General features: G+C 35.4%; 6 protein-coding genes across 6 annotated transcripts; 4 read left to right on the forward strand and 2 right to left on the reverse strand.

Annotated features, from left to right (window-relative positions):
- Window positions 1-28,865: 28,865 nt before the first annotated feature.
- On the forward strand, window positions 28,866-34,275 carry LOC110726266. The gene is made up of 2 exons (XM_021905721.1): window positions 28,866-28,880; window positions 33,661-34,275. The coding sequence occupies exons 1-2, from the start codon at window positions 28,866-28,868 to the stop codon at window positions 34,273-34,275; spliced, it is 630 nt and encodes a 209-aa protein (XP_021761413.1).
- Window positions 34,276-34,725: 450 nt separating this feature from the next.
- On the forward strand, window positions 34,726-36,292 carry LOC110726267. Its single transcript, XM_021905722.1, has 4 exons — window positions 34,726-34,951; window positions 35,042-35,599; window positions 35,737-36,178; window positions 36,235-36,292. The coding sequence occupies exons 1-4, from the start codon at window positions 34,726-34,728 to the stop codon at window positions 36,290-36,292; spliced, it is 1,284 nt and encodes a 427-aa protein (XP_021761414.1).
- A 666-nt stretch (window positions 36,293-36,958) lies between these two features.
- On the reverse strand, window positions 36,959-39,501 carry LOC110726268 (protein MAIN-LIKE 1-like). Its single transcript, XM_021905723.1, has 3 exons — window positions 39,433-39,501; window positions 37,100-38,522; window positions 36,959-36,969 (listed from the first exon to the last, which is right to left on the reverse strand). The coding sequence occupies exons 1-3, from the start codon at window positions 39,499-39,501 to the stop codon at window positions 36,959-36,961; spliced, it is 1,503 nt and encodes a 500-aa protein (XP_021761415.1).
- Window positions 39,502-43,967: 4,466 nt separating this feature from the next.
- Window positions 43,968-48,775, forward strand: LOC110726373 (zinc finger RNA-binding protein-like). The gene is made up of 3 exons (XM_021905847.1): window positions 43,968-44,585; window positions 45,682-46,185; window positions 47,976-48,775. The coding sequence occupies exons 1-3, from the start codon at window positions 44,316-44,318 to the stop codon at window positions 48,501-48,503; spliced, it is 1,302 nt and encodes a 433-aa protein (XP_021761539.1). The 5' UTR covers window positions 43,968-44,315; the 3' UTR covers window positions 48,504-48,775.
- Window positions 48,776-49,273: 498 nt separating this feature from the next.
- On the forward strand, window positions 49,274-56,327 carry LOC110726374 (putative leucine-rich repeat-containing protein DDB_G0290503). The gene is made up of 5 exons (XM_021905848.1): window positions 49,274-49,723; window positions 52,623-52,709; window positions 53,734-53,793; window positions 54,412-54,514; window positions 55,187-56,327. Exons 2-5 carry the CDS (start codon window positions 52,623-52,625, stop codon window positions 56,134-56,136), a joined length of 1,200 nt encoding a protein of 399 aa, XP_021761540.1. The 5' UTR covers window positions 49,274-49,723; the 3' UTR covers window positions 56,137-56,327.
- A 5,217-nt stretch (window positions 56,328-61,544) lies between these two features.
- Window positions 61,545-64,389, reverse strand: LOC110726375 (50S ribosomal protein L17, chloroplastic-like). Its single transcript, XM_021905849.1, has 3 exons — window positions 64,242-64,389; window positions 63,406-63,641; window positions 61,545-62,352 (listed from the first exon to the last, which is right to left on the reverse strand). Exons 2-3 carry the CDS (start codon window positions 63,635-63,637, stop codon window positions 61,943-61,945), a joined length of 642 nt encoding a protein of 213 aa, XP_021761541.1. The 5' UTR covers window positions 63,638-63,641; window positions 64,242-64,389; the 3' UTR covers window positions 61,545-61,942.
- Window positions 64,390-72,089: the final 7,700 nt, after the last annotated feature.

The following is a 72,089-nucleotide window of genomic DNA, read 5'->3' on the forward strand; positions in this document are numbered from 1 at the left end:
GTAATTGGTGTTAAAGCCAACATGTTCTCTAAATTACATGTGCAAATGTGCATTCATGTCTAAGCTAGCTTAATGGCCGGTGACTGATTATCCAAATTTTAAGTTATAAGTAAATTAATTTAGTGGATTCTATATGTGTGACTAATATAGTAATATGTATAGTAAATAACAAGTTTGTTAAAGTAATCATTTCATTAGATTCTTACCATATTATTATAACACCCTCATCATTGATCTTAGCTTTATGAATTGGTAATTAGAATCCTCCATTGTTCAATACTTGTATTGGTTATGATATATGCATGCAACCCTAAATCGAGCTAACCGACTAACCATGAACATTAAGTTATTTTCTAGAATGAAATGAGTACCTTTTTTCATTTCATACTAATGTTAAATATTAGAATAGTGTTTTTAAAAGGTATTCTTGCTGTGAATTTATGATAAAATCATGCTTTAATCAATGTAATTAATTTTTAATATTTCTCATTTTAACTTCTTAAGATCACTCTATGGCTACATATGTCCTTTGTTACATTATATTTCATTTAATTTTACTTTCATATTAAAATCATCAAGTGAGCTTTAGTTAGTCGATCATGCTCTTTAGTAGTGAGGGAAGAAGGAATTGAAAGTAATCTTCGCCTCTAAAATATATATCTTCACGAGATTTAGGTGCTATTTTTTTCCATGAATGAATCTGAGAAGAATTGAAGTGAATTGAACTAAAAAACTGTATTTTAAGTCTTAATACTAGGTACGTAGCTATATATATGTGCTAATAAAAAAATCAAGAGAAACAAATCTCTACCCCTACATCAAGTACAATACAACATACATAATCTCATCATACACATACGGATTATAATATATATACATACTACTCCGATCTCTAAGCGTCTTTACTTAACATAGTAGCAAGTAGCTACTAGCTAAGCTAGTATATCTCTCACATTCCTATTTCATAGTTCATACTACATGTATCATTTGCACATGTTAAAATGGTGCAAATAAAAAGTTGGATGAAAATGTGTATGATAACATGGCAAAGGTCCATCAATTGGCTAGATACTTCCCTTATGAGTAAAGGTTGGTGGTGGTTACGTCGCAAGCAAAAAGATGCTCCAATTAAAGACTCACTTATACTTGTTAGCTACTACTACTACTTCCAAGTAAAGAATGGTACCACCATGTTATATATTTGCTTTATATAATAATTTTTAGTTTTCCCATAATATAATTATTAATACAGACATAATATAATTAAGATACCCATATTTCTACTTTGGCCTTTTTCTGAAAATAAATTAATTAAATAATACAAGTAAAAAGCATGCGCTCTTGCTTAAATTAAGCACTCAAAACTAGGGCTGGCAAACCCTGACCCGACACGAAAACCCGATCCGAACCCGACTCGAAGTTACTGAGAGAGACCCGAACCCGACCTGAACCGAACCCGAACAACCCGAATTCGACCCGATTTGACCCAAATTTCATATTTCGTAATAATATTAAGTTTTACACTATTTTTAATAATTTCTAAGCATAACCCGAAATCTGACCCGAATTGCCACCCCTACTCAAAACTCACTTAGCTTAGCTTCCTAGTACAAGTACTGTCACCATCCATTATCTGACCCTAGAACCACCATTATGTTAATTACTCTTTAATTAGGTTCATATTGATGATGATGGTGATTATTAATAATCATAGTATTAGTATGTATGTTTTCAATTTAATAAAGTGGTGAGTATAATTGTGTCAAATCTAGAATTCTATAAAATAAAATAGCTTGAGAGAAGTCGAGTATGTATGTGAAGTACTTTTTAACCTAGATTTATATGTTCACATTTCTCACTGATGTGACATATAGTGAGTTCAAACGGAGATCATAGTGAGAACAAATTAGGGTAATTAAAAAAGAGATTATTAGTCATTATTCAAGAATATATTCTTTAAAGGATTTCGGATCATGACCATTAACAATGGCTGTCAGAAACTTACAATAATTCACAGAAAACTTATCACAATTTATAATGCTAAAGGATAAGGCGTACCTGAAGGAGTATTGGAAGATGGAGTGGAGGAAGACGGATTTTTAGCAAACACTGAGTGAGTCACATAATCACGAAGAAGAACCGAGGGAATTTTTTCCCGAAACCACAGAGGCTGCCTGTCGTCAGTGGGCTGGTGCTGATGGGCAGAGGCTGCCTCACCCTCGTACACAGACTGACCAGCAGCGGAAGCAGTAGCCTGGCCAGCCTGTTGTGCTACTGTCCCTACGCCCGCAGCCTCATCCTATCGGGTGGCAGTAGCATGGCCTAGTTGGTCAGCTATGCCTGTGCCCACAGGGTCTCGAACACCAACACTACCTGTATCCTCTTTGTCACCATTGTGCACATCATGCACCTCATTGCCAATATACTCCTCATACTCCACAAAATCATCATGGACATCATAATTCAACCCAAAACCATGAGACTCAATATTAACATCTTCCGATGTAGCAATTGGGAACACATCCTCAATAAATTTGACATCCCGAGACACAAAAAAAACCTTTGGATTCAAGATCATATAATCTCCACCCTTTCTTCCCAAATGGATAGCCCACAAAAATACATTTCGACTCCGACTCGCAAACTTATCTCCATTAGTTTTCTGATTATGTGCAAAACATAAACACCCAAAAGTACGAATGGCATCAAACGTAGGGGGTTCATTAAAGAGGATTTCAAATGGAGTTTTATTTTGTAGCAATGGAGTAGGAGTTCGATTAATTAGGTGAGCCGCGGCAAGAACACACTCACCCCCAAAATAAATTGGTAATTTGGCTTGGAATCTCAAAGCTCTCCCAACTGACAAAATATGTTTATGCTTCCTCTCAACCCTCCCTTTTTTTGCGGAGTACCCACACAAGAGGTTTGGAAAATAATACCAGTAGCATAAAAAAAATCACGCAAACAATTAAACTCTGTACCATATCACTTTGCACAATTTTTAAAGTGTGAGAGAATTGTCTTTCTACCATAGCAACAAACATCAAAAACATACGAAAAACCTCCGTTTTATCATTCAACAAATAAATCCAAACAGCTCTAGAATAGTCATCAACTATTGTCAAAAAATAACGAGCTCCGCACGATGAAACATGTCTATACAGAGGCCCCACAAATCACAATAAAAAATTCTAGATGCTTTATTGTCACTCAAAGGAAAACTATCTCTAGGATGCTTAGCACGCATACATACTTCACATCCTTTATCTAAACAAGCTTTACTGCTAACGGTGGGAAGCAACTTAACTACTTTCTCGGAAGGATGACCCATACGACGATGTCACAACTCCAAGTCAGACTTTGCAGCAATAGCACTCACATGATGCACCGAATCCAATTGCTAAAATAATACAATCCGTCCCTCCTAGCTCCCGTTCCAATCAGCTCCTTCGTTTGGTCCTGTATAGCACACATATAAACGTTAAATTGGACAATACAATTAAGGTCATCACTAAGTTGTGAAACTGAAAGTAAGTTACAACTCAAATTAGGAACATAAAGCACCCCGGTGAGGGTGATTTTATCCGACAAATGAATAGAGCCAACAAGAGAAGCCGACACTGTTTCACCATTAGGCAACCCTACCGGACACTCAAAACTTTTTGTGTCAAGAAGCCAAGATTTTTTACCAGTAACGTGATGAGTAGCTCCTGTGTCAATAATCTAAGAGGTATCATCAAACTTACCATTCAATCGATTATCGAAAATTGTAGCATTACCCATCAATCTCGTAATCGATTTCCACTGTTCACTTGAAAATAACCGACCCGAAGCAAGAGTACCCGAGTCATTAGAACTAGAGCCACCACCCGTGACTGCATTGGCCTTCACCGGAGCACCACGACCACGACCAGCCGAAGGTTGCCCCCCTGGCTGCAAGCAGTACCTTCCGGCCAACCATGCTTGTCATAGCAACAACTTTCTTCATGGCCTCGCTTTTTACAATAATAGCATCTTTTGTCAGACCAACACTTCACGGTTTCATGACCCACCTTCTTACACTTCTCACACATCGGCACCTGCCAATTTGAACCACCACCACGTCCCCTCCCTACACCAGTCCGTACAGCGAAACCGAGGGCGGGAGAAGAATCTTCTTTGAGGCATGAAATACCCCTAACCTTCGCGTCTTGTGAAACCTGCTGATATGCCCTGTTTAGAGAGGGCAGGGGATCTTGAGAGAGCAAGGTGGAGCGTAGAGGAGCATAATACTCGGAGTATAAGCCGAGCAGAAATTGTTGAAGACGATCCCCATCACGCCTATCTGCGTGTTGTCGCCCTACATTACATGAACACTTCCCACACTTGCAAGCAATTAAAGGTTCTAGGCGATCAAGTTCATCCCACAAAACCAACAATAGACTGTAATACACCGCAATCGTCATATATTTCGATTGTTCACATCTATTAATGTCAGACTTAATCATGTTGAATTTAGGGCCATTAACAAGACAGAAACGCTCATGTAAATCATCCCACAATTTCTTATCATCATCATAATGAGAAAGCATAGCTTTTACCTCGGGATCGATAGTGTTCATTAGCCAAGAAACTAACATACAATGAATTGTAACCCAATCATCCTTCGTACACGATGGCTCGAAGGTGGTGATACTACTGTCAAGAAAACCAAACTTCTGGCGAGAGCACAGCGCAATTCGCACGGCATGAGACCAATCATGGAAATTGTCTAATTTGAGACGTTGAGAGGTAATGTAATCCCCCGCCCTGGCCGATCTTGCGGTCCAAGATAGAAAGGAGAGTTAGATTCAATTTTTGGTGGTGGTGGAGATGGTGTCTCGCCATCGCCGGTCATTGTGTATCGAAATAAATAAATAAATAAATATTAACGAGGCTCCGATACCATGTAGAATTAGTGTAAACTTACGGCTTGGCTTTCATTAATCAATCAACACCAATATATATACAATGCTAAACCTAGAATTACCTTAACTTAGGTAACTAGGAATTAGGAAACAATATAAAAGATAACTACCAAAATATCCCTCAAAATATATCATCAATAATTTACGTTATTTTTATTGAATTCGCCAATGACGATAAAATTAAAGTAGTGAGAAGTGGAAGAAGTTGCTTACAGAGGCATTATTCTCCTCAAAATCAAATAACACGATGTCAATTATGTATTGTGTAGAACTACATCCGTACATTCTTCTAATTAAATCTCACAAGAACATACATCCGTACATTCTTTTAAACCAAACATTCAAATCGTTAATTATTTTGACCAACCACAAGTATCAGATCACGTCGTAATTTTATTAATTTGTACATGATTTTCTCATTTCTTATTCTAATCCCCACAATTAACTAGAAAACATAACTATTTATTAACACTTATGGATCAACAGTTGCATAAAAGTTCACCAACTATAAAAGAAGAAGATAATCTAAATATGTATAGAATATATAGTTGAACTGTCAGTTACTACTAGCTAATATATGGATGAATGCCGAAGTGACTTTTGCCATGTGAAGACAGAACCCTCTACACCGGCTTTATTTAAGCAAAAAGTACATTATTTTGCTGACACCCACAATCAATTTTATTTATATATGTAACACACCCTACATACACATAGATTAAATTAAATTAATTATTTATTTCAGATAATTTAAACATAGCTAAAATTATTAATTTTTAATAGTAATTTAATAAAGAATACCAAAATTTTAATTACTTGATTAGTTGGTTAGGCTTTAGGAAGCAGGTAAAATAAGGATTAAAGTCAAATGATTAGTGAGTTTGCATTAATAATAAAGCATGCTCTTGATTAATTAAATCATAAGCTTTACTCAACACTTAGATCGACTTGGATGTCTTAGCTGTGGTAGTTGGACTAGATCTTGCTCAACTACATAGTAAAGACCCTGACCAGCAACTAATTTTAGATCTTGTCACATACTCTTGTTCCCTTCTCTTCACATTTTAGTAGTTTTTTTAGATCTTCTTCTTTTGAAATTACTATCTACGTCTACTTATTTGAGATGTCCGATAAAATTTGTCACCTTTCTTTTTATATATATAGAATATATAATTATATCAACATATGATTGAATATTAACACTTGTGTACTTACTTGAATAATGAGTTAGTAGTATATACAATTTAATTTAAATAGTACGATAATGAATTTTTTTATTTTTTTTTACACGGTAAGGTCAACCGGGCTCCAACCGAAGGCTCATATCACATGAAACCTAGCTGGCAATGCCATAGAGGGGTAAGGGGGTGGGATTTATCGCTGGTGAGGATCAAACCTCACACCTCAAGGATGCGAGGCGACCTCTTGTGCCACTGCACCAAGAGGTCTCCGATCCCTAAATAGCACGATAATGAATGGTATAGAGTAATTTTATAAATTCATGGCATATCCTTGATTACAAACTATATGTGTGAAAATAGGAAAAATGAAAACTAATAATCCCACCTTAAGTGGGTCTTCCATAAACAATTCCACCTTTTGAAATTCCAGAAACAATCCCACCTTTAACATGGATCTTCCACTAACAATCCTTGACCTATTTTCTTAATGGTAACCGGTTTTATTAGGTTGCCTACCATGTGTCAAATTTTTATTGGTCTATCTTATTTTTTTTAATATTAAAAGTAAAAATTAAAAATCTCTTCTTTCCGATCCTACCCTGCTTTCCCCACCCCGGCAGCCCCATTCCCACCCGTTTTCCCCTTCCATGACGGCTCTATCATCCGCCATCTCCTCCCTCGCTGTAACCCTCTCGCAAGTTGCCATCTCCTCCCTCATTGTAACCCTTCAACCCTCTCGCAAGCTGCCATCTTTTCCCTCGCTGCAACCCTCTCGCAACCACCGAAAAAAATCCAATCAATTAAGCAAAAAATCAACAACAATAGATCTAAATCAAACCTTAGATAAAGGGGGAAATCAATTACTGGCATTGGTGGAGAAATGGCGACGAGAGAGGAATTCTTAGGGGTGGTTAGGGTTTTTTCAGGCCTGTGGTTGGAGATTTCAGGGCTAGCCGACTAGGTGGGGTTTTTCGGGGTTGGGGTGGAGTTTTTCGGGGATGAGGGTTGAGTTTTCAAGGCCAGGAGGGGTTTTACGGGGTTGTGGGTGGAGTTTTCGGGGGTTGTGGTGGAGTATTTCGAGGCTAAGGGTTGAGTATTCAGGGCCAGGTGGGGTTTTTCGGGGCTAGGGGTGGAGGTTTTCGGAGTTAGGGTTGGGTATCGGGGCTAAGTGGTGTTTTTTTGGGGCTGGGTGGTGTTTTTCGTGGCTTGGGGTGGTTTTTTCGGGGCTGGCCTGGGTGGTGTTTATCGGGACTGGGTGGTGTTTTTGAGGCTGGGTGGTGTTTTCAGGGCTCGATGGGGTTTTTCAGGGTGGTTGGAGAGTTTCGTGGTGGGTGGGGGTGAAGGTGGCCATGGCATGGTAGCAGTTCAGGGGCCAAATGGGTTTTCGAGGTGGTGTTATGGTGGTGGATTGGTGGCCCAAGGAGAGAGACTTAGGGGAAAAAAAAAAAATTAACCAGTTTAACAGGTTTTAGGTCAAAGGGATCGTTAATGGAAGATAAGGGTAAATGGTGAAATTGTTTCTAGAGTTTCAAAAGGTAGAATTGTTTATGGAAGACTGACTAAAGGTGAGATTATTAGTTTTCATGTTTCCGTGAAAATATAAATTGAGACTTATTACTATCAAACATCATTACCTTACTTTTTATTGACCTTTTCACTTATTTCGGGAAAAATAACTTTAAATGATGTACAATATATTTTGGAAAATAAATTCAAATAAGGGTTAATATAGGTTTCCAACTTTAAATAGTGCTAAAATAAACTCTAATAAATTCATATAAGTTAAGATTAATTCAAATAAATTTGGGTAAATTCAAATAAGCAAAAATTAAATGAATAATATAACACACTTCTTTAGTTAAAAATAAAAATATATTAACAAAAAAAAAACAAAAAAAAACATGGTTTAAATATACATAGCAAAATACGAAGTATCTAATATACAGTATATACCTAAAAATTATAGATTGTACGGATTACTACTTTACAGTAATGGTTTTCATGGGATTGGTTAGATATAATTGGATCAGCACCATATCTTAATCGAAATGGGTAAAAAGAAAAGGCTGAGTTGAGTGACCACTTACATTACAGCTTTTTGGGCAGCAAAGAATTAAATTTGTGCTATATATATAAATGGACAAAGGAAGCAACTACAGTTCCACCTTCTCTCTTATATACTCCATTTTAGGTTCTAATCATAATGTTGCATGTGTTTCCCTCTTATGCGTCATAATGTATCATGTTTGAGTGACCTAGCTATTCTTTCACCAACAATAATTAGGGGAACTAACACTTACATATTACATACTCGTCTGAAAAGTCAATATATGTTTGCTATACAGCTAGTTGATATTTTCTCTGTTCTTTTATTGCTAGTCAATACAGACTCTAGTTACTTATATAGATTAGTGTTTAACCTTGTTAAACATTATTTTTTTAAAATAAGGATTAATTAAAAAGAAGACTGCGTACTAAGATGTTTTCATCTAACGGGACGATCCAATTCGATCTCTATGTTGCGCATTGTTGTTGGAGATGAGGATGGTGATTTGGGTGAGGAATGAGCACACAATGGCACTAATTAGGCATATATCATGCACTAACTGTAGTGTATACCCAACTTATGCATGCACTAAATATATATTAATTAAGAACATAGTGGTTGCTTGATTTTGAGTTAGTTAATTAAGGAAAATATTCCTTAGATTGTTGCATTCCTTAGCTTGTCTACCATCATGTGGGCATCAAGAAGAAAAGTATATAGTATATATGCATAGCTTTCATATCTCAATTGGTCCTTTTACTTTGGCAAGGGTTACATTTTCTCAACTAGAAGCAAAGTAAGAATTCGACCAATTCAAACCCACCAACTAATTTGTGTGAATTATTAACTAATCCACCATTGACTCATCAGAAAATTAAAGTATGCTGGGATTAATACTAGTTTCCTAATCATGATAAGTTGATCATCAAGTTTACTTGAATTCTAATTAGTTATTTACTCGATCTAGATTCGCATTGTTTTTCCCTTGTAAACCAAGATACTATAACGAAATTGTGACAAATGCGTTACTCCAATCAAGTTATTTGTATGAGTCAATTATTAATTGTATTGGGTTATATTGAGATTGACATTATGATGAGCTATTTGGATCAATTTCGTTCTTAGTCGATCAATCTAGATTAGATTGTATTCACATGATGTGCTGCTCAATTAATTTGGTCATATCACATTAGGTGTATTGTACTAATGTAATTTGTTCATAATTATGAGAATTTATCAACTTTAGTGAGCTTAGTCATACAATAATATAGCAATTTTTTGTAAAGTCAATGTTCAATTTAAGTAATTGGATGATTTAATTTGGATCATTACAGTTCAAATTTGGATATTTTGGTTAAAAATTGACATGATAAAATTTCATTATTCGGTAACAAATAGCTCAAGTTAGTAGTGCATTATGATTTATCATCTATGGCTATGGTAATTAGTATTGCCTATATTATGTACCAACTTTTATGTAGATAAACAGTCACCGGATTATAACATATGATCATATTTATTATTGTCTTTATACTTGATCGAACAACATGACTATTGTATGTTTGGATTCACCTATATATTGTTACACCCATGCTGAAGTTTTAAATATCTCTTAATTGACATAAAATCTAGCTACTTTCAAGAACATATATAAAATATGCTTTTATGTAAGAAAAGTATTGATTCGACTATGGTATTAAGAAAAGTTTTCTACCTCCTTGTCTACGTTTTTTCTACCTTGTATGTTGCTTAGGTGGTATGTATATGTACAATCTTACAATGTTTTGGAGACCATAAGCAAACTAGAAATAAGCTAGTTGGGCTTAAAACATATTACTTGGGTACACACTTTATTTTCAAGTTTAAGGCACGTATCTTTATCATTAACAAAGAAATGGGTTCAATGTATGGAGCAACTTACATAAATATGGTTTTCGCCTCTTGGTCCACTCATTAAGGGTTGGCCAAAAAGTGATATGGTTGGGCTTCACAAACTCTAACACACAATTTATAATACACCTCCTTTTCATATTATTTAAAACGATTTGACATAATAAAACGGAGGTAGTAATAATATTATTAAAACTCAAATAGACAACATGCTATTGTCATGTACTCATGTATGTGTTATCCTTCTCTCACCATGACTTGGTGCCACATAAAACATATTATGTAAAAAACTTACCATCTATGTTTTATTATTTTGTGTTCATTCAATCACCCTAATAATAATTACCTTACTATTTAGCAATGATTAACTTATATACACTAATACTTCACCATTATTTTCCGTTACATATACTACATGTTATTAATTAGAGTTTGATTCATGCGATTGCTTGAATTTATTGTTGTTATAGTATCAAACTACTCTGCATTATATTTCCAATCCATTTCAAATTACTTAATGACAATTGTAATGTTATTTTATAACGATCTGGGACATCGTTCGGGCCGAAAGCTAATTATACTATCATAAACTCTCTTGGCTACCATTCTACCTAGCAATGAATATGTACACTTCCTCTATCTTTAAAAGTTCAATTCGCGTGTATTTTTCATTTTTTTTTTAGGAAATTCAAGTGTATTTTTGCTCTACTACCTCCGTTTCTTATTTTTTGTAACTTTGGGGTATTATTTGTGAGATATAAAATATTCTAAAGTTGCAAAAAAATACAAAATGAAAGTAGTATAAAAATTTGTAAATAGTGAGTAGGTGTAGGAAAATGCAATCCTTAGATAGTATAGGAGTAATACATGTATTGTACCCATGATAAATAGGCATGTTCTTATAAGCAATATGTGTGCATGAGCATGCCATCAGTCTTCTCCAGAAAAACTAACACGAGTTGAACTGAAAAATAATAGGCCAATAGGGAGAAAACAGGCCCAATTCTAAAATTATAAAGTAATAAATAATCATATCATATCATATCACTTTATAAAGTCGATATCGCAGTCAGGTCACAAGACTGCGACACTTGGCATTTCAGTTTTTTGCCAAGTGTCGAGCCACGTAGGCGAAAACTAGGTATTATTGTGACACATATGATGCTAAGTAAACGAATTTTGAATAGATTTTTTAAGATAAAATTGTTGTATAGAATTTTATTGTCGATATACTTCTAATATTTCATATATACAAAATTAATCATAACTTTTAATAAAAATCTAATAACTCGGTTCTATTTCCATCACAAAATTCGTTTTAAAAGTTATTTAAAATAAGATCCATTTATAATATATTTAAAATAATAGAGAATTAGTAAAAATAAGTTTTAATCGGTAAAATACTTTCAGTTTAATAAAAGTAATTAAAGTATGATATTGCATATCTAAATATCCTGCATTATCAAAAATAATTATATAACCGTATTTAACATTCAAGCCAAAAAATTTATCCTAAAATTCAATAAACAATCTGGGCACCCGGGGCACAAAACTAGTCACTAATAAATAAAGCCGGTCTTGTAATCATGCCACAAGACAACGACACTTGGCATTCCAGTTTTTCGCCAAGTGTCGTGCCACGTAGGAGATAAATAGATATTATTGTGACACATATGATGCTAAGTAAGCGATTTTCGGATAGATTTTCTAAGATAAAATTATTGTATAGAGTTTTATTATCGATAGAATTCTAATATTTCATATAAACAAAATTAATCATAACTTTTAATAAATATCCTATAACTCAATTCTATTTCCATCATCAAATTCGTTTTAAAAATTTCCTTAAAATAATATCCATTTATAATAATATATTTAATCACAAACTTTAGCTGGCCAAACCGTGTCACCAACTATTACAAGAGTTACTTTGTTAGTGCTATAGGGGTTACTTGGCCAGTGTTATAGTGGTTACTCAATCAGTGTTATAGATAGGGGTTACTTAGTCAATGTTAGAGAATACTCAGGTATTATTACAGGGTTTAGTCAGTCAGTTTTATAGGGTTTACTTTGTCCGGCTAGATGGTGTGGCTAGCCGCATACAAAATGCATTGTTATTTAATTTTTTATTAAATCAGTAAAAAATAAGTTTTAATCGGTATAATTAATTTTAGTTTGGTAAAAATACTTTCAGTTCAGTAAAAATAATTTAAGTTCAATCCAATAAAAATAATTTCAAGTCAATAATAACATAGATACTATTTACAAACAAAACTATAAAAAGTATTATTTTATAAATATATAAGCCATATAATATCGTATGTCTAAATATCCTACATTATCAGAACGAATTATTTGACCGTATTTAACATTCAAGTATTTTATCAACCATCTGGGCATCGCTCGGTCACAAAACTAGTTGCTAAATAAATTAAGTCAATTAAGTCCTTTTCTCTATCTCAATTTTAACTAAAAAAACCTAAGGTTAACCATTTTAATTATAAAGGTTTGCCATAAAACCAAAAAAAGGGTAATATGCTTAATTTTTCAAACTAATGTGCTACTTGATAGAATTGAAAAAAAATTGTCTTCTACATAGAAATTTTTATTCCATGAGGCCGTCATGTAGAATTTTCCATGAATTAATTTATTTTTTAAAAAAAAACCATACTTTTTTTTAATACCTATATTAATATATGTCAAAACTGGGTACCTAACCAATTTCAGTTCCAATTTTGGTACCGAAAATTTTGCTCACCCCTCACCATAGCCACAACGTTAATTAAATTGCATCAAGGTTGTATAATGTTGCTACTCCGTAGAATAAGATTTGAGCCATTTGGTGTTTGGTTTCACAAATGCTTTGAAATATTAGAGTCAATGGCATTGTTGAAAAATAAAAGCGTACAAGGGCTGCAACCCTTACGTGATATGCTACCTAGCCGAAGGGCAAGGGGGGGGGGGGGGGCTAGTAGAGGCCTGGCCTTCCCGGCCTAGATTTGCAGCCCATGTTTTATATCTTATGCCCCCCCCTAAAATTATTATATGTATTATTAAAGACATATATGTAACAACAAATACATCTTGTCATGTTGGTTGGGTAATGATGCATTCAAATCAAGTTTTTATTTATTTATTTATTTTTATTGTAATTAGTTGTTTTCTTGGTTAATATGTTTATTTTTTATATTATTTTTTTTAAATCGACTAATATCTTTATTTAATTTAATAATTTTGACTAATTTTTATTTTTTTTATTGAATGGACCTTTAGGATCAAATTTTAGGATTATATGCTATTTAATTTGATAATTATTGTTTTTATCTTAATAAAATCATGAGATAAAAAAAAAACTAGATTTTTTTTACAAAAAAGTTAATAATCAACAAGAATAGGGTTCCACTTCAAAGGCAAATTTGAATCCCAAGAGTAATTTGAGTGATCATAATGAGCAAAATACAAATTTTGAGGGGCAATAAAGATCTACTACTTCAATTCCCGAAACTGATAACCCAAAAGGTTCCAAGAGTTGAAACATACGATATAAATACATTATGTACTCTTGAGCGTGATCCCGGACTACACAAACAAATTAGTGACTATCATCGTAGCGTACGATTTAACTATTTTTTTTTTTTACAACAATAAAATATTAGTACATTTTAATTTTTCCTCCAATCTGTTGTCTAACAAGTCCGGCCCCCAGCACTTGAAAATCCTGGCTTCGCCCCTGACCTAGCCCAACGCAAGTTCAAGAGATACACGAATATTAAGCTTCGTTCTTAGACCGTTGAATCATCTTACACCATTACATCCACAAATATTTTTCTTTTGGATATTAAGGTCATGTTTAGTTCACCTTATTTTTGCTTATCTGAACTTATTTGATCTGGTCTAATCTGATTTGATCTTATCTGATCTAGTCTGGTCCAATCTTATAGTCTGATTTGACCAAATTTTGACCTTGAGTGTACTATAATCCGTAAGGAAAAAAATATATCAAGTGGGATCTTGTTAGACTTGTAATAATGTGTATTTTATTAATATATAATTTTCATAATTTTTTTCATTACGAAATTAAAGATATTTAGCGATAAAAAATTGCACATAAAACGACGATCTGATCTGAACTTATTTTTTCTGAAATAAGTAAAAATAAGTTGAACTAAACAAGGCTTAAATCATTAAATTACTCGACGCATACATTCAATACATAGTGTATTACAATCCAATACATAAAATTTTGTGTATATAATAATTAGGTGATTGGGGTGACAGGCTAAAGTCATACCACCTAATCAAAAGTAATTTCTAAATTCCTCTAACTAATATAGATAAGGAAGTAGGGTCAAATTCACAGGGAAACATCGTTCTTCTATTCCTAATCTATTATTATAATCCGAATTATTAGGGAACGAATAAGACTGTGGGAATTGTACTATGACAAAAACTAATGAGGGAACAATCAATAATAAAAGGCCTATGGTCACAAGTTCACCGATAATTAATACTGCGAGATAAAACTTAACAATCAACGATTAATATTGCAAACATAACATGATTAACAGGCTCTCGCAATTTATTAATCAACATAGATCTAACAAACTCTCGCAATTTACTAGATCTAAGCTCCTATTGAAAATAACCTTTAATATCAAATTAACATCAATCTGCTCGATTCATCAATTCAATAATGCTATACATACACAATCAAATCACATCTGCTCGATTCATAATCCAATTGCAAAGAATTAAAACAATTCAATAAGAAATTATCATGCAATACCAATAATTAACCAAAACTATTTATCCCTTTATATTAATTATGGATCCCCCAAGAACCTTAGAATAAAACTACTCACACATATTTAAATCTAAACTAATCACAGCATATAAAGAAAACATGATTGAAATCAAAGCAAAAATAAACAAAGCAATTAAAATCAAAGCGATAAACAAAGCAATAAAAGAGACGAGAAATAATACGGAATGAAGGAAATATGAAATTGCACTAAAAAAGGGAAAACTTGAGTTCAACAATAATCTCTCACTAAAACCTCTCTAAAACTTAAGAATGAAATTTGCAATCTAAAAACATAGCTAATAAAAGCTTACAAAAGAGTTTAAATACTCCAACCCCAAATTACCAAAAATGTCAAATCTTAAAACGCTTAGGAAAAACACGTGCCTGATAAGGCCCTCCTTTTTCTTCTCTCCGCTTTGCTAAGCATCCGCTCGATCGGGCGGTTCTTGGCCAAGTTTCTCCTTTGGGCTTCAAATACTTGTGGCCCAATTTCTTCTTCCTTGGTCCATTATTTGGACCAATTCCACAAACCAAGCCCTTAGTCACCGAAATCCTATGTCTTGGGCTACAAAAGACGGTCATGAATGTGATCGTAGGCCTCCGATATCTCGTAGTGGCCGGAAACCATAGAAATTACCAAAAATATGAAATTTCCTACAAGATAAATGCCAACTCTACAAAACACTCGAAACCACACATTAGTAATAAAAATAGCTCCGTAGAGCTCAAATATGCATAAAAATGACCGTGGGACGGGGGATAAAATAGCATATAAAATACACATATCAAACTCCCCCAAGTCAAACCTTTGCTTCTAAGCAAAGCAATGAATCAAACAAATCAAACCTTCACCGGAAATCCATTTCAAACCAATAATACAACTCAAGGCAAATCTAACAAACATGTATCAAAATCAATCACTCAAATCCATCCAATTACCAATCCTCCTTAGAAATTGTCAAATAGAGAAAACCACAAGAGCATATAAAATTCAAGACTAGTAATCACGCACTCAACTCTCATTTATGTGACGAGTAAAAGATGTACTCGATCGCTCTCCATCTCAACCCCTTATATGTGAACAAAGCCCTCCCAACTCACGCACTCGTGTGTTTAAAAGACATACACTCAACCTGGTAGCCGACTCGAAATATGTCAAATCATTCTTCGTATTGGTAAACAGCTAATTTCACATTCATACAACTCTATGCACAAAGGTCGGAAGATCTTCAAAGCTTGTAATGTAAGGCTTAGGTAAAGGGTAGGAAATATTTGGGAAAAAGTGAGAATAAAGCCATGCTTAAGGGAGCCAAATCTCAGTAACACCAAGGTCAAAAATAAATAATGACTAATCATCTCCAACTCAACTCAACTCTACAAAAATTCACCAAATAAACCAACCAATATTAACAATATTTCCAACTCTTACAACTTCATTCACTCATACAAATATGAAATTGTAGAACTTGAGTGAACAAACAAACTTTTAACTATTTTTCTTTTGAACTTGAATATTTTTTTTCTTTTGAATTCTTTTCTTTTTTTCTTTCTTGTGTAACCTTCGACTAGAACACTTGAACATTGAAACATTTTTTCTCTTTTGCTCTTTTTTTTTTCCTTTTTATCTCACAGGAAATTTTCAACTTTTAAACACTTTTTATTCCGATTCTTTTCCAATCGCAATATCATAAGAACAAACAACTCCTCATTTTCACCCATATTGTGCAAATTATATGCACACTACAACTCCCTCAGCTCACCAACTATTAGCTCCCCCAAGCCAAGCTTGGGACTAGTAACCAATGGGGCTAAATCGGCTTGTAATGTGGCTAAATAAACAATGAAAGGGCACAGACAACAACATGGGTAGCAAGAAGGTAACAAATGTATCTAATATCGTCGGAAGGCTACCTAAAAAAACAAACGCCTTCGTCCTCCTCATTGTGCGTAATAGTGAATCATACAAATATTACTCAAAGTTAAAGACCAATACTCAACTTCATTGACATACCAGGAACTAACACACATCCTTACCAAATCAACTAGTCAAGCACTATATTCACAAGCAGTTGGGAAAAATTGACGCATGTTAAGATTTAAAGGCAATCAAACATCAAATCATGACCAACTAATCAACAATGTTCATTATCAATAAACAAGAGACAAAACAATTTTCCAAATTTTCATCAAGGTGCACAGGGAAGCATGATTTATCTTTTTATTGGAACGTATTTTTGCAATTTTTTTTTTTGAAAGCAATAAAAACTAACCTAGAAAGCAATAAAAGAGAAAAGAGAGAAAGAGTAGCATATATACAAAACCACCTCCTCCCAATCCAAATCAAGCAATGCCCTCATTGACTTGGGAGTGTAGCTATAAGTAGCTACTCATCATCATCATCCATCCTAGCATAGCCACCACCACCTCCATGGCTAGAACCGGCTCCTCCATGACCCGAACCACCTGAAAAATAGTTGGGATCCACATTCCCACCTAACCCTACAAAAGGAACATCGGCCCCATAACCATGAATAGATGAATAGTCCACATAAGAACCATAAACATTTGGGGCGGTGTATCCTCCATGGGGAGGTTGAAACCAATCGAGAAGCATTGTTTCGGGAGGGATAGCACCTCGGCGTGCATAATCATCATACATGGGATATAAACCCCTCCCTAGGTTTCGCTCAACATACCCTACCCTCTTATCAAAGGACCCCACCCTTGTGTCAAGGGATTGAACCATTCCTTCTACCCTTCCTTGCCCTCTCTCGATCCTATCAAGTTGACCCCTAAAAGCCGAAAAGTCGTATGGTACATTAGGATCAATGTTATAGTCATAAGAAGAGGAGAGGATATCTTACATATAAGGTTGGGGTTGGGGATCCAATTGAGGTGAGGGTTGAGGTTGGAATTGTGGTGGAGGTTGAGGGGCTTCCCGAGCTTCCCCTTCAATGTCAATAACATAGGTGTAAGATGTCTTACCCCTATCAAACTTAGTCATAGCGGGGATGGACAATTTGAAAGTTCAGGCGCCCTCGCCTAATTGGGTGAGCTCCCTTGATTTTCCTTCGTCTACTTGCGCGCTCGATCGAGCGGTGTTGCCCGATCGGGCAAAATTGTAGCTCGATCTTCGTTCATAATCGCGCCCGATCGGGCGAGAATTTTGCATTTTGGAACCTCACTTACGCGCCTGAATGGGCCATTGCCCAGTCCGAACTTGGCTTTCTTCGACTTTTTTCTCTTTAATTCCCCTTACTTCATGGCTCAAAACCTGCACAACTTACTTCACACATGTAAAATTTGCACTCTCCTCACCTCTCTATAAAAACAAAAATAAAAATAAAATAAAATAAAAATTAGTCTAGAAAGCATAAAATACGGGTTGCCTCCCGCAAAGCGCTGGTTTATAAAGGTCCCACACAACCTTTTGTACCTTAACTCTAAGATGAGAGTGAAGTTAGGTGGATTTCATCCACCACTCCAACGGTAGCTCCTTCATGGTACATCTTCAATCGTTGACCATTGACCTTGAATTCTTCACCTTTATCGTTCAAAAGCTCAATCGAACCAAATTTATTCACCTTAGTGACAGTAAGGACCCGACCGCCTAGAAATTAACTTTCCTAGGAAGATCTTAAGTCTAGAGTTAAAGAGTAAAACCTTATCTCCCGGTGTGAACTCTCGTGGTAGGATCTTCTTGTCATGCCACTTCTTGGTCGATCTTCTCCTTGTAAATTCGTGCACTGTCATAAGCGGACAATCTAACTCATTAATTTGGAGAAGTCTTTTCTCTTCCGCGATCTTCGAATCCATGTTAAGCACCTTGATTGCTCAAAAAGCTTTGTACTCTAATTCCACGGGAAGATGACATGCTTTACCGTACACTAGCCTATAAGGAGAGGTGTCAATCAGTGTTTTTAATGTTGTCCCATAAGCCCAAAGTGTGTCATCTAGCTTCATGCTCCAATCCTTCCTTGACTTAGCCACCACTTTTTCTAAAATAATTTTATTTCTCGATTAGAGACCTCAACTTGACCACTTGTTTGAGGATGGTAACTAAGACCGGTCCTGTGGTAGACTCCATACTCCTATAGAAGGTTGTCCAACTGTCGTTCATGGAAGTGAGAAACTCCATCACTAATGATAGCTCGTGGGACACCAAATCTTGGAAATTGGTCTTCTTGAAAAATTTCATGACCACCTTCGCATCATTTGTTGGTGAAGCAATGGCCTCGACCCATTTGGACATATAATCAACGGCCACGAGTATGTAACAATTCCCATTGGAAGACGGGAACGGTCCCATATAGTCAATACCCCAAACATAAAAAATTTCAACTTCAAGTATCCCAGTTTGGGGCATCTCGTGCCTCCTCGAAATATTGCCAGTCCTCTGGCAAGAATCCCAAGACATTATGAATAACCGCACATCCTTGAACATAGTAGGCCAAAAGAAGCCTGATTCATTAATCTTGGCTACGGTTCTAGAAGGGCCATGATGCCCACCATATAGAGAGTTGTGGCAGCGTTGTAGGATGCCATTCACTTCCCATTCGGGGACACACCTGCGATATAATCCATCTGCACACTCGCGAAACAAAAAAGGATCATCCCAAAAATAATATTTAATATCATGGAGAAACCTTTTTTTTTTGTTGATAGGACATATCTAGAGGTAGTATACCGCCTACCAAATAATTGGCATAATCGGCATACCAAGGTCCCTGTGATACAACTGCAAGGAGATTATCGTCAGGAAAGGAATCATCAATAGGTGTAGAGTCCTTACCTCCATCATACCTGATCCTAGACAAGTGATCTGCAACTACATTTTCCGCTCCCTTTTTGTCTCTAATTTCAATGTCGAAGTCTTGGAGCGAAAGTACCCAACAGATAAGTCTAGGCTTGGTCTCTGCCTTGGCAATGAGATATTTTAATGCTGCATGGTCAGTAAAAACAATAATTTTATAACCAACCAAGTATGATCTAAATTTTTCTAAAGCATAAATCACATCAGGAAACTCCTTCTCTATGGTAGCATAGTTGACTTGAGCTTCATCCAAAGTTTTACTTGCATAATAAATAGCATGCAAAACTTTGTTCTTCCTTTGTCCTAGCACGGCTCCTACTGCAAAATCACTGGCGTCACACATGATCTCGAATGGAAGGTACTAATCGGGAACACATATAATAGGGGCCGATATCAAAGCTTGCTTAATCCTATTAAAAGACTCAAGACACTCGTCAGTAAAATCAAATGGGGCGTCCTTGAGTAAAAGCTGAGTTGGTGGTTTAGGAATCTTAGAAAAATCCTTGATGAAGCAACGATAGAACCCCGCATGACCAAGGAAACTCCTTACCCCTTTAACATTCACTGGTGGGGGTAATTGCCCAATCACTTCTACCTTTGCTTTGTCTACCTGTATACCCTTATCAGAAACAATGTAACCTAGGACTACATCTTGTGTCACCATAAAGTGACACTTTTCCCAATGTAAAACCAAGTTGCATTCTTCACACCTTTTCAAAATTTTAGTGAGATTAGCTAGACAAACATCAAATGAAGATCCATACACACTAAAATCATCCATAAAGACTTCCATAATAGATTCTATGAATTCAAAAAAGATGTTCATCATACAACGTTGAAAAGTAGCAGGTGCATTACATAATCCAAAGGGCATCCTATAATAAACAAAAGTACCATAAGGACATGTAAATGTGGTTTTCTCTTGATCTTCAGGGTGAATTGGAATATGAAAGAATCCCGAATACCCATCCAGATAACAGAAAAAATTATGGTTAGCTAACCTTTCCAACATTTGGTTAATAAAGAAAAGGGGAAATGATCCTTCTTAGTGGCGGTATTTAATCTACGATAATCAATGCACATACACCACTCTGTTACAGTTCTAGTGGGAATCAATTTATTTTTAATCATTTTTAATCACTATCATCCCACCCTTTTTAGGAACTACCTACACAGGACTTACCCACTTGAAGTCGGAGATAGGATAAATAATACCTGCATCAAGTAGCTTCATGACCTCCTTTTTGACAACTTCCTGCATGTTAGGATTCAACCTCCTCTGTGGTTGAATACATGGCTTGTGATTGTCTTCTAGGTGTATCCTGTGCATACAAAAGTTAGGGCTAATACTTTTCAGATCATCAATATTGTACCTGATTGCCCTCTTATGGTTTCTTAGAACCTCTAGGAGTTGGGAAATTTGGGAATCATCGAGTGCAATACTAATGATCACGGGGTGCAGTTCCTGCTCATTAAGAAATACATATTTCAAATGCGAAGGAAGAGGTTTAAGTTTAGGTTTCTTTACCTCCGCAGGGTACGATTCTAAATTAAATTTTCTACCTTATCATTCTCAACAGGGCTAAGTTGCTCATTTTCTAGACCTTGCTCAATTGCATCCACCTCTCTACTCCATATGTCAACATCCCCTGCAGTAAGATCACAACATAGTACTTCCTCCAAGGGATCTCGGGTGAGAACCTAGGGTAAGCTATCATGGCATATAATATCAATATCATCAATACTACAACATTTTTCCTCTAGCATAGGTCCTTTCATGACTCTCCCTAAATTAAAGGAGATGTTATCCTCCCCTACAGAAAGAGTGAGTTTTCCATTTTTAACATCAATTATGGCCCATGCAGTGTGAAGAAAAGGTCTACCTAATATAATAGGAATTTGTGTATCTTCCTTCATGTCAAGAACCACAAAGTCAACAGGAATAAAAAAATTACCAACTCTGACGAGGGCATCCTCTAAAACACCTAAGGGGTATTTAACAGAACGGTCGGTCATTTGTAGAGTTATATTGGTAACTTTTAAATCTTCCATATTAAGCTTGGAGCACATTGATGAAGGCATGACACTAACACTAGCACCCAAATCACATAATGCTTTATCAATGAAAAGATTACTTATATGACAAGGTATAGAAAAACTACTGGGATCCTTTAACTTAGGTGGAGATTTATTTTGTAGCAGTGCACTAAATTTTTCAGTAAAAGCTACAATCTCTACCTCATTAAAGACTCACTTCCTAGTCAAAATATCTTTTATAAATTTAGCATAAGCAGGAACCTGTTTAATTAAATCTGTGAAAGAAACTGTTACCTGCAAATTCTTAACAATCTCCAGGAACTTACCAAACTACTTATCCAACTTATTCTTTAGGTTTCTATTTGGGAAAGGAAGCTTGATAGCAGGGCTCTGCACATCTCCACCCTTATCTTGAGTTTTACCCTGCAAAGTATTATCAGAAGAGTTAGTTTTACCCTGGGGCCTTATAAGGCTAGTTTCAATAGAATTTGGTATAACAGAAGCAATTTTTGTAATTATAGGTTCATCATCTTTGGGCATAGGGGGCCCGTCATATTTTGAACCATTTTCTTAGAGTAATTGCATTCGAGTGATCTGTAGGTTGTACTGGCTGTGCTATCAGGGCTCTTGGTTGGCGATTTTGCAGAGTAAAGAAAAGTTGCGTAATTTGAGTATCTATCATTTTATTATGTGCTAGCATTGAGTCAATCTGCGCATCCCTACTCTGCATCTGCTTCTGCACATTGGCTAACATAGTTTTGATTTTCGACAGGGCAGGATCAGTAGATGGAGGTGAAGTTTGTTGTTGGGTTCTCTGGTTAGGGTGTTGGTAATATTTCTACTGTGGTTGTTGTGGGCTTGTTGTTGTGGTTGTTGTGGAGGTGGAGGATTTAGCACATTGGTACTCCGGTAGAAAAGGTTTGGGTGGTTCCGGGGACCAGGATTATAAGTGTTGGAGTATGGGTTATTCTGCTCATAGGCTTGGAAGGAATTAACTTGCTCCATGGGAATCCTACAAACTTGTGCCCAATGTCCTAGAATTCCACAATTTTCACAAAAAGCATCAGTATTAGTATTATTAACAGCGGAAACATTAGCTACGGAAGATGGAATAGCAATACTAAGACTATCTAATTTCTGGCAAATAGAAGTTAATTGAGCTTATATAAAGGATACAGAGTCGACATGATGTTTCCTTTTGTTTACAAAACCTCTAGGATTCCCGTATTGGGAATTATGAATTGCCATCACTTCAATAATAGTGCCTACTACATCCTCTTGAAAATTCATAAATCTTCCATTTGCCGCAGAGTCTAGGATTGATCTTAAAGAATTTTCAAGCCCGTTGTAAAAGGCTTGGATCAACTGCCACTGTAAAATCCTATGATGGGGCATTCTCTCTGCATATCCTTAAATCTTTTCCAAGCCTCATATAAAGACTCATTAGCTTCTTAGGCAAAATTTAGGATTGAGCTTCGTAACAAAGCAGTCTTCTCTACAAGATAATACTTATTGTAGAAAGCTAAAGCAAGAGAATTCTAGTCAGTAATACCAAATGCAGTTTTATTCAATCCATTATACCACAATTTAGCTTTACCACATAAAGAAAAGGGAAAAAGAATCTCCCTAATTTGGTCCTGTGTGACCCTAGCTTGTCTGATGGTGTTGTAATATTGACAAAAATAAAAAATATGAAGATTAGGATCTTCATTCTTAGCTCCGCCAAATTGCTTCATTTTTATCATAGTAATAAACTGGGGTTTGATCTCAAATTGCACTCCTTCGAGATTCGGTGGAGGAGCAAGGTGCGGAAGGTCCGTCAGGGAAGGCTGCAAATAATCGCTGAGCTTGCGAGGTGGTTGAGCATCCATCTCTGATTCTAGTTCTGAAGATAGCTCTGTGTCGCTAGAATCAGATGGGGGTTCTAAAGGTATATTACCCTCGGAAGTAGCTCGTACTTGTCTGTAAATATTCTTCTGTCTATGGAAAGAACGTTCGATTTAAGGATCAAATGGAATGTAACCTGATCTAGAACCCCTGGGCATAAACACAGAACTAAACAAACAAATATGATAGACTGTCTCAAAGAACTTGCGATCCCTGAGACGAAAGAAAATAATCTAGACTACAAAAATAATTAGAAATAAAAATAAAACCGTCTCCTCGGCAACGGCGCCAAATTTTGACAGGCTAAAGTCGTATCACCTAATCAAAATTAATTCCTAAATTCCTCTAACTAATATAGATAAGGAAGTAAGGTCGAATCCACAGGAAAACAACATTCTTCTATTCCTAATCTATTATTATAATCCGAATTATTAAGGAACGAATAAGATTGTGGGAATTATACTATGGCAAAAATTAATGAGAGAACAATCAATAATAAAAGGCATATGGTCAAAGGTTCACCAATAATTAATACTCCGGGATAAAACATAACAATCAACGATTAATATTGCAAACATAATATGATTAACAGGCTCTCGCAATTTATTAATCAACATAGATCTAACAGGCTCTCGCAATTTACTAGATCAAGTTCCTATTGAAAATAACCTTTAATATCAAATTAACATCAATCTGTTCGATTCATCAATTCAATATTGCTATACATACACAATCAAATCACATCTGCTCGATTCATAATCCAATTGCAAAGAATTAAAACAATTCAATAAGAAATTATCATGCAATACCAATAATTAACCAAAACTTTTATCCATTTATATTAATTATGGATCCCCCAAGAACCTTAGAATAAAACTACTCACACATATTTAAATCTAAACTAATCACGGCATATAAAGAAAACATGATTGAAATCAAACCAAAAATAAACAAAGCAATTAAAATCAAAGCGATAAACAAAGCAATAAAAGAGACGAGAAATAATACGGAATGAAGGAAATATGAAATTGCACTAAAAAGAGGAAAACTTGAGTTCAAAATAATCTCTCACTAAAACCTCTCTAAAACTTAAGAATGAAATTTGCAATCTAAAAACGTAGCTAATAAAAGCTTACAAAAGAGTTTAAATACTCCAACCCCAAATTACCAAAAACGTCAAGTCTTAAAACGCTTAGGAAAACACGCGCCCGATCGGGCCCGCCTTTTTCTTCTCTCTGCTTTGCTGAGCATCCGCCCGATCGGGCCATAAGCTGCCCAATCGGGCCCGGTCTTTTTCTTGGCCGAGTTTCTCTTTTGGGATTCAAATACTTGTGGCTCAATTTCTTCTTCCTTGGTCCATTACTTGGACCAATTCCACGAACCAAGCCCTTGTCTTGGGCTACAAAAAACGGTCATGAATGTGATCGTAGGCTTTGATATCTCATAGTGGCCGGAAAACCACAGGAATCACCAAAAATCTGGAATTTCCTACAAGACAACAAATGTCAACTCTACAAAACCTCGAAACCACAAATTAGTAATAAAAATAGTTCTGTAGAGCTTAAATATGCATAAAAATGTCGTGGGACGAGGGATAAAATAGCATATAAAATACACATATCAGGGTCCACTAACTATCTTCTCACCCTATTTCCCAATTTGAAGTTTTTCCCCAATTTTGAGAGGAGTACAATATAGGGGAATGAGAAATTGAGAGAGAAAGAACGAATGGGAGGGAAAAAGGGTGGGAAGGTAGTTAGTGGGCCCCATATGACATCACATTTGAGTTGAGAGCCAAGTAGGTTGGAAGTTTTGATGTTTTAAAAAATAGTATGTGGTAAAATTCAAAAAAATAAAAAAATAGACTACATGTGATAATTTCCAAAATAGCACCAATTGTAGGTGGTAATTGTCAAAAAATCCCAAATTATAATTACAAAATATGCTGAAACTAGGGTTTGATCTAAAACCTAAGATGTGTGATACCATGTTTGACAAATTGGAGTATCTTCCATTGATTTATATATATATAGTTACAAGTATGAGGTGCTAATCGTGTTAGGAAATCTCCCCAGATAATTATACAATAGTTACAAAATATTCCTCTCCTTCTCCTCCACCTTTTCCTTCCTCACGCACCCATGGCAAATGAAAATAAATTATCGTTTACTTTAAAAAACACAAAGGGAAGCCGTAGTGATTTTAGGGCTACGAGTCCCTATATTATGGGCGATGATTCGGGTCAAAATGAGCGTGAAGTAAGAGTGAGGGTGTTTGGACGTGTTGGTGAATCGTCGGCTAGTTCCGACCCGAGGTTCTCCGACATGTTCCCGTTTCGGAGTATTTGTAAGAAAGAGTTATTACTTGGCAAAAATATGGAAGACCAAGTATTGGGTATAGGTGTTGATGATTGTGTCCCTCTTGCATCATGGTTGATGGATATAACCTCGAGAGAAGTTTGTGTTGAGTATTGGCCTGGATCGACTAGATTCAAGGGATTTGTTCCAAAAATTAGGAAATTTGGACAATTAATTGGAACAAATAGGTATCAACACCATGTAAATGGTGATTATCTCAGCATTTCGCTCCCGTTTGCGTCGGTAAATGAAGAAAATGTATTCTACGATGATCAGTGCAAAGAATGTTGGAGTAATTATACTTTATTGTTTTTCATATATGTAAGATGTTAACTATAATAATTATTTTTTTTTTTGTTAACTAATAAAATTTATATGATTTTGTAGTGGACAACCCAATCGAAGGGATGAAGTTCAATTTGCTTGAGTTTGACAAATTCATCGAGAGAATTGCGCAACTCATGTAGTTTAGCCGCATATTTTATATGGAAGATGATATATCTCCGTTGTGAGATTGGCATAGGATCATTGTGAAGAAAATAATCTCAACAACCTTACTACGTACCATGAAAGAACTACCATAAGTTCTTCTCTATCATTAATTTAACAGTAATTATCATCACCTTCTCATTTTAATCCATACAATACTTTAACTCAAATTAATCTTAGCTGTCAAATTAATCTTAACTGTTGATGCATTCTTCTCATAATAGTATCATTTGGTTGTTAACTTGTTATACTAGGTAATAAAGGGTGATTCGTCACTTTTTAATTGGTTTGTTGAGTTTTATTACTTTTTATTTTTTTTATGTAACTTTCCTAACTTCCTTTGACCTCTATCCCCCGTTTTGGATGAGCATCAGCCAACACCCAACAAACCACCACGGCACCACCCACCCTTTCTTTTAATTGTTGCTGCTGTGATTGCTAATGAGTGTAGAAATTGCAACAACTTTAATGATATTGATTAAAATTTATAATGCCACCAAGCCCTCCACAACTAAAGTCGTAACCACCATCTACGTATGGGTATCGTCTATTCCTTGTCATATTGGTAATCTGATGATTGATAAAGCTTTATGTGATTTGGGTGCTAGTGTAATAGAAAAACATCCCGGATCTTTTAGTTTAGGTGGAGATTTATTCTGTAATATAACACTACATTCTATAGTAAAAGCAACCGTCTCTACCTCACTACTAGATCTTTTTCTAGTCAAAATTTCTTTCATAAATTTAGAATATGCAGGAATTTGAGTAATTAATTCTGTGAAAGGAACCGTTACCTGCAAATTTTTGACAACCTCCAGAAATTTACCAAACTGCTTATCTAACTTACTCTTAAGATGTCTATTTGGGAATGGAAGTTTGATAACTGGTTTCTGTACATCTCCACCCTTGTCTTGAGTTATAACTTTCTTTGGGTTGTACCCTGCAATGTATCATCAGAAATGTTAGTTTTACCCTGAAGCCCTGCAGGCCAGTAACAAGATCATTTGGTATAACAGAATCAGGATTAGCAATTTTTGTAATGATGGGTTTATCATCTTTGGGTATAGAAGGCCCATCGTATTTTGAACCGCTTCTTAGGGTAATTGCATTCACGTGATATGTAGGTTGTACTGGCTGCGATGGTAGGGCTCCCTGCTGGCGAGTTTGTAGAGTAGAGGAAAGTTGCGCAATTTGATTATCCATGATTTTATTGTGAGCTAAGATCGAATCAATTTGTGCATCCCTACTCTGTATCTGCTTTTGCATACTAGCTAACATAGTTTTGATTTCTGATTGGCCAGAATCAGAAGGAGGAGTAACAACCTCTTGTGGTCTCTGATGTGGAGGTTGGTAGTACCTCTGCTGTGGTTTTTGTACTTGTGGTGGGGGGTTAAGCACATTCGTACTATTATACGACATATTTTGGTTATTTTTCAACCCTGTATTGTAGGTGTTAGAGTACGAACTAATTTGCTTATAGGTCTAAAAAGCATTAATCTTCTCGAGTGAACTCCTACAGTCTTGCGCCTAATGACCTACAAGACCTCAATTTTCACAAAATATTGCCGAGTTAGTATCAATAGCAGAAACATTAGCAACAAAAGATGAATTAGAATTATTAATATTATCTAGTTTCTGGCTAATAGAAGTCAATTGTGCTTGCAAAAAGGATATAGAATTGACTTGGTGTTTCCCTTTGTTTGCAAACCCTCTAGGATTCCCATATTGGGAATTTTGAATTGCCATCTCTTCGATAACTGTTCCTGCTACATCTATTTGAAGATTCATAAATCTTCCATTAGCTGCTGATTCTAGGATTGATCTAGATGACTTTCCAATCTCGTTGTAGAAGGCTTGGATTATTTGCCACTGTGCTAGACCATGATGAGGGCATTCTCTCTGCAAATCCTTAAATCTTTCCAAAGCTTCATATAAACTTTCATCAGGTTCTTCGGCAAAATTTTGGATTGAACTCCTTAACAAAGCTGTCCTTTCTGCAAGGTAGTATTTATTATAGAAATTCAAAGCAAGAGTATCCTAGTCAGTAATGCCAAGTGCAGTTCTATTCAATCCATTGTACCATAATTTAGCTTTACCACATAAAGAAAAGGGAAAAAGAATCTCCCTGATTTGGTCCTGCGTCACCCCAACTTGCCTAATAGTGTTGCAATATTGGCAAAAATCCCAAATATGAAGATTTGGATCTTCACCTTTAGCTCCCCTAAATTGCTTCCTTTCGATCATAGTAATAAACTGGGGTTTAATCTCGAATTGCACTCCCTCGGGATTAGGTGTAGAAGCAAGATGTGGAAAATCCGTCAGGGACGGCTGCGAATAATCGCTGAACTTGTGAGGTGGTTGAGCCGTCATCTCTGATTCTGGTTCTGAAGAAACTTCTGTGTCACTAGAATCAGATGGGGGTTCCAAAGGTGTATTACCCTCAGAAATAGCTCGTACCTGTCTAAAAAGGTTCTTCTGTCTATGGAAAAGAACGTTCGATTTCAGGATCGAATGGAATGTAACCTAATCTGGAACTTTTGGGCATAAATACAGAACTAAACAAACAAATATGAGAACCTATCCCAAAGAACTTGCGTTCTCTGAGACGAAAGAAAATAATCTAGACTATAGAAATAATCAAGAATAAAAATAAAACTGTTTCCCCGGCAACAGCGCCAAATTTTGACAGCCTAAAGTCGTATCACCTAATCAAAAGAATTACCTAAATCCTCTAACTAAAATAGATAGGGAAGTAGGGTCGAATCCACAGGGAAACAAGTCTTTCTATTCCTAAATAATTAATATAATCTAAACTATTAAGTAACCGAATTGTTGTTATGTGAAAATTAAACTAGGGGAAAATAATTAAAGTAAAGCAAATTAAACAAGGGAGAAATCAATAAAACAAAGCCTAGGGTATAGGTTCACCAATAAATAATATTCCAAGGTAAAACACAATAATCAATCATCAATGCATAAATTAACTAGATCATAAAGGACTTTTGCTACGTTTATAATCACATAATTAATCTACCAATATTAAATCGCATCTCTTGAATCTTGACTTAACCATTTATAAATTAACCTGCCTATTGAAACTAAGCCTAAACATCAATTCTCATCTCTCGAATCTCGAATTAATATTGCATAACTCATACAATTAAATCTAGCCAAATCTAATTGCATAGCAGTAAATTAATCAATAGGAAATCAACCAAAGCATTAACAATCAACAAAAACAAATTACCCCTCCATATTATTTATGGATCCCCACAACCCTAGAATTAAAACTACTCACATATATTTAAATCTAAACTAAAAAAAGCAATTAAAACAAGACATAATTAATCAAAGCAATTAAATTACTGAAAATAAAAGGGGAAGAAATCGTTACCAAAATAAACGGAAATGATGAATTGTATAAATCAAAAGTGTAGAAAGAAAACAAGAATATTCACCAAAGCTTAAAGCTAAAATCTAGAAATTAACTAATGAGGAGAACCGTAATCGTCACTTGCTAAAAATGTAGTTATACTTCAACTTAAAAATCCTAAATAAATAAATAAAAAAATAAAAAAAACAAAGTAAATTGCCGAAATTCCTCTTAGAAACACGTGCCCGGCCGGGCGGAGCTTCGCTCGGCCGGGCCCACCTTTTTGCTGGTATCTTCTTCACTCGCGCCCAGTCGGGCGCGAGACAGGGCGAGGGCTGCTTTTCTTCTATGTGCCTCGCTCGACTGGGCGCGCCTCAAGGTGAGGGCTTACCCGGTCGGGCGAGCATCCGAGCAACTAAGAATTCTTCAATTGGGCTATTTCTTGGCCCAATCTGGATTTCCTCTTTGGGTCCTTAACACTTGGTCCATTGCCTTGGTATTTTCTCAATCGTCGAGCCCTTAATCACCGGTTTGATTGCTCCAACGCGGTCTTGTGCTACGGAATACGGTCATAATAATGCGATCCCACTCCAATGCTCGTAGTGGCTCAAATAAGTCCAGGAAAATGCTTCAAATCTGCAATTTCCTATAAAACAATACCAAAACTACGAAAACACTAGAAAACACATATTAGTAATAAAAGTAGCTCCAAAGAGCCAATAATACTCTTAAATATGACCAAGGGACGGGGGTAAATCTCTATATAAAATGAACATATCAATCACTCCACCACTCTTCTCGTGCATACCTAGGATCTCATTAAAGTCCCTGAAACATAACATGGAAATGGAGCTATTAGCTTTCAAATTCCTCAATAAATCCCAGGTTTTATATTTATTCGCGGCTTCGAGCCATCCATACACACCAACAGCTTTCCATAACGGATTATTATTAGCATCACAAACATTAGCCTCAACATGATGATTGGAAAAACAACAAATGCTAACATTAATATCTTTCCACCACAAACCTAACCCACCTGACCTCCCTTCACTATAAAGACAAACACCATTTGTATAACCACACCTATTTCGAATTAACTCTAATCTGATTATTACAAGTTATTATTAATTTGATTATCATTATTTTCTTAATTTCGTATTTCATATCATTGTTTTTATTATGCTTTATTTAATTGCTTTGATTAGTTTAGTTTTAATCATGCACGAGTAGTTTAATTATAGGGTTCTTGGGGATCCATGAATAATATAAAAGGGATGATTTATTATTGTTGATTGTTGGTGTTTTGAATTAATTTCCTATTGATTGATATAATGCTATGCAATTAGATTAGCGCTGGTTTAGTTGTATGAGTTATGCAATATTGGTTTGATATTCGACAGATGAGAATTGATGTTTAGGCTTAGTTTCAATAGGCTGGTTAATTTATAAATGGTTAAGTCAAAATTCGAGAGATGCGATTTAATACCACTAGATTAATTATGTGATTATAATAGGTAGTGAAAGCCCTTTATAATCTGGTTAATTTATGCATTGATAATTGATTGTTGTCTTCCATCCCGGAGTATTATTTATTGGTGAACCTATACCCTAGGCTTTTATTTTATTGATATTATTTTAATCTTATTTGCTTAGTTTTATTATTTCCCTTAGATTGATTCTCATAAACTCATACTTGTTACTTGATAATTTAGATTATAAAAATTAATTAGGAGTTAAAGAACATTGGTTTCCTATGGATTCGACCCTACTTCCCTATCTATTTTAGTTAGTGGTTTTAGTAATTACCTTTTGATTAGGTTATCCTGTCACCAACCTCAACTAGTCAACTGCTTAGGTAAGTTAAATTGAATGTCATTGAACTGAATTGAGACTACTTCTTCAAAACCCTTGTTCTAACTGTTTTGGGGTTTTTTAAGTATCCTGCGGGAGAGTCACAACACCAAGACTGACCTCCGGACGCCTGTACCTGCAAAACAACGGAGACTCCCATGGGTGAGAGTTCCGCCTCCGAGGATCAAGTTAGAACGTGTACGTATATAATAAGTGTGGAATGTAAATGGGATTAGGCTCCTCTTAGGAGAGGAGTGATCATCCGGCTGTCTGAGACAACTTCAATATCTGAGCTTTTAGCTCTCTGATTTGTGAGGATCGAATGTGTATTCCATTGAATCTCTCCTTTAACTGATGTAAATGATCAATATTTATAGAGTCTTTGGGACAGATGCCTCTTAGGTTATTTAACCTAATTTGATGGGCTTCCTCCGTTTTACGGTTTCTAGGGTTATGGGCTTAAAGCCCGTTTTCCCCTTTGAATGACACGTGTCATGCTCTAATTGGCTCATTGAGCGCTGAGTTTAGGGACACGTGTTACATTAGCATAGGTCCATTTGTCAGGGGTGTTTTTACCCCAAACACTAACCTTTTGTAATCACTACTTCTCTAAAAATTGATATCTTCTCTCTAAAATTGCATGATTTCACACCATAATTGCTAAATAAATTGTTGAATTTATACTTTGAACTATATAACTTCATATAATCCATAAACAAAAATTCATTAAAGGACATTCTAATGTCAACTTAATTAAAGCAAACCATATAAACCATCTAAAGATAACAGAAATAGTTGAACATTATAATTGGGATGATTGAAAGCATACAATGCTAACAATGCTAGATTCAAACCCATAACCTCCTCTACATAAAGGTAATACATTTACCATTTCAACAACTTTTATTTATGTTTTAAATTCTGAACTACTATTCGTCGTTCGCAAATTACTGGGTGACGTTCACATTTTTAATTGAAATGACATTTTTGCCCTTGTGGGGTATTTTATCTATTTAAGGGTCCACCATGGGTAAATTTAGTTACCGAAAACATTAAAAACATTACCGAGCCTACCACTTGTGTTAAAAAAATCCCGAGCATTAAAAAATCCCGGTTCCACCATTGTACGGTAATCCCGAGGAATTTAAAAATCCCGGGGCAGAAAAGGAAAGTGTACGGAATGGTGTTTTACGATGGACGACGACAACGTTCACACGCCGGAGGGTTCGACGGAAGAATCTATAAGTATTTCGGATTTTTTTTTTTTTTGTAAATATGACATCCGCCCTATTTTTCCGGAAATCTGGGGGAGATCCGCCCAAAATTTCCGGATGTCCACCAGTACATCCGGAAATTTCATCCGGATGTGTACATCCGCCTGAAATTTCCGGATGTAATTGGGGACATCCGGAAAATTGGGCGGATCCCCACTCATACTTCCGGAAAAAAAGGGCGGATGTCTTTTTTTTGTTGTTGTTTTTTTTTTACGTAATTGTTATTGTTATTATTATTATTATTATTATTATTATTATTATTATGGTTATTAATATTAGTTTTGTTAATTTTGTAAATTTTTATTATGATTATGATTATTATTAATATTATTACTACTATTATTATTGCTATTGTTGTTATTATTATTATATTAGTTATTATTTGTTAATGTTACGTAGTTATTGGTGTTATTATTATTATTATTATTGTTATTGTTATTATTATTATCATTAGTATTACTATTGTTATTATTATTATCATTAGTATTATTATTGTTATTGTTATTGTATTTTTTTTTGAAGCCTTGTTATTGTTTTTTTTATTGTTATTATAATTATTATTAGTATTATTAATATTAATATTATTATTGTTATTATTGTTATTTTTATTATTATTATGATTATTTGTATTATTATTGTTATTATTATTGTTAAATTTAAAATACTAATCCTTGCGTGTTTTATTTGTTTGTGTTGTTATTTTGATAGGATTCGGAGGATGAAGACGACGGTGATGTTGTGAATTACAGTGCACATTTTGTGATAGACACGGTTTTTTTAACGTTTGACGATGCAGTTACATGGGCGGATGCTGTTGCAATAAATCTGGGATTTATTTTGGTGAAATCGTCTTTCAACAAACAGAGGGATGGTCGACCAGTTCGATATTTAAGATGTTATCGGGGACGCAGGAGTAAGCCGAGAGATCTTGAGAACGCAATTCGGAAGGACACCAAAACCAAGGGCATTGGTTGTCCTTTCTACATCAAGATATGTTACGAGTTTGTCACCAATACTTGGTTTATCCGGGCGAAAGATGATGTAACTGGGACCCACAACCATCCAATGATTGCGTATCCAGAGGGTCATCGTAAAATTAGTGGGTTGAGCCCGAATGCGAAGCAGGTTGTGCGTGACATGACGAAGTCTAAGGTTGCACCGCGTAACATCATGGCGACTATTGCGGAGCAATTTCCTGATGATCATCCAAACATCAGACACATCTACAACTGCCGGAATGACTTCAGAGAGGAGATGTCTGATGGGAGAGGAGTTGTTCAGCAATTTCTACATTTGGCAAGACAGAGTCAGTATGTTTACTAGGTCATGTCTGATGATGAAGGCGTTTTACAGCACGCCTTTATGGCGCATCCAGTCATGGTAGACATCCTACGGACGTACCCCTATGTGATCGGTATGGATTCCACTTACAAGACTAACCGATACGGGATGCCGTTCTTTGAGATAGTTAGCGTGACACCGACAAATCAGAATTTTCTTGTCGCTTACGTGTTCATGCGCAACGAGAGCATGGCAAGCTATCGATGGGTTTTGCAGAGGTTGAGAGACGTGATTGGGTATGATAAGGAGCCGTCGGTTTTCTTGACAGACCGTTAGCTTGGGCTATGTGCTGCTTTGAGGGAAGTGTTTCCAGGAACCTCGCACTTACTTTGTCGATGGCACATTAACAAAGATGTAGAGGCTTGGGTCACTGCTATGTTCAAAAGCAAGAAAATCGGTGCGTCTTTCAAAAACGGAAAATGGAAACGTATCATGGACGCTGCAACCGAGGAAGATTATGAGGCCGCTGTAGAAAACATGAAAGATAAGTGGGCAAGTTTTCCAGCAGTGATACAATATGTAGAGAACACATGGATTTGTCATAAAACGAAGTTTGTGACATTTTGGACAAACCAAGTTCTACATTATGGCAACACCAGCACTTGCAGAGTTGAGAGCCAACATTCGGCCGTGAAGATGTGGTTTGATTCCTCGACAGGTTTGGTGTTTGCTTATTGTACTTCATGTATGTACTTTTATTTAGGAATTTCAGTTACAAATCATAACGGCTTTTCTTTGTAATGTGCAGGTTCTTTGGATACCGTATGGGCTCGAGTTCATAGCCACATTGGTAATCAAATCATCGCAATTCGTAATGGTTTGGAGGCTTCTAGGTCGAAGATAGGTCAAAAGTACCGACAGTTGCCACTGTCACGTATAAACGGGAAGGTGTCTCAGCATTGTTTGAAGGTTCTCGATGAGGGGACAAGGAGGATGAGGGAGCTGAGTTATCAAGTGCACGAACGATGTGGATGTGCAATGCGTGTGACCCACGGGTTGCCCTGTGCATGCCAAATACATGATTCGCTAGCTGCTGGGACAGGATTGTACATAATGCAAATTCACCCTTTTTGGAGGACCTTGGTTATTGGTTCTGGAGATGTTGGGACGGTGCCTGGCAATGACTCGACCGAGGATGCCTCACATTATCGTTCTCTGATGGAGGAGGTGTTCGATAGTGATCTTGCTGTTCTTCGAAACGTGTCTCGCATCATTGAAGAGGAGCTGCATCTGGATCATTCTGATCTCAGAGAGCCTGCTGTAAACCACCGGGTTCGTGGTCGACCAAGAAACAAGGATACAAGACGTGATCGTTCTTATTTTGAACATGTAAACCGCCAACACACTGAACGCGGCGCACGATAAACAGGTACGATTGAGTGTTGTATTTTTCACATAAATCAGCGTTCACTAAACTATTAACTGAAACCTACATTTGTGCAGGAGATGTAAACGACATTAGCCAAAGCCGTTATCGACACGCGCTTCCAGGGCCGATGTTGCCTTACATCACAGGATGGAAGGATGTCATTGGCGATGGGAACTGTGGGTTTCGTTGTGTGGCCGAGTTCTTCTTCGGTGATCAAGGTCGATGGTATGACGCTCGAGAGACAATAGCGAATGAGGTCCTCGGTTATCGATCCCTATATGAGAGGATTTATGGGCTTGGAAGACTTGAGATCAATGTGCAGCGTATTCGATGGGACGGTGGGGCGGTTGATTCCCGTCATTGGATGGTTGCAATACAAGATTTATTTCCTATTGCGACTTGGTTCAACGCAACGGTTGTTATTCTTGGTGTAGGCCAAACACCAACTTGCTACTACCCATGCCTCACGATATTGCCGTTGCGGGCAAGAAGGGGGGTCACAGCACCGGAGCGAGAGTTTGTCATCGCTACAGTTGGGGGCTCACATTTTATTTGTATTGAACTTGCACCAGATTCGCCACTTCCCCCGGTTGCAGGTTGGTGGACCGAGCACCACGACCCAAGTGTTGACGGTTGGGATCAATGTTACGAAGCTAGAAGGAACATGTGGGATGCCTTAATTAGATAGTGAACATGTTGTTGTACTTTCATTTATGTTAAACAGTTGTCGTTATGTAATTTGCAACGAATTGAACTTAATTAAACAAAATTTCTACAAAACCACCAAAACAGTTGTCAATACTTAAAGTACATGACGAATAAATAGTACATAAACGAAATGCGTACAAGGGAAATAAAAATAAAAAACAGGAAGTTCACAACCCCATCATCGCCCTCCAATCAGCTCGTAGCGCCTCAGCCATTGCTCTTGTATCACGCGATAGGCTCGGATACTCCTCCAGGGTCCTTTTGATGACCTCCATAGACCGACCCATCCACTTCAATAAAAAAACAACATATTAAATAAATCACAAGTTTTTTTTTTTTAAAAAACAACATATTAAAAACAACATATCAAAAAAACAACATAAAAAAACAACATATTAAAATAACAACTTATTAAATTATACCAAAAAATACAACTACTTACGTAATCCGTGTTAGTTCTCTCTGCCAGTGTGCGACTCTCATGTGATGACGCAACTGGAGAAACACGTGGATGAGAAAATCGGTACAGCCACTGCATGTAACCAGGACTGACCGTAGGAGCACCACCACCAAGTCTGCTGAGGGCACCTACCACGACACTAAAAGACATACCAAGGACAAACCGAGTCCACATCACAGATTTCATCTCTGGCGGAAAGTCAACCCGATACATCTTCAAGTTCGTCGGTCTCTTAGCCTTCTCAGGCCTGATAATGGCTGGTGGAATGCCCTGGACGTATCCAAGTTGCCGAACCACTCGATCAGGCATGTATGGCTCAATGATGCTACGATACTGGATGCAGCCAATGAAAAGAGTAGCAGGCACGCGTCGTGCTGGATCAACTCCGTACGGTAGCCAGTTCACTTCATTGTCAGTCAAATGATCCAACCTAGCCCGAAAAGCGAGAAGGCGCTCCATGCTTTTGTTAGGGCACCCCGATCCAACATCCCAGGCGGACGCACGAGGAATAGCAAGCTCTCTGGTCAAGGTCCCCTGCTGAGGCCGGAAACACGGAAAGTACTCGTAGATCCACGCCTGCAGAAGCGTAAGGCAGCCAGCGATAGAATCAGCATCTCTTCGTGATGCTGTACCCAACTGCCGGTACATGTATGCTAGGACAGCAGAACCCCAGGAGTACTCACTAATCTGAACATCCTCAACAAACAGCTCGTTGAGGAAGGAAGGATGAGTACGGTTTCCACTCTTGTCCAAAAACAAACAACCGCCGAGTACTAACCACAGGTACGCCCTGTAATGGAAACTGAAGGGCCTCTGCGCCTCCAAGGTCGACTCCACTATCCTCTCAATCAGGACCCCACTACCCTGCCATACGGTTTTGGTACCGCACTTCTCATTCAACTCTTCCTCAGTCATATCCAAGGTAACCGAGCACGCGTCCCGTAAAACGTCCGTGCTAGGAGTAGTGGAAACCATGGAACCGTCGACACGAAGCCCTAGAATATGATACACATCATGCAGCATGATCGTGATCTCCCCAAAAGGCATGTGAAATGTGTTCGTGTCTGGCTGCCATCTCTCAATAAAAGCAGAAATTAAGGGCCAGTCAAATCGCCGGAACATGATCCCGGGTAAATGAGATAGACCACTGCCATCAATCGGTTCCAGGTGCTCCTGCGGAAGACGAGTGCGCCAGTTACCCAATTCAGAACACAACTGTGTCCTGCTCAAACACCGCAGCACGTTTCGCTCCTGCCCACCCCATATGTAGGCAGACACGTGACCCCCAAAACTAGGAATAACGGTACCATCCTCAGGCCCACCTGACATCGGCTCCTGCACCACCCATGACTCTGACGAGCTGGTAGAAGCTTGACCTGGTTCACTACTACTAACATATCTCCCATGGTCACCCCTATACACAGTACGGTAATCCTGAGGGTCGTACTGTGCATCTCCAGCAGATTGACTTCCTCGATCTTCATCCTCATCCTTATCTGATGAAGGCACTCCAGTAGACGAATACATGGGGGCGCTCCCCTGTGACTGGTGCTCCCCCGACCAAGCACCAGCAGTCCCATACTGCTGCTCATGCTGAAACGGTGCATGTGAAGGTCCTGCACCACCTAACTCCCTCCAAACAGACGCATTCAAACGTCTTGATCTTGCATGACGAGGACCAGAACCCTCAATCTGCATTAAATAAATAAGTACAAAATCATATTTCAATAATAATTCATAGTCAAAAAAATCAAATCAAAACTATAATAAATCAAATCAAATAAACTATAATAACAGCATTACTAATAATAACAATAATATTATTCTTACAATACTAATACACTACTAACAATAACAACACACTAACACACTACAAATAATTTCAACACAATAACAGACCAAATCAAAACTATAATTAACCACAAAATTGCCAAAATTTAAACGCAACAACGACAACCCAATAAAAAAACAATTACAATAACAATAACAACAATTTAAGTAAACAACCATAATACATAACAACAACAGCAGCAAAAACCAATACAAACCAAACCAAATTTACATAACAATAACAATACATAGCAACAACAAACTTATTAAAATAAAATCAAGAATTATTGCTAAACTATAATTATTGTAAAACTAAATCAACAAAAATTACATATTAATAACTATTGCAAAACTAAATCAAGAAAAAAAATTATTTTAATGCCACAAATGAAGGACACAAATATTTTCAAATTAAAACATGCACCAAATCAACAAAATCGAGGAAAAAAAATTAAGAAAAACATAAATTAAAAAACAAAAGAAAAACAAAAAACAAAAAAAAAGGGGGAAAAACAGAAACAGAAAAACACAAAAACCAAAAAAAAATGGGAAAAACAGAAAAAAAAAAAAAAAAAAAAAACCTAGAAACAGCACTTCCGCCCAGAAATTCCGGAAGTCCAGGGGAACTTCCGGAAATTTCAAGTGGAAACCCCACTTCCGCCTGAAATTTCCGGAAGTTCCTCTTGACTTCCGAAATTTCTGGGCGGAAGTGCCCTTGTCCAGATTTTTTTTTTCAAAATTCAAAAATTTTAAAAAAAAAAATAAAACTCACCGGCTCACCGCCGCTAACGCCGCCACCACGACCACCAAACATCAACCTAATTCTCCGTCGGTCTGCCATTGTCGGTTCAACGTTTGATTGCTAGATTTGCTTGTGTTTGAGTAACCTTCAACTATTTTGGTTTTTTTTTTTAAAAAAAAAAAAATTCTGATTTTTTTTTTTTTCAAAATTTCAGATTTTTTGGAAGGTTTTAGAGAGAGAAAGTGTCAAAGAGTGATTTTGTGAGATGGGAAATGTCTCGTAAACCCCTAACTTAATTTATTGAGTATTTATATACGGAGGGCAATTTAGGAAATTCATGTAAAAAATGTGAACGTCACCTAGTAAAATGCGAACGACGTTTAACAACACCCTTTAAATTTCACATAATATTATATAGGAAAATTTGATTATAATAATCCAACCTTTGCACGATTCTTTTTAATTAATCAGACCTTTTGATTATTCCACAATAATCCAAGCTTTGGGGGGTGTTCTATTCTATTAGGCCAAGCAGGCTGGTCACTGTACCTACAAATCCTACAATTATAAGTCACCTGCCACGCGTCGCATTTTCATTTGTCCAAAAAATATTAATATTTATTTTTAAAAAAAACTTTAAAATTGAAAAAAAAAAAAAAAAATCCTTTTTTTCCTTTCCTCTTCATCTTCTTCCTCCCTTAATCCCTTTCCCTACCTCCATGGATAGCTCCCATTTCTGGCTAAACCTCTTCCCACCACACCTCAACCTCCGGCAGCAAGGAATCCCACCCCACCAGCCACCACCCTGGTCGAAACCCAGAAACACGCAACCACCTCCGTTAGAATTCACCGGAAACCACACAAAAAACCACCGCATTCAAATTCTTTAAACCCATTTTTCTCGGATCTTCCGTTTTCGATTCTTTTACCCTTTGATCTTAACTGGGGTTTTCCCCTAATTTCACTTTAATGCTCAAGGAATGTTCAGCCAAAAAGCTTACTTCATTTCAATATGCAATTCAATTTTTTTTTTTTTATTTTTTTTTGAAGAACTGCAATTCAATCTTAACTGGGTAGGTGTTTTTTTAGCTAGATTTTGGTGGGTTTTGGTTGATTTTTTATTTTATTGATGATGTGAATGTTGGGTTTGTTGTGATTTTTGATAGTTGCAATTTGTGTCGATGTTGTAATTGGTTGCTGCTTGCGGTGGTTTAGAGGTGGCGGTTATGGTGGTAGTGTGAAGTTACGGCTACCGTTGGTTGTGGGCAAAGTGAGCGGTGGTTGCGAATTAGTTGAGCGGCTGTTGTTCGAGGCTGCGCTGTTGAATTGGTGCTTTGGTTGAAGTGTGGGAAGTGGTACGGTGGCTATGAGGGTTGTGTGGTGGTTTCAGGCGAAAGAGGAGACAGGTTGTGTGGGTGGAGCAAATAGGGTGTGGCGTGGTGTTTTGGTGGCTGGGGGTCGTTGAGTGGGCACCAACCCATGACGGTGCTGCTGCGGTGGTGGGCCTGGTGGCCGTGGGGAGGTGGGCTGCGTGGGCAAGGCTGGGGAAGGAGGAGAAATGAAGGTTTTTTTTTTTCCTTTATTTTTTTTATTTGAATTTATAAAAAAAAACAACCGGTTCGTCAGATAAGTGAAATTTGTATAATACCTCACGGTGCACCGGGTGCACCTAATGATGTGGCGTAACTAAATTGTTGAAATCAAATTTTTGGAAAAAATAAAAAAATTTAGCTTAATTACAGGGAGTTTTTTACGTTTAAATATCTTTTAGTTTTTGATAATTATTCTTAATTGACATTTTCCATTTTTTAAACATTTTAGAGAAAGAAAACTACAGAGATACTAAAATTTTAGAGAGAGAAAATTACAGAGAGATAAAAATACAGACAGAATTTGTCGACCGATTGATAGAATTCTCTGTAGAAGAAGTTAATAATGGTTTATCAATCCAAATTTCGCCATGATTTTGATGTTAGATTCGTTGGTGATGATGATATCAACAATGAAGGTGAATTCGAGGATATTGTAAACGAAAATAAAGGTAAATTGGTTAATCGATTATCTTTTCATTTGTTAATTTGTAGATTTATTTTGTAATCAAAGGAAATTGGTGTTTTTTTTTTTTTTTTTGGTATTATTTTCAAAGGTTGGAGATGATGTTCTTCTGATTATGATGAATGTTCCTTTATCACGCATTCAATTTGTTAATTGTAATGGAATATGTTCTTTAAGCCCGATTAATATGTTTTTTGAATCTAAACTATATTTCTTTACATTACAAATCATGTTCTTTAATTTAAGGTATAATGTTCTTTGAGGTTTTAATAATGTAAACTATGTTCTTTTTACTTGAATAATATGTTCTATGTTCATGTTCGTTTGTTTTAACTCTTATGTTCTTTTGGGTATTGAGTGATATAGCACATATTATTTTAAAATTAGTTTTTACGTCATTTTTAATTATTAAACTATCCATCTTTAATATTATTTATTAAATTTATATTTTCTTATGTTAATAACATTAAATAAGTGTGTACATTTTTTTTCCAGGATCACGATGGTTGATGGGGATATTCTTTTTGGACATTATATATTGATGATTGGTTTTCAGATCCAAAGAACATTTATACCATTTATAAAGAACATGATTATCTTATGTAATAAGCACTACTTAATTAAAATATTTAAAATTTAACAAGGATGGTGCAAACAAAAATTTAAAGAACATTTTCACAATAAGCAATGGATATTATGCGACAATAAATGTACATTACAATTACAGTTAGAGAACATGGACATTTAAAATATTTTATCAAAAGATCTAATAAAGATCATAATTAATAGTGGACATATGGAAGAAAAATAGTGCTAATAATTAATTGTACTTTACATACAAAATAAAGTACATCATATTTTCTGATAAAAAATAAAGTACATCATATTTTCTGATAAAGAACAAAAATAAAGTACATTATATTTTCTGATAATGAACATTATCAAAATATATATAAAGAACATCACAAGAATTACACATGACCATTATTATTATAACGAATATTATCATAATTACATAAAAAAAATTGTTGAAAGAATATGATTGCTTTTGGTAGAGATTTTTTAAATTTAAGAAAATCAAATAAAAAATTGGTAACTAAAATTTTAAATATGAAAATGAATTTTTGAATTTGAATTTTAAAAATAAAATCTTGAAATATTTTGAAGAAAATAATTTGGAAAAAAAATTATTCTGGAATCTTAATTTTTTTGAAAAGATTGTATCAATTAATTAATGTGGGATTCGGTTGATTCCTTTCCGAAATTTAATGAATATACCTAAAAATCTCGCGTTCTTCCTATTTCTACACAATGTTCATCGTTTTTATTTTTTTTATTTTGAGGTTTTAATCCAACCTGCGATTAATTAAGAAAAGGGTGTCGTTTTGGGCTGGGTGCACCCGGGTGTAGGAATCAGGAATTGTCAAGTAAATGGTCATTTTGGCCTAATAAAATAGAATGGGATATAAAGCTTGAATTATTGTAGAATAATCAAAAGGTTGGATTATTAAAAATAAATTGGTCAAAGGTTGGATTATTAAAATCAAATTTTCCTATTGTATATTCCTTAATTTCATTTATTAAGTAACTTAGAGGTAATATAATTCATTTATTTTTCACAAGATTAGAATATAAATACATACGAGGGAAAAAAAGGTGACATCCGACTATCCGAGGCAATGCCCGAACCACACACTAACTACACAAAGATTACAAACAGTTAAACATAATTATAAAATTAAAGAAGTACACAAACTAGCAACCCTAGACTATACAAAGATTACAAACAGTCAAACATAATTATATACACATAGAGTTTGCTACGGTGTTACCCAGTAAAAAAATTACTTTTCACAAACTTCTAATGCGAAATTGCTAAGTATATATATTTATTATATGCTGAAAACAATCTAAATTCGCAATGAAACAATTCTGTGCACCTCAATTTAATTTAGAAGAAATAACTTTTCCACGACTTTCACATCACTCATATTTTGTAGTCAAGACTGTTATTACTCCAAGTTTGACTTTTTCAATATTCACATACACCACTTTGAAGACCCTAAAAAGTCAATTGGGGCAAATATTAGGGATATAGGGAGTACTTGTTACTATAAAAATACGGATTACATAATAATATTATTCAAAGTTTTGCGTTGGTAATTAAATAAGTCAAATCGAAGTACTTCGTATTTTTTTTTTTTTTGAAACAAAGTACTCCATATTTATTTAAAAACAAGGGATTACCATGTTTTTTTTTTTAATTATTTTTTAAAAGTTTCATATGCTCCGTATCACGTATTAATGCACAATAAGTTCTCTCTAATGTTGTTTCAAAATAAAAAAAAATAAAAAAAAGTTCTCTCTAATGTAAAAAAACAAAGAGTCAAAACTGAACATGACATTGGTAATATAAACGGTCAAGGTTAACTCAACAAAAACACCTCTATCTTCAAAAAAAAAAAAAAAAATAAGAAAAAAAAAACCCTCTATTATCCAGTTTTTTTTTTTTTTTCTTTTTTTATTTTTAAACAAGTTCTATTATCCAGGTTCAGTTCAATGATTCTTTGTAATTTGTAATTTTGTATTCCAGTAAACATTTATATATATAATACACTAATTCCGATTGAAATTTACCTAAATGAAGAATCACTTAATTTAATGCTTATAGTAAAAAGAATCACTTAATTTTAATTAAACTCTATAATTCTCTTTCCAAAAACAAAAAAAATTAAACTTTATAATTTCATAGTTACCCTCTCCTTCTCTTTTGTTGTTGTCCAGATCTGTAGTTCCTCATTCCTTTCTTCTAAAACCCAAATTTTATTTCTTCTCTACTCTAAATTTGGATAATTAAAATGTATGAACCAATTAATCAAGCAATATATTCCAACAATCCTTATTTACCTGGACAATCTTTGCCCCCTTCAATCCAAAACCCTTCATTTTCATACCCTCAATTTCAATCTCTTTCTTCTGATTCTTCTGGGTTCACCCCGTTTCCGGGTTTCGGGCAATACCCATCAACTCTTCCGGGTTTTGGAGCTCAACCCGTTAATTATTCGGACCCTGCTGCTTCTTCTGCTAATTGGGTTGTCAAGCAATCTGCCCCTGTTAAATATTCTCCAGTATGTTATTCTATTCTCTGGAAAATGGGTAGTTCTTGAAATTTTATGTGCTTTTTTAGTGTGATTTTATGTTGAATGTATGATTGTTGATTGAATTTATGTTTTCTGGAAAATGGGTAGTTGTTGAAGTTTTATTTGCTGTTTTGAGTGTGATTTTGTGTTGAATGTATGGTTGTTGATTGAATTTTTGTTTTCTTGAAAATGGGTAGTTGTTGAATTTTTATATGCTATTTTTGAGTGTGATTTTATGTTGAGTGTATGGTTTTTGATTGAATTCATGTTTACATGATGACAAGTTTTAATTTTAGGAACAAATGATGTGTAGTAGTAGGGATTTGTATATTAGAAGCATTAATAACAATGATCAATGTGTGATTTAGTCATGAATTTAGTGATTATGCATTAGAAAGTCATTTCTTGTTAAATTTGTGATTTTGGTTGAATTTATGTTTGCTTGTTGACAAGATTTTGGAAAAACTGATATGTGTAGTAGTAGGGATTTGTATATAACAAGCATCAATAGCATTGATTGACGAATGATTTTGTGGTAAATTTGGGGATTAATATTGTTTTAAGAAATGCATTTATAATTTTAACTTAAAGCTGTAGGGTTAGGTATAGCAAAACCCTTGGCATTGACCTCAAAGCAAGACATTGTGTGACATACAATGTGAATTTAGTGCCCAAATAGATCATGTGCATGTGTACACGATGATCACTGTGCATTAAAAAGAACTATAAAACTACTTTTTGGGTTGTGGTTAAATGTAAGAACAATAGAAGGAATCTTTAAATTTGTCTAGTTATTACGGGTTCTTATGATTATGTTGTTCACAATGTTAAGGGATAGTGTTGTTGGGTGTGCGTTCTTGTTATTCATCTTTACTTGTGAAAAAGTTGTAATTTATGTGATTAATATGATATGTGATTGAATTGAGTGTGATTACTAGAAATTTACTCTTGGATGTTATTAATCTGCAGGCTATGTTATTCATCTTTACTTGTGAAAAAGTTGTAATTTATGTGATTAATCTGATATGTGATTGAATTGAGTGTGATTACTAAAAATTTACTTTTGAATGTTATTAATCTGCAGGCTATTCAACCGTCAAGGAACGAAGCCAATGCTTCATTAAGTTATGACCCTCCACCGAACTACAACTTAATACATCAAATCTCGTCTATTAACGCCCCTAAGAAAAAACTGAAGGGACCTAAGGTGATTCCTAAAATAATCCCAACAAGCCAAAGGGTTCGATGCCAACTTTGTGATATTGAGTGCAACAATGTTCAAATGTATGAAAAACACTTATCTGGAAAAAAGCATGAAAAAGGTCTCTTGAAACTTTATGCTCCTGCTTTACAGTCTGCAACTATGCAGACAAGCCAGACATCTCAGTCTAGTCAAGTCACTGCTCCTGGTGCACAAAGCATGCAAGTAGCCAAAACTAAGCCTGCTAACTTGGAGGTCAAGAAGCAAAAGCTTGTGGAAGGTGGAGCTACAGTTCAGTCAGTAAGGGTATGCGCAATATGCAATGTAGTATGTAATGGGGACGTAGCATTCAATGATCATCTTGCTGGGAAGAAGCATGCTACTCAGGTAATTTCATTTAAATTTTACTCCCTCTGTCACTTTTCCATGGCTACATTTGGTTTTTGTGCGGGTATTAAGAAAAACACTCTGGGAGTATGTAATCAATCAATCAATTAAATGGAAATAAATTTGCAAGACACAATAAGTGTATCTTTTCTCATTATAATATTTGTGTTCTGGATAAATTTTTAATATGTATCTTTTCTCATTATAATATTTGCGTTCCGGATAATTTTTTTTAATATCTTAACATTTATTGTGTCTTGCTTCTTGTGCTTCGTGTTTGAACTCATGTAGTTTTGATTTGGGCTTCTTAATATGGTTGTAGACTTGTAGATATTACTTCTAGTATGATTTTAAAAGGAAATCTGAATTTTGGAGCCTTCTTTTATTATTGACTTTTGTTTGGCTATAGTTATGTCTTGTAACTATCTTTTTCGTGAATAGCATTTAATCTAAGTCTCTTAGGTTTTTTGGAGGTAAATCTGCATTGAGAATTAGAAATTTCAGTCCGTTTCCTATCTTTGTTAGATTCAGAAGGGGTTTTGGGGGGGGGGGGGGAAGCAAGGGTTGTTTGGGTATGCTTTTATGTCATCCATTGGTCATTTATACATACTTTTAATGTATACAGTAATAATAGGTTACTTGGAAGCTATGCTTGGACTTGGGTGTAAGGATCAAAATTGAGTCTAAGAGTAGGACACACGAAAATTTTACCCTTGAAAATTTAGCCGATCTAGCTCACGTATTTTTTCTGTATACAATAATAGTATGGAGTGGGTTACTTGGAAGCTATTTTTGTACTTGGGTATAGGGATCAAAATTGAGTGTATGAGTCTAGTCTAAGAGTTGGACATAGGAAAATTTATTTTAATTTTGAATATGTAGGTAACACTTTCTAAGTTACAAGTCTTAAGATTACAAAGTGACTTTATCTTGCTATATAGGCATTCATAGTTTTGATGTTACAATGTTTGGTCAAAAGTGAAGTATTAATATCCATTTACAAGCATTTTAGCAAGGAAGTACTTAGCTATTCCATAGTATTAGTTCAGGAAAAAGCCAAGGTATTGGTTCAGTTGCAACATCATTACATCAGCCAACACTTGCCTAGTACATCCTTCCAATAACAGGGTTTTGAATTTGTGATTTTTTTTTTTTTCAAGAAATCGGCTGCAGCTGGCCTTTGCTTTCTTAAAATTCTCTTTTCCATTCACTCCTTGCTATTTACAGTTTATTGAGTTTAATACTAAGGATAATGGTTTCTCATTAAGTTTAAACTTATTAGTTCATAGAGCTGAATTATGTGGTTACTTCACAATGCCGTAATTGAAAATAGGGGTTCTAGTTTTTATCCTTGTGTCAACGCATGCTAACATGTGATTAACAACTTGCTAACTTATGATGGTAGGTATTGTTACTTCAGTCCATTTTTTTTTTATTTTTTCCTTTGAAAATATGGAATTTCATTCTGTTTAGTAGTGAATGTTATATAACTATTGATTTGCCTATTTTATTTTAAGGTGATTTCATTCTGCATAATCTTCACTTTAATCTTCAAAGGGTTTTGGTGGTGATGGTTGTTTTGCTTTTGAGAAGTTTAAGAATGTACTGATTCTTCTTCTGATTTTTTTAGTTGGTTTTGAGGCTCAATGTAAACTTTTTTTAATCTACTACCTTCTACTGGCTATGCTTTGTTACTGTGTGTGTACAGTCTAAGCTTGATATGAAAATTCTATTTGGATAATCTGTTTTCATCCATGTGTCAGCTCTAACTTCTGGTGATGTTGCTTCAGGAACGTGCCAGAGCAAATGTGTTAATTTCAAACCCTGCTTTAGTGAGTACCACAGAAACCACCCAACATGACCTGTCCAAGAAAAGAAAATTTGATGAACCTGCTCCAGCGTGGTGTGATGTTTGTAAAATCAGCTGCACAAGCAATGATGGTCTCAATATGCACTTAGTAGGAAAGAAACACCAAAAGAACCTACGAAAGCTCCAAAACCCAAATATCAATCCCATTACTCCTTTTTCAACTGCTGCACCACTGCCTTCAAAAAATCCAACCACAACTGCTGCCAAAATGCCTGTGTCCAAACCACAGCAGGTGAAGAAGAAAGGTCTGTCTGTGGAGACTAAGAAGCGAAATGTTCTAGAATGTGGAGCAGCTGCTAATGCTGTGAGAACGTGTACTATATGCGGTGTGGTTTGTAACAGTGAGACAGTGTTCAATTCTCATCTTGCTGGCCAAAAGCACATGGCTATGGTGAAACAGGCTGAAGCTGCAAAGGCGATTAGTGGTCTACAAGCTGTCTACCCGTAACATGAAGATTTTGTAACATCACTTCACTTTGGAACTCCCTGACTCTCTCCTTGTGAACTTGTACATATTAATCACCTTTTCTTTGAAAGTTACCTTTGGAGAATGAAACAAGGGGGTTTTATGAGAAGTAACTTTATTTCGTAATTTCATCTACTCATTTACTTTTGTTTTATTTATAAAAGAAAATACGGAGTACATTATTATGTGAGCTATTGTTAGATTTGTTTTGATTTGGTTTCTTTAATAATATAAAATTTTACAAAATCTATAAAGACCATGAAGTTACTTCTGCTAGCATCCTTGTGGATATTGGGCATATTTGATGAGATAACCAAAACTTTTATGCAATACTTTGAGCAATTTATATCTTTAATTATGTACATGTATTATTAAACTATATTTGACAGAAGGCAAAAGGAGATTAAGTACTCCCATTAATAGCTGTAACTTTCCTTGTTCTATCCTGCAAACAAAACTAGACATGAACACAAGATTATCACATTTTTAATTTTTAAAATTTGATTATATTATTTTATATAAAACTCTACTGAAAAAACAAAAACTTAGGAATTTGATGACCTTTTGTAACTATCTTTTTCCTAGCTTCTCGCTATCCCATTCTACTTGACCAATTTGGACATAGAATCCTCCAAGTTTTTTTTAGCATGTTTGATATTAACATACATGGAATCAACTAGAAACGTTGTGCAAGTTTTAAGATACCTATCACTTCATATGAAGCATCAATATTGATCATCAATTCATATGGCTCAGATTCATTCACAACAATGAAAATGTAAATTAAAGCATTTACTAATTTACATGTGTAGAACTTTTACTTTTTTTTAATTTCTCCCTTTAAAAAATACTTTATTGAGCATGATTATTTCCCTTTCACCCTTTGACTACTGTTTCTTCTCGATTGCGCATTTCAAATTCTTTGAAACTCGTCCTCAAAAAAAAAAAAAAAAAAAAAAAAAAAAAAACTTTTGAAACTCTTTTTACAAATTTCTCTCTCTTTACCTTCGAATCAATCATTCGTCATTCTTCAAGCTTGTTTATTGAAACCATCCTAAATTATTTCTTCAAGCTGTACAATTAATAAATCAAATTATACTCTTCAATTTTCTCAAATATACAGTCTGGAAGCTTTTTTCATTTCTGGGTATTTCTAGTTATTATTCCCTCTTCTAATCTGGGGAAATCATCTACTTTTTAAGGTAATTTCGAATTTTTATTATACCCATTTAATTTCTTGAATATGTAATGCAAAATAGTTAGGAATAGTTTCATTTTATTTTCTGAATTTGGGTTTTTTTTATTTTTTTGGATCAATTGTATGATTGCTGGGTTTATGTTGTTCATTTTCATGAATTGGATGACATTATCTTGTTCTTTCTTTCAGTATACTCAGATAATAAGACCATAAATAATTGTTTATGCAATTTTTTTCTTGATATTAGTTTAGAGTATATTTTAAGTGGATGCTGCTAGGGTTAGCTTGTTTTTGGGATAAATCGATTGTCGAACAATGATTTGTTTTTGTATGAGGTGAAATGGGTAAGTTTCATCATCACTACCCCTCCTTTTGGGTGTTGCCGGAGCGGCTGGTGGTCGGTGGGTGCTATGTTGGTGACTTCAATGTACATTCTCTGCAGGAGGTGTATTTATCTGATTATTTATGTGCCAGTTGATGGTATCCAAGCCGTACCTTGTGAACGAGCAATGTGCAGTTCTCCTCTATTTGTAATTAGCTTTGTCTCCGTAGTCATTTACGAAGTATTCTATTTTGTGATGCAATGAGAAAGTTACCATATATCATAGAATAGTATTGGTAGATTTATTTTTGGATGAACCAAGATGCCCTTACTTAAATTGAGTGATAGGGACTTGGGAAAGTAATGGGAATGAATCGATTTATAGAGGGCTTTTTAGTGAAATAGTGTATTATCCTTAATTATGAGGGTTAGGACAATGCAACAATTATCAAGAAAGTAGCAAGAAGGGGCATGCTTTTGTTTATCAATCGTGATTATCCTTAGTTATGACTTATGAGGATTATGACAATGCAACGATTATTCAGAAAGAACGGACATGTTATTGTTTATTAATGAAAAATAAAAAATTTGGAGAGAATAATGTGAATGTTAGGTGAAGAAGTAGGAAATGTTGTTGTATGTTGGGACTTTTTAGGCCCTAGTAATTTGGGAACTTGAGCTAATTTTTTAGGAGTTTGATAACCATTAACTTTTCCTTGGTAGAAAATGGATTGACTATTAGCTTGTTACCCATGGAACCTTGATCAAGAGTTCGGCCATAGGAGTTGATTCTTCAATGATTTAGCAGTGGTGATTTGTGAGTATCCCTTAAGTCATTGTAAATTCATTCATTGGGCATCTTCTGTCCTTCCCTTGATCAAGTTTTGAGGATAGAATGGCATATAAGTAGGTTTTGTAGGGAAAAATAGAGATTTTCCTTATTCTCCATCTCATAACTCTCTACATAAAGCACGGATTTCAAATCTATTAAGATAGAATTCTTTGGAGTGTCATTCTGTCTGTCTTTATGATTCAACACTCTTGCTAGAGAGTCAACTGTTTGCATTACAAATTTGCTATTCTTTTTGAATTGTGCCTCTATGAATCATCTTGCACTCTTGCTGATTGAGTTTAATTTAAGAACTTTTCTTGTGGCTTATTCTACAGCTACAATTCTTACAGAATTTATTGGTCCATATCCAAATTCCTTATTATGTCTTCTACTAATCATTCAATTATTGAGTTTTCCTTTTCTAAATTAAAGAAATTTTGAGTTTTTTTGACTATATGTAATCAAGTTTGTTGAAAGTACTTTGAAGGTTTATTTTATTTTAGAAAAAACATTAATTCGTTTAAAAAATGTTACTTTGAGTCTTCTGGAAAAATCATTTCTGAATTTTTTTAAGCATTGTTCGGCATCCCAAGCCTTCTGATGCCATGATGCATATTGAGTTGTACCGTGATGGCTGAGCTGTCTTATAGATAGTCATAAACCTGAAGGAATGTGATACCTATGTAAACAAAGTAGCATGATCGTTGACTCATTGAACTGATTTTTTTATTCAACTAGAATCTAGAAGGTGAGATACCCATATGTAAAAGAATCTCAGCATACATCATAAAATTGTAATGGACTGAGATCAGTCACACAGCAAAATCAATGTAACAGCAAGAATTTCTGAATTTAACTAGCAAATTAATAAAGATTGAAGCTTTGATATTGATAGATAATGGTGGAAGGGTTACATAAGGATAGATTAATAGCTTTAGGCTATCACTCTCAAACAATGGCTTGAGGCCATAGCACTTTAGGTTTCCCCAATACCAATTTCTGCCTAAGTTGTTATAGACTGATTTTCTAGCTTAGCATTTCTGATTTAACAAAACAAATGAATAAAGATGATAGCTTGATGTTTTGATTGATAATTGCTGAAAGCTTACAAAGGTGGTAGGTTTAGCCTACAAATCTCCTCTTAGCAACTTGAGGCTGTCACTCTCCATTTCCAATAACCCAATTCATGCCTCACTACTACTAGACTACTACCTTCTTATATATACACTAGCCAAAAGCTACAACATTAACCTAGCATTAATGACCCTAGTCTTCTACTGCTGCAAATAATCAGAGACCCGTTTCATGCCACTCCTCCCCCCTAGTGCTTCCTTAATGAATCTTGTCATTTAGTGGTGATGTGTTTTCCACCCTTTTTGAGCTGCTGATTCGTGTCTCCCTTGTTCCTCCCTGTGTGTACTTGCAGCAGTGGTAAGGCATAACTCGGTCTATCACAAAAATCTAGTAGAAAAAAGTAATCTTTAGTTGTTACTATTGATTGAGAGTGGAGACTACTGAAGAGTAACTACGCAGTCTCTTAAATTAACATTTCCGTGCTGATATATTAGACAAAGTTCTTAGAGGTTGATATAATTGACTTTTTTCCATACATCAAATGGCATAACTCATGTAGATGTATCTTTACGAATTTGTGAGCAACTGATAGGAACTTTATAACAACATATTTTATGCCTTTTTGAAGTTGCATAACCAGACAGATATTTACTGTTTGTGGTGTTTGTTTTCTAGATGTCCACTAGCTCCAGGAGTGATACTACTGATGACTCCATTTTTGACATAGAGGAGCTATTACAAATTGAAGCAAGATGTAGAGAGGTATCTTTCAGTATTTTGTTCTTCTGGGTTGTTTTTGCATAACATAATTTACAGAAGTGTTGCATAACAGCATAAGTTATGAGGCAAAGGAGATATTTTCCTTTGTCTTTGGTGAATTAAATAGCAAGATAGCCTTGATATCGTTCTTCAAGCTTGTTTATTGAAACAACCCTTGTTTATTTAAGCTGTTCAATAAATAAAACAAATTATACTCTTCAATTTGGACAGGGAAAAGGAATTTGGATATGGACAATTACCTCAATAGAAATTTTGTTGTGACTGATGGAAAGGATTTAATAACACCCCCACCCGCAAAAAAAAAAAGTAACTGAAAAAAGAGGAAAAAACGTTCATTTCATCTGTTAAATTTCTATTGAAAGTTTTTAAGATATGTTTTATTAACAGTAAGTAGCAAAATTATTTTGTTACCTTGGTTCATTATTTAGAATTCAAAATCGACCTTTGTCTTTTATATTTCACATCCCAAACTTAGTAACTGTTACACACAAATACCTTCCGCTTCTTAGCTATCCCCTTATAGTCCAATCCTTTTAGCACTATTACTTTACATTGAAAGTGTGAAGTAGTCAGAGCTATTTCTTCTGACTGGAAGGAATTAGAGGTGAGCTAATATAACCCCTTCCTTTAAAGCATATTCTTATGAGATGCATTTATGCTTGTGAATGTCATTTGTGAAGCACCACATTAGACACTAGACAGTAAGGTTACTCATTTCTGACACGAAAGCTTTTTTTTTTTTCTCTTCCTGTTAAGCTTGATGCAACTGCAATATTGATAAGTGCACTCTGGTCATCAAGTTCTCAATATATATTCCATGAGTACATTTGGGGGGTTGGAGGGGGGGGGGGATTGCTGGCACCTGTTAATTCGCTTAATCGGTATTTGAGTATTTGCTCTGTATTTGTAATATCACTAAGTCATTTACTTTGCTTTGATGAATTTAATTTTGCGCGAAAGGAATTATTTGCAGATTTCTTACTTTGTTTCTCTTTTTTGGTCGCAGTTAAGAAGAGAGAAGGATTTGCTTAAAGAAACACAATCCCAAAGCTTTGACCTGATCAAAGTAATATTGTAATTTCCATTTGGTCTATTTATGTACTGTTACTGTTGTTATTTATTTTCACCATTTGCTTAGCTAGACATCAGTAATCTTCATTCTCCAACCTTCCCTACACCTACAAACCTATAAAGGAAATACAAGTACTGTGGAAGTAATATAATTGGATTCTTTGAAGTACTCGATCAAAATCTATCTGGGAGTCCAAGATGACAGTAATAAATGTAGTATTGGACTCCATTCATTACTGAACTGATCTATTATCAGTTTGGCATCTATATTCATTTTATTCAGTTTCTAATATGCCTTCTAAGCTGTACTAAATAGTGATACAAAACCTGTTGATGGTTCAACCTGGACAACACTAACAAATGACGCATAGTTCTGGAAATATCCAAACTAAAAGAACACTATAGAATAAATGATGTATGACTTCATTTTGGTCGCACTTAACTTCAGGAAGGATATATACTTATAGTCAGTCGCTATGTTCTTTTCTGCAATTTCATATATTAGACCTCTGTTTGCGGCTGTCCAAAGGACATATTAAAAGTCAGATCTAGTGCAGACTCTGCATGTTACATCATGCTTGGTGATCTTCTTACTAGGTTTCATGCAATGCAGAGACTGGAGCTGCATGTATGGAAATTGAATGAGGCCCGCTTGGAAGATAAGAGAAAAGTTCAAGAGTTAGAAAAAGAGCTGAATAACTGCCATCAGGAAATAGGTAATACATAATTATATTTATATCTTTGATTCAATTTGCATGCTAAGCTTCACTGTTTCTGTCTTTGTTTTGGTATTGAGGTTTCTTCTTTATGTTTTGGCTTGTGTGGTTGGGATTTTCTTTAGAATGGAAACTTAAGAGCAGACTTTGCTGGTTTTGACCCCCTCCCTCCTTTTTTTTTTTTGGCTCAGCTTTAGATTTGATAAATATTATTAGATGCCACTCAACTTTGGTTCCTAATTTGCTAAATCTGTTCTCATTTACTATTATCTTTGAAGTGAGTTCTTGCCTATATAGTTTGTTTCTAAGCACAGATCATAGGTATTGGATTTATCATTAGGTGGTGCCAAGTCAAATCTGCTCCTCTTTTTCCGTTGCAGAAAAGAGATCCCTTCCCCCCGCTTTCAAAAATGATGAATATTAGAATTTACTGCTAGTGGCTCTAATAAGGACCTCGCCAAATGCACTGGTGAAAAACTGCCCCCAGCAATGCTGAGAATCTGTCTGCCCAAAAAATAAAAATATAAAACGCATAAATGCTGTGAGATCATGCGCCTAGTTTTCTTTTTTCAGTTTCATGATTGCTTAGTGGGTGTTTATAAGTGGATACTTTGATATGCTGATTGTTGATAGTATCATTAGTCATTTAGTGCATTATTGTGTCAACTCCAGACTATTTGCAGGATCAATTAAATGCAAGGAATGCTGATGTGAAGTATCTTGAAGAGTGTGTTGGGAGCTTTGAGATGAAAATGGTCGACTTTGAACTTCTGCAGGAGGAAGTTGTCAGTCTAAGAGAAGAATTAGAAAAATCGGACTCGGAGTGTAATTTTTATATTCAGGAACTAGGCACTAAAGAAACACAACTACAGCAGACAAGATTGCATATAGAAAAACTAGAAGAGTCTATTGCCTCTGCTGCATTGGAATACCAATGTGAAATAGAGAGCTTGAGGCTGGAAATGATGTCCTTGGAGCAGAGCTGCTTTGAGTCTGAAAAATCCGAGGAGTACTGTCAAGAAACTGCCGGATTGACCAAGTCACTTCATGAATTTCAGATCCAGTTTGAGGAAGCACAAAAAAATATTAAAAATTTGGAAAATGAAAATAAACGAGTGGTGGACGTGCTTAATGCACACGAAAAGGAAGCAAGATTATTTTGCCAAAGAGTTGAAGAGCACTTCGAAGGATGGATGGATTGTAGTAAAGGTTTAAATTCTTGTGGATTGTTCAATGTTGCAGCAGGAGAAATTAGTTTATGTGGCGATATCCTTGGACCACTGCTCTCAAAACTCCTCAAGATAGGTACATCAATTAAAGATCTTAAAGGTAGTGATAGTGGAGAGAAAATGTCCCATGAACTTCATAAGTATGAAGAACTAGTAAAGCAGCTTAAGGAAGAACTGAAGAAAGAGAAATTAAAAGCGAAAGAAGAGGCAGAGGACCTCGCTCAAGAAATGGCAGAATTGAGATACCAAATGACAGAGTTGCTGGAAGATGAGCGCAAACGACGTTCTTGCATTGAACAAGCCTCTTTACAGAGAATATCTGAGTTAGAAGTACAGCTTCAGATGGAGCAAAGGAAATCTGTTGGCCCTGTTCAAAGAATTTGTGAGGTATAATAGTTTCGATGAGTTCAGTACTGTTGTGTTTTGTAACATTACCAGTCTTGTGTAAAGACTGAACTAATTTTTTTGTACAGATATAGAATGTGAAAGTATCATTTGATTGAGATAAAGCATTGTGTTTGGTCCGCACACAAAAAGATACTTCTCTGAGATAGTTTAAGCAGCTTGATCTGGAATTTTTTTTATAACCTTCTCATCTACTGTATTTTGATCTGTTGGAGCTAGGCGAAGCTTTGAAATTCAACAGATGAATATGGGGTTTATGTTTGTAGAATCGAGTGGGCAAAATTTGGAACATAAATTTGTTATGATAAAGCATTACAATTTGTTGGCAAAATTTCACTTGCAAATACTCTCATCTTAACACTAAAAACTCCTTGCCTTACACCTTAACTTAATATTAGATTATTAATTATATAATTAATAATAATTAATATGTAATTTGCGTAAGTTTTATTAATACACAATTAAAGATATTTATCAATGATGGAAATTAAAAGTTATAATCTAGATGTTTTGCTTTGATCTATCTTGGACGAAATAAATAACAAATTTCTAATAATTAGTTAAAGAGAATAATTACTAAATCATATCATGTATTTTTAAGTTTGAGTTGAGTAATCATAAGTCAATTTTGCCAAGTCTCGGATCCTTGATATGTACTTTATAATTTCCCGAACAAGCAAATTACTCGTAGAATTTTTTTTCTCCAAACTAGAGGTGTTAAAAATTGACCTAACCCAACTAAACACAACCTAACCGAAAGTGATCAGATTCAAATTTTGATTTGCATGGCCGTATGGGCACAATAATTTAGCATGACTCTAATTCGAACTACACCTGACCTAACGAGACCCAACCAAACCTGACACAATGACCTGAATTGACAACTCTAAAAAAAATCAACATAAGCAACCAGAGGATAAAACACATTTACAACAACTGGTTATGAGAATTCTTAAAAGCATTACGGTTCATAACAAAAAACATTACGATTTAGCATTGTTAGTTTTACAAACGAGGGCAAGATCTGATGAGCTTTCATTAAAACATACTGCACATGTCTGTTTAGTAACTGTCATGAATTTGGAAATAATAACCTATTTGCGACCTCAGAATAACAACCATATCTGATAAACAGGGTCGTCTTAAACATTTTAGAGGCCCTGTTCTAACCCAAAAAATTGGGCCCTAATTAGAATTACAGTTTTTTTTTTTTGGAAAAATTCATGGGAATAATCCCACCTTTAGGTCATTCGTTTTTAATAATCCCACCTTTGAGATATTTTTAATAACCCGACCTTTAGCTCCCATTCTTTTTAGATGGTTCCATTTTACCTGAAACCGGTTGAGTGGGTAAATTTTTTTTTAAAAAGATTAATTTACACGTGTCGTTACTTAATTGGTAAAAAAAAATAAAAAAAATATTTTCATTTGTTTTTCCTTTTTTTTTCTCCTTCCTCCTCCTCCATTATTTCCGACAACCCCTCCCCTCCACCACCATAATCCAACAACCCCTCCCCTCCTTCCTTTCTCTTTCCCTTTTCCTTCCTCCCTTTCCTTTCCCTTTCCTCTTCTTCTTCCCTTTACCCTCCATTAATTCCGACCGACCACCTTTGCCAACCTCCTTCCCCTCCCTTTCCCAGCACCCCCCTCAACAACCATTTCCGGCCACCCTTCTCTTCGTTGAACACCCCCACCCACCCTCTTGAAACCTCGTCGGACCCCACCAACCCCCACAAAATACCGTCGGAAACACACCCACCCCCTCGAAACCAAGTCGGAAACCCACCCACCCCACATCAGAAACCCTGAAACCCAAAACCCCACCCATCGAAACCCCTTAAGCCACCACCCATCTAAACCCCCCACCACGAACCCCCAGCCCCCTTCGCGAATTCACCCACCCTAACCTAGCCATCTCGAACCACCACCATAACAATGGTGTTGATGGTGATGGTGAGGTGAATGTGATGGTGATGGCCGAAATTGAGGCGTTGGAAGGGGAGGGAGCCGGAAATGGGACGAGGGAAAGGGAGGAGGGTCGAAATCGGTCGACTGCTGTCTTGGAGGCGGTCAGCGGTGGAGGAGAAGTTAGGGGAGAGGAAGAGAGAGAAAATGGGGTCGGAGGAGGAGGAGAGGGGATTGGTACGGTTGTGGTGGTGGGGTCGAGGCGAGGGGAAGGGAAGGGGGCCGGAAAACGTGGTGGGGGAGGGGTCCGGAAGTGAGATGGCGGAAGAGGAAGGTTGACAGCGCAGCAGCCTCCCAACGATGGCGGCAGGGGCTGGCGGAAGAGGAGGGGCTGGGTTTGTTTTTTTATTTAATTTTTTTTTTTATTTTTAAAGGTTTTTTTGTTAAATTTTTTTAATTTAACTTTTTGTTTTCTATTTTTGACCAATCATAGGCCGTCACGTGTCATATAACTTGTTATAACAGGTTACATGACCAGTTGGGACCATTAAAAAAGAATGGGGGGCTAAATGTCGGATTATTAAAAAATATGTCAAAGGTGGGATTATTAAAAACGAATGACCCAAAATGAGATTATTCCCATGAATTTTTCCTTCAAAGATGATAAACTAAAATGATATTTTAACACTGCAGTAATTAAACAAATAGTCTATAAAAAAAAAACAGTATACTCAAAAATGATAAACTAAAATAATATTGTAACACTGCAGTAATTAAACAAATAGTCTAAAAAAAAAAACATATAGTGCACCAAAAACACAAAAATCAACAAACATTCGTAATGAGAGTAGGATTGAAACAACAAAAACTTGATAATCCAATTAGCAATTCTTCAAATTCCAAATAAAAATACACTGTCATACTTTCAACCTTTAAAAATTGCAACACCACCTCATACCAAATCTCAAAAAAACTGAAATTAAATTATGCTTTATGCATGCATACCTCATAACTCATTCTTTTTAATTGGATGGGCTTTGATTTTTGAACTAGTAATCCCAAATTCACAACAATGAGTAATCTAATTATTGGTTTTTGTCGAAATGTGAGATTTAAAATAATTTAATTGTGGAAAACATGAAATAATTTTTCGATTGGAATCAATTTAGGGATTAGAAAATACATGATATTTTCTCATAACCAATTAACCATTGTGATTGACAGAGGAATTGAAGGGGGTTGTTAAATTGGAAGCTTAATTTTTATTTTCTTTTGGTAAATATGTGATATTTACTGACAAATTAGAAAATAAGTGAGAAAGATGGAAAGTTTTATACAAGTATTGACTATTGTTATGGGAATTACAAATTAATGGGAGTAATTATAATTATGGAATAAATGAATTTGAAGAGTTAATTTAGGATGAAGAAATTCTTGAAAGTTGAAATAGACTGAAGCAATAAAGAGTCAGACAAAAGTCACAAAACACAAAGCAACGACTTTTTTTTTTTTTTTTTTTTTCACATAACTGGACTTTTAGTAGAAATGGGCCTCAAGATTCCGGGGCCTTGTGCCAAGGGTCTGTTTGCACAGGCCCTTAGTCGGCCTTGCTGATAAACACTGAACAATAACGCAGTCAAACCATTTGTGCTAATAGTAGTATAATACTATGGAAAATCAAATGACTAAAAGACTAAGATTGTCAACTATAAGCATGAATACGAGTTGGAAATTTTGTCTAGAACTACCCTAAATATAAGGTCACTTGTGAATAACTACCCTTTTTTTTTTTTTTTTTTTGTTTTAGAAACTAATCGCAAGTTATGAAACGTTTGGGTAACAATACCCATTAGGAGTGAAAGTTCAGTTTGCGGTGTGGTTTATAGCCCAAACCGAAACCAAACCACATTAATTTGATTTTGGGATTTTTCAAACTACACCGCACCATATTATTATTGAAACCGAACCAAACCACACCGTTTTAAATTCGGTTTTTCAAAAAAAAAAAAAAAAGAACCAAACCACACCGAACTTTTTCATCCTCTTCCTATTTGCTCCATCTAACTGGTCGTTCACTCCAACATCGCCCACATTGGTTAACATTGTAGGACTTAAAAAAACACAAGTTTTATTATTTTTTGGCTTTATATATGAAGGGTAGAAATTAGTTTTGGGCTAGGCTATAATTTGGATATGGGCCATAATTCGGTTTGGATTTTGATTTTTGGTTTTTCAAATCTTAAAACCGAAACCAAACCATATTAATTCGGTTTTGGGATTCCTCAAACCGCATCGAACTATATTAGAAAAAAAAAAATCGCACCATATTTCTAATTCGGTTTGGCTTGCGGTTTGGTTCAGTTTTAAACCGCATTAGTTTCACCCCTACTACCCAGTAACGTTTTCCGTCTAATTAAGACGTTACTGGGGCCTTTTTCACTTTTCCCACCTCATTAACTCCCCCAACTACCTTCTCTCCTCCTCTTTCCTCCCTAATTAATTTTCCCTCCATTCTCACTCAAAAATCAGAGATCGAGATGATAATCAAGCAATTGAATGCAAATTCTCAGTAATTCAGGTAATGTTTCACACCTTTCTTTTAATTCATTGTTTGTTGTATTTGTTTACAAGTTTTAATTGAATTCAATTAATATAATTAGGGTTTAAATTAGTGATTCAGATTAGGGTTTATGGGTTCAAATAAATTTAGGGGTTTTGATTTCTAGGGTTTGGGGGTTTAATTGAGTTATGGGCTTTGGTTATTTTGGCTCTGAGATCTATTGAATTCAATTAAATTAGTGATTCAGATTAGGGTTTATGGCTTAAAATTAATTTGGGGGTTTTGAGTTCAAGGTGAAAGAAGAGAGTGAGAATGGAGGGAAATTAATTAGGGATTAGAGAAGGTAGTTGGGGGGAGTTAATTAGGTGGAAAAAGTGAAATGTGGGCCCAATAACGTCTTAATTGGACGGAGAACGTTACTGGGTAGTGTTATCCAAACGTTTCATAACTTGTGGGTAGTTCTAAACAAATAAAAAAAAAAGGGGTAGTTGTTCACAAATGACCCTATCTTTAGGGTAGTTCTAGACAAAATTACCAAATGATTTGGATCATTGTGAACATTGTTGGAACAGCATAAGCTACAAAACCGACATCATTTCTAAATTGGATCACAGTCAAATGACAATAGACTTATCTATAATCATGTGCAGTCAATGTAATCAACAGAAAATCAACCAAAAATGATTTGAAACGAATGACTATCACAACAATGCTACCAAAGAAGCAGCTTCTGCCAGGAGGCCCAGGACCCAACTTGATATTAAGCCATGGAAAAGAGTAATGCAGTTGCTAGAATTTCTTAAGCACAAGTGCAGCATCAAAATTAGCTTACAGAGCTGCAACCAAATCAGCGATGAATAAAGATGTGATAACAAGCAACAGGATAAACAAAATATACCAACAACAAAATTATGAATTTCACAACATAAAATGACACAATTCTGCCCAAGCCAATGAATAATGAAGCTTAGGAAATGATAATATAACATCAAAAGCTTTGGTAATTAACCACAAGCCCACACCCAAGTTCTGTATACAACGTCAATTGGACAGGAGAATTGCAATTACAATATGATAAACTAAAAAATGTACGCCAAAATCCCCAAAGCTACACAACAAAGATGATATGCCAATGTATCAATTTAGCATATCATCAGAATCAAAAGATCTCTCATGATACAAGCTCAATGCAAATTGAAACATCAAGTGACTAATTCATTCCAGAGTGTAAACAACCGACATCACCTTCCAAGGACAATGATTACGGAAAATGACTTGCTCCAGTGTCAAAATTATAACAAGAGGGCAATGAAGTAATCAGATCAGTATCTAAACTAGCTCAATGTAGGCCATTGGAGCATTGTCCCCTCTCCTTGGTAGGGTCCTGATGATCCTTGTGTATCCTCCATTCCTATCTCCATACCTTTCTGGCACTTCAGCAAACAAAGCGTGAACAATCTGCTTCTCATATATAAACCCAAGTGCTTGTCTTCTTTTGTGAAGTGAGCCCTCTTTAGCCAAGGTAATCATTTTGTCTACATACTTCCTCACAGCACTTGCTCTTGCTCTTGTAGTCTTGATACGTCCATGCTTAAGAAGTTGAGTTGTAAGGCCTCGAAGAAGTGCACGACGCTGATCTGGGGGCCTGCTAAGTTTAGGCACTTTTCTTCCATGTCTCATGGCAAAGAATCGACCTCCATTGTCAATGATTCTAAAAAGACTGTCAAAGCCTGTGTTCTCTGACAAAAGGAGACAGCTATAGTAAGCACGCAACTCGAGGTTGAAATGGAAAAATAGAGCAACAAAAATGTCATCTCATTCAAGTAATGGCCAGATTTAAGTTGAATCTAATACAATAATACATTGTTACTTTGTCAGACAAACCCTTTCCCTTTTATGGATCAAAAGCACAATATAAGGCTCTAGGTTCAAAGTATACTATACATAATCAATATGGGCTAACATATGTATGACAAGTCACAAACTCACAATTCATCTGCTCATAAGCCTCCTTTAATTAAAGAAACTAAAGCAGTCTCTTAGAACCAACTGCTACTTTGATATTCCTCAGCCAGAAAATTTTCAGTTACAAATTTACAGCTATTAGTTCATTACATTATTGCACTTTGAAGACTACATCCATATTGCTGTATAAGCTTTGCAAAAAAGGGAGAACCATACACAACCCTGGTCTGTAGTCCAATCCAATTATTTTCTTAGAACCAGCCTATCCAAAAACTAGCTACCTTGAAGGAAGCTTCCCAGATCATGAATTGGTTACGAGTAAAAGGAAAAAGCAAGTACCATACTACCATTTTTATTCACCTTTGATAACAAGTTTCAGTTTAAGGCAACGAAATTCTTTTGTCAGCTGAATTGAGATATATATGAGCAGTACAGTTACATAAATGTTCAAGTCTGAAACAAAAAAGAAAATACTGTTGTGGAAACTGGTCATTCTTTTGATCTTTTTAGTAGCAACTACGGTGTAATCATATCAACAACCTTGTAACCTATTTGGCTAATTTGCTTCCAGTGACTTTGAATCAATGAGAAATGATATGTGTGAGTTAAGACAACATCAAAATGAAAGATTTGTATCACAAATAAACCAAAGACATTCATTAAATCATGCAACTCAATGTGCATAAAAATATAAAATAGAAGCTCACATTATGTTTCAGTTACAAAAGAATCCATAGGTGCCTAAGTATGTGTTTCACATTAAACAAAAGAAAACTGGAAAAGCCGCAAAACTAAATACTAATTGTCCAGAGGAATAGAGATTATACCTGATCCAGAGGGGAATGATGAGAGAAGAGGACAGAGTGCAGTGAGGCCACTGTATTGTGGTAGAAGAGGCTTAGAACTGCATAGTGATAATCCCACTCTACGTGGTTTTGAGGACGAAGTATTACAAGCAGCCGAAATGGGGACCTTGCGGAACATGGGAGCCGAAGGAACTGAAGGCAAGGCTGACTTAAGAGTAGCCATACTCCATGATGTTGACGATGAACAAGCCATCTGCCTGCAATATTATATTAGAACAACTATTAACACCAAAAGTAAGCAAAATCAAAAGAGAGAAAGAACAATGCTACAACAACAAACACATATCAATCACAGGATTCACAACTCAAATTCCAACACCCAATTCACCAATTACAAAAACAAATGTAGAAGAAACAACAGTTACGTCTCAAAAGTACATGTAAATTCATTACCATTACCCCCTTATTACCACCTACCAAACGGGCCATAATTGATTGAATGAACAAAATCACTACAATTTCAATACATACAAGAAAAAATTTCACACGCCCAATTTCCAACAATCATGCAAGTTCAAAAACAGAAATTTAACCAATTTATTCAAATTTGGCACCAAAATTCTAGCAAAAAACCCACTATTGGTCAAACACACAAAAGAAAACTTCAGCTAAGCATTTCATCAAACAGATAACAAGCACACAAAAAGAACAATTCTTTTAGTAATGATTACAATGTAATTTCAAAATGGGCATTAATTTTTTAACCAGAAACCATAATTATATGCATGAATTCATGTAAATAGCGAATAAATTAGCAAATTTGAATGAAGAAGTAGAAGAGTAAGAGGGAATTTTACCAAGTAGAATGGTACAGTAGATTAGAGAGCTAAAGCCAGAATGAAATTGGATAAGGGAGGAGAGAGAAAATGTGAATGTTTACTCTATGGCTCGCCTAAAGTAAGGGATAGAAACTTAACAGATATCCTGTGTTCAACTTCACCTTTAAACTATGGGGCGGTCCACGCATCACTCATTTACCTCATTGATTTCATAATTAAAATGAACTAGAGGTGATCAAAGTTAGCCCGGCCCGACTCCGTCTGATTTTTGGCAGAATTTTTCGGCCCGAAATTGGGTTGGGCCCGGCCTAAAAATATATATTTTTTGGACGGGTTTGGAAATGCATTTTTAGGCATATTTAGTTGATTTTTTAGGCACGGTCCGACCATTTTGGACGGGTTTGGACACAAATATTCCGGCCCAAAGCTTGAGCCAACTCGGCCTGAGAAGTGGGCATAATTTTTTAGCTTCGACCCGGCCTGACCTGCTTAATGATCACCTCTGAAATGAATCTATAACATTTTAAAAAGAGAATAATAAGTTTGGTGAAAAAGGGTAGCTCTGCAGTGATTTGTTTCGGTGAAATTCCATTCAAGTCTCAATTGATGTTTTTTTTTAACACAACAAAGGAAGATATATATATTAGAAGATTATCCTTACATCGAAAATATTACAAGAAAAATTGATGAAGGTAATCACAAGATAATTACCCCAAGTATGGAGCCAAATGTTCAAACTTAAAAACAAGAGGTAATTAAACATAACTAGCAAACTTAGCCACTCATTAGCAGCACAAAAGATACATCTAAGCTGGAGGAGGGTGACAAAGTCAAACAGCAGTAGCAGGAACGCCCAACTCCCTTTCATAAAGGGTCTTGACACAATCAGGGACAGTGAAATAGGTCATATGGCCAATACTCATATCATTACCAACTTCAGTTAGCTCGTGAGCAATGACATTGAGGTCCCTTCGAATATGTTTAATCTCCACAACCTCAAGCTTCTTGATGCTAGTAGCAATATCATTGATAGTGGCAGCAAGCTGATGATGCACATTAAGCTTCATGGTATCAAACATCACCTTAATAGAGATAGCATCAGTGAAAAGCTCCACCTTCTGCACCTCAAAAGTGTCAGCCATAGCCAGAGCATTCCTAACAACATATAATTCAGCTGCTAGAGCTGAAACCGCGCATTATACTTGCTGGAGAAACCCAGGAACCAAGTATCAACTTCATTTCGAATAACCCCTCCACCAGCAGCTACATTAATCATCCTCCAAGAACCATCAGTATGAATTCTTTTAAACCCTGGGGGAGGAAGAATCCACTTCTGCTCTAAGGATAAAGCAGGAGAGGAGGTCTTTAAGGATAGGATACAAGCACCAGCAGCAGAACCATCATCGCAATGGGCAGAAGCAGTAGAAGCAGCAGCAGAATCAGAGGTGTTAGCACTCACTGCAATGGAAGGAACACTAGCAGAAGAGGGAGCAGCATTCGAAGAAGAGGCCAACCCCTTTCCTTTATCCTGCAATAGCATGTTAGTGCAGTGATAATCATTGAAAAATCTAGCAAAATTAGCATGAGCATGGAACATTTTTTTTCAAAGACTGTGATATTCCTATTTCTCCATAAATGCCAAAAGGCCACCAAAAAAACCATTTTCCAGTGAGAATCGAAGCTAAGATTATAGTTCAACCAATCATTCCACTCAAGATTCATAAACTCATTAAAATCAAAACCACAAGGGATTCTAATCTTAGCAAAGATGTCATTCCAAAGAATATGAGAAGAGAAGCAATCATGAAAAAGATGAATATGGGACTCCTCATACATACCACACCTAGCACAACTTGGACTTACCAAAGGCAAGAAAAGACAGATTTTTTGAGCAACAGGGAGAATAGAGTGCATACAGTTCCAAAGCAGCATTTTGTATTTTGAAGGAGCTTGAATCCTCCAAATACCTTTCTAAGAGTTACAGAAGGAACAAATGGTGCATTTATCCTTAATTAAATGATGATAGGCTGATTTAATGCTGAAAACTCCATTATTCGAAAAAGACCAAGTAATAAAATCATCCATATTACCAAATTTAGAGAAAGGAGTGGCCAGAATTAAATTCACAATAAAATCAGGAAGAATATGCACGATATCATTAAGATACCAATTACCATCTCTAATTATGTCACAAAGAAACCAATGAGCCTTAGCATTGGGAACATCCCGATCCAAATAGAGATATATAGGCTTGTCACCCACCCAATGATAATACCAAGCGAGGTTGTTTTCCCATTACCAGTACCAATTTTAAGACCCGAGGCAAGAAGGTGTCTTCCTTTCAAAATATCCCTCCAAATGGGGGATTGAGAATTATGGGGATTGCAATAAAAAAAAGGCATTCCTCGAATATTTATCATTGAAAATTCTAACCCACAATTTATCTTGACTATTAAGCAAAGTCCATCCCAACTTGGCCATGAAAGCAATATTCCAATCCTTAAGTATTCTAATGCCTAACCCCCCAATTTCCATAGGTTTGGTGGCATGACCCTATCTAATCCTAGGAGAGTAATGAATATTGTCCACTTTATTCCATAAGAATTACCTGCATTGTTTTTCAATGGAATTGATAACAGAGAAAGGCAATAAGTTAGTTTTCACATGATAAACAGGATAAGAGAACAGCCTTGACTAATGTGTTCCTGCCAGCAAGATTAAGATGTTTACACTGCCAACCCCTTTGAAAGGATCACAATGGTGATGAAATAAACACAATAATACTCTAGAAGGGGGGGTTGAATAGAGTATGGGCAATTTTTCGCAAAACCCAAAATGTCAAGGTTTTAAGATTAGTTTCAAGGCGGAATAAACTAATCTCAGGTTTAAATTCAAGACTTTGAAAACTGTTTGTAAAGTAAAACGATTGCTAATCAGAATGTTAGAAACGTTCTGTTTGATCAGCTAGAGATGAGTTATAGTAGCGTAAAAATAAATGCAAGAATGAATAATAAAGACACAGAAAATTGTTACGAAGTTTAGCACAAAGGCCTACGTCTCCGCCTAGGGTTGTCCAACCCGTAGGATTTTAACCACTTTTATTTCTTCCTTTAGAGTCCTAAAGCACCTAGAAGATAACCTCTCTTCTCTCCGCAACCACCCGGTTACACTTTAACAACTCAATTCCCAGAAATAAAAGACTATTTCACTTTTACTATACTTTGAGTGTTATAAATTTCCACCTACTCTATTCAAACAGTTTTCATTGGAGATCGCTAATGCAAATGTTCGTGATTGATCAAGATCTTGAGCTCTGGGAGATTATACAGAAAGGTCCTAAAGTTCCCATGAAGACGACGAAAAGTGGAGCAAACGTTCCAAAAGATGATGATGAGTTCAACCACACGGATCTTGAGTCCTAAAGCACCTAGAAGATAACCTCTCTTCTCTCCGCAACCACCCGGTTATACTTTAGCAACTCAATTCCCAGAAATAAAAGACTATCTCACTTTTACTATACTTTGAGTATTATAAATTTACTCTAAGTATATCACTCTTTTGATATATTCCTTTTCCACTCTTAGATACACTTTTCTTTTCTCTCAATCTAATCACACAATAAGGTATTAAAGAACTTAGAGAGAAAGTATTTAACACTCTTGCTATAGTGTATAAAGCTTGATAATTCTTGAGTGTTCTTATTCTGAATATTTCGGTTGATTTATTTCCAGCAAGTCTTCACGCTATTTATAAGGCTTTAGGGATGATTTCAAACGTTGTAGAGCTGATTAACCTGATTTCAAACGTTGCAGGGCTGTTTCAAACGTTTGAAAAACTTCAACAGAATTCCTTAAATCTTGCTTCAACATAACTTTCGGCCCTTTTGAAATTTGAACGTTGCCAGCTGTTTGTTTCTGTTTCAACGTTTATTTGAATAACTCTTTTGAATAAATCAGCCTTATCCTGTAACAACAAGATTAACAAACCCCTAGAAACTAGGTTAGGTAGCATTAGATAAGTTTATTCAAAAAATATGACTAAGAAATATATTTATCTTAATCATAACATATAGATAAAAAAATCGAAACAAAAGATTAAATTATAATAGTAATAATAACTTGATTAAAAATAATTAACAAAAATAATCAGAAACATTATCACCAAAATACTTAGGCAAAAATAATCCAGGTTAGCAAATCCAATCTAGCATGCATATTGGGCTTGACTTGCACACAAGTTTAGTGGGTTTGACTTCCATCATTATAACGATAGAATAAGTAACAAAAACTAGTATCAAGGTGGAAATTTATAACACTCAAAGTATAGTAAAAGTGAGATAGTCTTTTATTTCTTGGAATTGAGTTGCTAAAGTGTAACCGGGTGGTTGCGGAGAGAAGAGAGGTTATCTTCTAGGTGCTTTAGGACTCTAAGGAAAGAAATAAAAGTGGTTAAAATCCTACGGGTTGGACAACCCTAAACGGAGACGTAGGCCTTTGTGCTGAACTTCGTAACAATTTTCTGTGTCTTTATTATTCATTCTTGCATTTATTGTTACGCTGCTATAACTCATCTCTAGCTGATCAAACAAAACGTTTCTAACATTCTGATTAGCAATCGTTTTACTTTACAAACAGTTTTCAAAGTCTTGAATTTAAACCTGAGATTAGTTTATTCCGCCTTGAAACTAATCTTAAAACCTTGACATTTTGTGTTTTGCGAAAATTGCCCATATTCTATTCAACCCCCCTTCTAGAGTGTTAATATGTTTATTTCATCACCATTGTGATCCTTTCAAAGGGGTTGGCAGTGTAAACTTTTCAATCTTGTTGGCAAGTTACAAGTTACAGCATATACTTGGTGACTTGCAAGTTACAACATTTACTTGTAGTGTTTATGATTTTTTTTTATAAAAATTTTAACTGTAACGATTTTTTTTTGTTTTATTTTTTTATTTTTGTTCTTTTGATAACTTTATTTCTTTGGTCATGAGTCTGATTTATGTTTTATTCTTGCTAAAAGTAGGGCAAGCAAAAATTCGTGTCGTGTTCATATTTGATCTTGTGTTCATTTCGTATTGTTTACTAAATTTAACAAAAACTATGTAATTCTTTTTTAAATTAAACCTTTTGCTTTTGAGTAGGGTTGGCAAAATTCGATCATATCGTGTTCGTGTTTTGTCTCGTGTCAATTTTGTGTTAGTTGCTCACTAAATTTATTAAAAATTACCTACAATGTAAGATAGCTCCAAAATTTAGCCACTTTATCTAAACGATTTGTGCGTGCTTGGGTTGATTTCGTATCGTGTCGACTTTGTGTTTTCTCTCAATAATTCTGTGTACAAGTCGTTATATATATATGTGTGTATATATATATATATGTGTGTGTGTGTATATATATATGTGTGTGTGTGTGTGTATATATATATGTGTGTGTGTATATATATATATGTGTGTGTATATATATATGTGTGTGTGTATATATATATATATATATATATTCTGTGTACACGTCAAGTTCTTCGATTTCTTCCGTAAGCAGATGAATACACGGATTTCTATTTCTCAATGATATCCCACGATCAAAACAATTGGCTGAATCCCGTAAAACCATTTCATAGAAGTTCATAAGGACCTCACCGTTTAAAAAGGAACCATAGAAACGAAGGAACCCACTGTTTCTTTAATCATCTATAACCATCGTTATAGCCCACCATATGTATTCGATGCCCCCATATGGATTAAAATCGGTCCTTCAGTATTGGGGAATATCTTTATTTTAAAAAATAGACTTCTTATTTGGATTAATCATTTTAAAAAAGAAATATTATTATTGACGAGCCACGACAATTGCACCTATATGTATAAAAAGAACATCTTTTTTTTAGCCCTTTCTGTCTACTCTAACTAGTTATTTCGGGTTTTTTACTAGCGGCGTTAACTATAATCTCTGCTTTATTTATAAGTCTAAGCAAGATACGAAACCGTCGAATTCATTAGATTTAATATGGATTACTACAGAATAAATTAATTATTTTAATGAATAATTAATTTATTTTTTTCATTATTGACTTTAGTAGATATTTAGTCGATTTTCTGATTCATAGTCTTTTTTAGTCGAATTTGGATGTTTTTAAATCTCTTCATACATAAGACGCTCACTGATAACACATTTATATATTCATTTCTATACGTTATATTTGCGGGTTTTTATCATGTTTTCTACATATATTTAATCTTTTAGAGTTATTATCCTTTATATTTCGATATTGCTCTCCTTGGTTTGTTTTATTTTGATTTTTGTAGGAATTGGACTAGATTTGCTAGAGGTTTGCTTTGATCGTGATTCGACTTGTTAAAGGGAGAAATTTACATACAATAATGGACATGGCAACCACCTCCACGACTTGCCTGTGGGCGTACAACTCTCTCCACGGCCATCCTGTGGCCAACTCGTTTTCACATGGTGAAGAGCAACTATGGCAGCCTTCTCCACGGCCTGCCTGTGGTCGAACGCGGCTCTCCACAGCCTACCCGTGGTGGCTCCTAATTGCTGCATTTTAGGCCCTTAATTATGTTAATTTAGAGTCCTAAGCCCACTAAAATTCCTAGGATATATATAGACTAATAACAAGATAGAAAGGGAATTTTTGATCATTATCATTATTCCAGTTTATATGTTTGTTTTCTTCTTGTTCTTCCAACTTTGTTCCATTGAAGATTAATTCAAGTTCTCCATTAATTCAAGTATTTCTTCTTCTCTTTACTTCTTATTATTATTGTCACTATGTTTTCTTTCGTTAATTATTTCGTTTATTTAATCAACATGTGTGAGTAGCTTTATAATCTAGGGTTAGGTTGAACCCTAATATGGATTAATACGTTGTTTGATTCTCAATCCCATATTTAATTAATTTATAATTCCTCTTTATTAGGGTTGGTTTTATTATCAATGATTAACTAGAAATAGTATTATTGAATGTGGTTAGGTTTACAATGAAAGTTGATCCCTAATCGAATTTAGAACCCTAATTAAAAGTAAGAAACTTTATGCATGAAAATAGCTAATTATTCTTGCTAGGACTTATGGGATGCCGTTCTTAATGTCTTTAATATGTACGACTCCATGAAAATAGGTATGATTGCATATTAGGGAAGCTATTAGTTGATCGAAAGAAACTCTTAGTATTTGTTATAGGGAGCACCTGTCCCGTGGAATATTTATTGATTTGATTGTGGGAAAGGGATTATTTTGATGTATTAATCTATATTAGTGGGGATTCCTAATCTTAAATGTCTTTAGTTCTTGTTTATCTTCGTATTATTTTCATTGTTTAATATTCCGTATTTATTAATTGTTTAGCTTAGAATTCTTATAATTTATTTAGTTACTTGCTTAGTGATTATTTGAGTCTGCTTAATTAGTTGAACCTTAGTCTCTTGGGATTCGACCCTTACTTGCCCGTCTACATAATAGTGGTCTTGTTAGGTTTATTTTTGTTAGGTACGCGACACGCCTATCACTCACTAATGAGCAAATATCATAATAATGGTAGAAATGGAACTGATATTCTAATGTCACAATATTTTTTTATACATGTCAAATTGATGGAAAACAAAGAATTTCTTGGATCGACCTTTTTCACTTCACCAAAATTTAGCCACTTTATCTAAACGATTTGTGCGGGCTTGGGTTGATTTCGTATCGAGTCGACTTTGTGTTTTCTCTCAATAATTTTGTGTACATGTCGTGTCGGATTCATGATATATATATATATATATATATATATGTGTGTGTGTGTGTGTATATATATATTTATATGTATAATAATTTTGTGTACACGTCGTGTCGGATTCATGATATATATAT

This window comes from Chenopodium quinoa, unplaced genomic scaffold (genome assembly GCF_001683475.1).
Source record: "Chenopodium quinoa cultivar QQ74 unplaced genomic scaffold, ASM168347v1, whole genome shotgun sequence".
In the NCBI taxonomy this organism is placed as follows: domain Eukaryota; kingdom Viridiplantae; phylum Streptophyta; class Magnoliopsida; order Caryophyllales; family Amaranthaceae; genus Chenopodium; species Chenopodium quinoa.

Excerpts from the sequence above, each read along its gene's own strand:
- LOC110726267 (XM_021905722.1), top strand. The coding sequence starts at position 34,726 with ATGGACGCTGCAACCGAGGAAGATTATGAGGCCGCTGTAGAAAACATG. Across the intron at positions 34,952-35,041 it reads GTGGTTTGATTCCTCGACAG|GTTCTTTGGATACCGTATGG; the intron begins GTTTGGTGTTTG and ends TGTAATGTGCAG. Across the intron at positions 36,179-36,234 it reads GTCACAGCACCGGAGCGAGA|ATTCGCCACTTCCCCCGGTT; the intron begins GTTTGTCATCGC and ends AACTTGCACCAG.
- LOC110726268 (XM_021905723.1), bottom strand. The coding sequence starts at position 39,501 with ATGGCAGACCGACGGAGAATTAGGTTGATGTTTGGTGGTCGTGGTGGC. Across the intron at positions 38,523-39,432 it reads GCGTTAGCGGCGGTGAGCCG|ATTGAGGGTTCTGGTCCTCG; the intron begins GTGAGTTTTATT and ends TATTTAATGCAG.
- LOC110726373 (XM_021905847.1), top strand. The coding sequence starts at position 44,316 with ATGTATGAACCAATTAATCAAGCAATATATTCCAACAATCCTTATTTA. Across the intron at positions 44,586-45,681 it reads CCCCTGTTAAATATTCTCCA|GCTATTCAACCGTCAAGGAA; the intron begins GTATGTTATTCT and ends ATTAATCTGCAG. Across the intron at positions 46,186-47,975 it reads GGAAGAAGCATGCTACTCAG|GAACGTGCCAGAGCAAATGT; the intron begins GTAATTTCATTT and ends ATGTTGCTTCAG.
- LOC110726374 (XM_021905848.1), top strand. The coding sequence starts at position 52,623 with ATGTCCACTAGCTCCAGGAGTGATACTACTGATGACTCCATTTTTGAC. Across the intron at positions 53,794-54,411 it reads AAAGCTTTGACCTGATCAAA|AGACTGGAGCTGCATGTATG; the intron begins GTAATATTGTAA and ends CATGCAATGCAG. Across the intron at positions 54,515-55,186 it reads TAACTGCCATCAGGAAATAG|ACTATTTGCAGGATCAATTA; the intron begins GTAATACATAAT and ends TGTCAACTCCAG.
- LOC110726375 (XM_021905849.1), bottom strand. The coding sequence starts at position 63,637 with ATGGCTTGTTCATCGTCAACATCATGGAGTATGGCTACTCTTAAGTCA. Across the intron at positions 62,353-63,405 it reads ATCATTCCCCTCTGGATCAG|AGAACACAGGCTTTGACAGT; the intron begins GTATAATCTCTA and ends TCCTTTTGTCAG.